The sequence below is a fragment of the Cherax quadricarinatus genome, chromosome 27 (assembly GCF_038502225.1).
Source record: "Cherax quadricarinatus isolate ZL_2023a chromosome 27, ASM3850222v1, whole genome shotgun sequence".
Lineage (NCBI taxonomy): Eukaryota > Metazoa > Arthropoda > Malacostraca > Decapoda > Parastacidae > Cherax > Cherax quadricarinatus.
Window position 1 is genome coordinate 12,211,891 of NC_091318.1, and position 64,995 is coordinate 12,276,885.

General features: G+C 39.8%; 2 protein-coding genes across 3 annotated transcripts; both read left to right on the forward strand.

The window, feature by feature from the left end:
• Positions 1-11,277: 11,277 nt before the first annotated feature.
• LOC138850941 (zinc finger protein 2-like) lies at positions 11,278-13,534 on the forward strand (the record flags this gene model as incomplete). Its single annotated transcript, XM_070089255.1, has 1 exon — positions 11,278-13,534. A coding segment is annotated over one exon (1,203 nt), but the record flags the coding sequence as incomplete, so codon positions are not given.
• Positions 13,535-29,858: 16,324 nt separating this feature from the next.
• Positions 29,859-60,050, forward strand: LOC128691100 (zinc finger protein ZFP2). 2 transcript variants are annotated; one of them, XM_070089010.1, is made up of 2 exons: positions 29,859-31,598; positions 58,252-60,050. In XM_070089010.1, the coding sequence occupies exons 1-2, from the start codon at positions 31,554-31,556 to the stop codon at positions 59,989-59,991; spliced, it is 1,785 nt and encodes a 594-aa protein (XP_069945111.1). In that variant the 5' UTR covers positions 29,859-31,553; the 3' UTR covers positions 59,992-60,050. The 2 variants fall into 2 exon arrangements, with proteins under 2 accessions (XP_069945111.1, XP_069945112.1); XM_070089011.1 differs by lacking the exon at positions 29,859-31,598 and having other exon boundaries at positions 58,083-60,050.
• Positions 60,051-64,995: the final 4,945 nt, after the last annotated feature.

Below are 64,995 nucleotides of genomic sequence, written 5' to 3' on the forward strand. Positions count from 1 at the left end.
TTGGAAAAAACTGTGGACAGAATGTGTAGACAAAAGGGATTTCAAAGGGTTTGAGGCTAACCCTGGGAATCCTATGCCAGTTGAGGAATCCATTGTGGCATTGGGGAAGTCCTTGGGGTTAGAGGTTAGTGGGGAGGATGTGGAAGAGTTGGTGGATGAGGACAATGATGAATTAACCACTGATGAGCTGCTAGATCATCTTCAACAGCAAGAGGCCACACCTGAGGAAACTGCTTCGGAGGAGGGGATGGAGAAATTGAAGAAGTTGCCTACTTCAAAGATTAAGTAAATGTGTGCAAAGTGGCTTGAAGTGCAAAGCTTTTTTGATGAAAATCACCCTAACACAGCTACTGCAAGCCATGTTGGCAACCTGTACAATGACACTGTTGTGAACCACTTTAGGAAAGTCATAAAGGAACAAGAGGTACAGGCCTCTATGGACAGATATGTTGTGTGACAGAAGTCAAGTGACTCTCAAGCTGGTCCTAGTGGCATTAAAAGAAGGGAAGTAACCCCAGAAAAGTACTTGCTACCTCAAGTCCTAATGGATGGGGATTCCCCTTCTAAACAATAAGTTCGAAACTCTCCCCTCCTCCCATCCCATCAATCATCACCAGATCTTCATTAAAGGTAAGTGTCATGTATTATATTGTTAGTAGAGTACATACTACAAACTGTGCATGTCTTCTTCAGTTTGTGTGCATTAAGAACATAAGAACATAAGAAAGGAGGAACACTGCAGAAGGCCTGTTGGCCCATACTAGGCAGGTCCTTTACAATTCATCCCACTAACAAAACATTTGCCCAACCCAATTTTCAATGCCACCCAAGAAACAAGCTCCGATGTGCAAGTCCCACTCAAATCCAACCCCTCCCACTCATGTACTTATCCAGCCTAAATTTGAAACTACCCAAAGTCCTAGCCTCAATAACCCAACTAGGTAGACTGTTCCACTCATCAACTACCCTATTTCCAAACCAATACTTTCCTATGTCCTTTCTAAATCTAAACTTATCTAATTTAAATCCATTACTGCGGGTTCTCTCTTGGAGAGATATCCTCAAGACCTTGTTAATATCCCCTTTATTAATACCTATCTTCCACTTATACACTTCAATCAGGTCTCCCCTCATTCTTCGTCTAACAAATGAATGTAACTTAAGAGTCTTCAATCTTTCTTCATAAGGAAGATTTCTAATGCTATGTATTAATTTAGTCATCCTACGCTGAATGTTTTCTAACGAATTTATGTCCATTCTGTAATATGGAGACCAGAATTGAGCTGCATAATCTAGGTGAGGCCTTACTAATGATGTATAAAGCTGCAGTATGACCTCTGGACTTCTGTTGCTTACACTTCTTGATATAAATCCCAGTAATCTATTTGCCTTATTACGTACGCTTAGGCATTGCTGTCTTGGTTTAAGGTTGCTGCTTACCATAACCCCCAAGTCCTTTTCGCAATCTGTATGGCTAAGTTCTACATTATTTAACTTATAAGTGCTAGGGTTATAGACACTCCCGAGCTTCAGAACCTTGCATTTATCCACATTGAACTGTATCTGCCACTTTTCTGACCAAGAGTAGAGTTTGTCTAAATCCTCCTGAAGTTCCCTAACATCTACGTTTGAATCAATTATCCTACCTATCTTCGTGTCATCGGCGAATTTGCTCATATCACTAGCAATTCCTTCATCAAGATCATTGATATATATTATAAACAACAACGGGCCCAAGACTGATCCCTGTGGAACGCCACTTGTTACTGATCCCCACTCGGATTTAACCCCATTTATGGACACTCTCTGCTTCCTGTCTGTGAGCCATGACTCGATCCACGAGAGCACCCTCCCCCCAATGCCATGAGCTGCTACTTTCTTCAACAGTCTTTGGTGCGGAACTCTATCAAATGCCTTACTAAAATCTAAGTAAACAATATCAAATTCTTTATCGTGGTCAACAGCCTCAAAAGCTTTACTGAAGAAAGTTAATAAATTAGTTAGACAAGACTTAATATTTTTTTGTTTTTCATACTTTGGGTGTCTTGCATGGATTAATTTGATTTCCATTATTTCTTATGGGGAAAATTGATTCGCTTTCCATTAATTTTGGTTTACGATGAGCTCTCAGGAACGGATTAATATCGCAAACCGGGGGTCCACTGTATACATTCTCTCCCGTAGTGCCCCAACTTTTTTGAGAATTTTTTTTTTTTTTTAGTAGGAAAAAAGAGCATATGGTACCCAGGCATCCCCAGTTATTTTAATATGGCACACAGTGAGTGCGCACACCCATTCTCTCATGTCTAGGCGACTCAGGCTTATCGTGGCAATGTTGAATGTATGACAAATAAAACGTATATACACGTTTGGGGCACTAGTGGTAAAAACGTATACATATATGTTTGGACCGTTTATGGGTTAAAAAAGTAAAATACACATATGTACAATATACTGGTCGGAGAGCTGGGCGTAAGTCCGAGCGGTCATTAAACAGGTAGGTCGTTAAGTGAGGAATACCTGTAATCACTTCTTCAAAAAGTAATTCGTCAGTTTTCATAATCCTGCATATTTGTGCTCCTTTGTCTGTGCTGCCAGCTGCACAGGCTCTGACTCCCTTCAGCTGCCAGATTCAGTCTTGGATAGACACTGCAGCAATGCTGTGCTCATAGTATTTGCTCCTCGTTGCTTGAAGATAGTGTATATTCATTGCATGGCTTATAGGTTGTCCTTGTGAGGAAAATATCATTCAGTCTGTTTTCCTGTAACTACAGAGGAATTTAGTAGTACAGATTCTAGCACAGATACTAGCATTGTTGACATGCCTGTGATTCATGTATACCTCTTGGATATCTGTCACTGCTTACCAAAATGTTGGATGTTAGAAAGAGGGCTAATATAACCCTAGTTTATCCCCTAGTACAGTATTACAGCACACCTTTCCACATCCAAACATTGGATGAGGTGAATGTCAATACAACCAGCTGGAAACAAGCCCTACCTTCACTATTAACTACTATACTGTACAGAATAACCATATAGCATGGGGGGGGTGGGCAACCTCTTCTTTGCCAATTTTGAATATCTTTTTTTTGGGTAGGAATGAAAGACACAAAACAGCATAAACAGTTTTATTTGAGGAAAGGTTAGATTAGGTGATGTGATAACCTGGGCTGTATCATTTGCTGCTACACAAGTGAGGTTGCTTGCTGGTAGGTGATGTGGGAGAATTTGGGTTACACCAGACTTTTTTTTTTTTTTTTTATCAAAATTGGTGCATTGGCATTATGCTGTTTCCCTATTCTGTGTAATAGTTACACAGTGGTGAAAAAGAGCCGACTATGTTTCCATGTCCTATTCCTTCATGCAGGAGGGTGTTTATACATAGTGTTGAAATCTGTTGGCCTGAGCTGGGAAAACTTCAGTAGGGCATTGAGGGTATTGTGAAATATTCATTTGTGGGTTCATCAGCTACAAGAGCCTCAAAGGTTTTGTTCCAGCAAAACTGGAGTTACTATTTGAAGTGGGTCAGGAACAGAGATTCTAGTTGTTTATGAAGTTCATAACGTTAGTTGACCATAAAAATCATTCGTTTGGATTACAGTGGAACCTTGAAATATTTGATGTATTCAAATTGAAAAAAAAAATACTTTACAGTGTGTTGGTCAATCACATGGACTCCATTACACATCACTAAAATGGGTGTTAGATTTATGTATGGTAACCTTTTCTACCTGTACTGCTGTAGTGGATGACCCATGTGTGCTTAGTGTTTTTTTTTTTTATGTATTTTTTTTTATTATCACACTGGCCGATTCCCACCAAGGCAGGGTGGCCCGAAAAAGAAAAACTTTCACCATCATTCACTCCATCACTGTCTTGCCAGAAGGGTGCTTTACACTACAGTTTTTAAACTGCAACATTAACACCCCTCCTTCATTAATTTTTGTTGAGTGCATGCTTTGTTTGATCATTTGCTCCTTTGCACAGTTTCCCTTATTCTGAGCATAGTTCTATGTTGAATCTTGGATTTCAAACAATGTTGAATTGTTTTTGTTAAGAAGTTCTTGAAATATGCCAAAGAATTTTGCATGCATATTTTTAATCACTTTATTGTATTGACAAAGCATAATTCATGTTGGCACCACACAAATGCTGCTTCATACTGCAGTTTCAGTTATAGTGTGTAGTGAATATCATGTGTGGTGTGTATAATGTAAAAGAACTTAATTAAGGGAAAGGCATTTTCTTATGGTTGGATTTACATCTATTATGTCTTCAATCATCATACAACTGTGACATACTTGTGATGGGTTTGCAGGACTATGCTCCAGCAGTCTGTTGTTTAAATGACATTTTAGTTAGAATTTGTAGAATACTCAGCCTGTCTTTAGGGTGACTGGTTATCATATAGCAAAAATATGAGTTGTAGCTCTGCAAAACTAAATATATTCTATATTTTACTAATAATTTCACCCCAACCTGGGCCATTCTAAATGCAAGTGGAGTTCTGGGCAAACCCTTGCAATCAAAGTGCTCTGTAAATGACAAAATTACTACTGCTGCTGTTGCTGCCACTGCCAACACTAGGCAAAACCTTGTGGGTAATATCCCTTTAATTAAATTTTTATATTAATTTCTTGTTAGAAATTGACTTGTTCTCCAATTAGTGTACTTTTTTTTTTTTGCCTACTGGACGTTCATTCATTTCTGCACAATCTAATACAGGTACAACATTGATTTTCCGGACCCTTTGGTTCCCAAGCCTTTCTCGATTACTGAGTTTTCTGCCTTTAGAGAGCACAGTATTCCTTGGTCTTGGGGTTGGATAAGTGATGCACAGTTGGGTGGTAAATACACTGCTGCAGGAATTTCAAGTTCCTGCTCGTAAATTTGTATGGATTACACTGGACCCTTGACCAATGATTTTAATCCGTTCCAGAGAGCTTGTCCTTAGCCAAATTTATCATTAGCCGAATTAATTTTTTCCCATAAGAAATAATGGAAATCCAGTTAATCCATTCCAGACACCCAAAAGTATGAATTGTTTTTTTTCACATGAGATATACAGTTTCCTACACAGAAAACAATGATACATGCACAATAAATAATACATGAATAAATGACACTTACCTTTATTGAAGATGTAGTGATGAGTGATGAGTGATGAGATGGGAGGAGGGGAGATGATGATGGTGTATTATTGTTTGGAAGGGGAATCCCCCTTCCATAAGGACTTTAGGTACCGAGTCCTTTTCCGGAGTTACTTCTCTTTTTTTTAATGCCACTGAGAACAACTTGACAGTCACTGGACCTCTGTCACCCCAAAAATCTGTTCATAGAGCTCTGTACCTGGTGTTCCTTTAAGATTTTCCTAAAATGGTCCACAACATTGTCATTGTAAGTCACCAGCATGGCTTGCAATAGCTGTGTCAGGGTGATGTTCTTCCATAAAGGCTTGCACCTTTGTCCACATTGTACAGATGTCTTTAATTGTTGAAGAAGGCAACTTCCTCCATTTCTCTCTCTCCCCTCTAAAGCAGTTTCCTCAGTTGTGGTTTCTTGTTGTTGCAGATGCTCTTGCAGCTCATCAGTGGTTGGTTCTTCATTGTCATCCTCAACCAACTCTTCCACATCCTCCCCACTAACCTCCAACCCCATGGACTTCCCCAGTGACAAAGTAGATTCCACGACTGGCATAGGCTCCTGAGGGTTAGCCCCAAACCCTTCAAAATCCCTCTCTTGTACACATTGTGGCTACAGTTTCCTCCAAGCAGAGTTCAAGGTCCTGTTAGTCACTCCCTCCCAAGACTTATCTATAAGGTTTATGCAACTGAGGATACTAAAGTGATCTTTCCAAAACTCTCTTAGGGTCAAATCAGTGTCTGAGGTCAATTTAAAGCACTTTTGAAACAGTGCTTTGGTGTACAGTTTTTTGAAGTTTGAAATGACCTGCTGGTCTATGGGCTGGAGGAGAGGAGTGGTATTAGGAGGCAAAAATTTCACTTTTATAAAACTCAACTCCCCTGCAATTCGCTCTAGCAAGTCTGAAGGATAAGCAGGAGCATTGTCTAATATCAGGAGGCACTTGAGGTCCAATTTATTTTCCAGGAGGTAATTTTTCAGTGGGGCCAAACACATGATAGAACCAATCATAGAAAATGTCCCTAGTGACCCATGCCTTACTCTTTGCCCTCCACATCACACACAAATTAGCCTTGACAACACTGTTTTTCTTGAACACACTGGGATTTTTGGAGTGATACACAAGTAGAGGCTTCACTTTGCAATCCCCACAAGGCTTGTGTCCTGGCAGTGCTTTTGCCTCCTGTGTAATGTAGGTCCTGTTTGGCATTTTCTTCCAAAACAGGCCTGTTTCGTCACAATTAACCCTTTGAGGGTCGACAGGCCCTCTCCGAAACTCGTTCTCAGGGTCGGCCAAATTTAAAAAAAAAAAATATTTTCTCTTATGAAAAGATAGAGAATCTTTTCCCGATCATAAGGACACCAAAAGTTTGAAATTTGATGGAAATCTTATGGAATTATGCTCTCGCAAAGTTAGCGGTCTCCGCGATGTTTACACATTGGCGATTTTGTCCACTTTGAGCCCCATTTTTGGCCAATTCCACTGTACTAGTCGACAAAAAACATGAATATTTCGCTAGAACTCCATTTTTTTCTATCGAATGGGTGCAAGAAACCACCCATTTATGAAATTCAACTATCCAGTACAGTGGTCAGAATTTAGCAATTTTGCCAATTTCACACAAATTTCAAAAGATGCCAATTTCCGAATAGGGTCCAGAATAAACAAGAAAGACCTTCCTGGAACTAAAATGGCATTTCCTCTGGTCATTAGTCACGTCTCAAGGCCCCTCTTATATTCTTTTGCTTTCCACTTTAAATTTTTATTCTCACAAAAAATATAAGATTTACTGTTATGCAGACTACTGCCTTAGTGTAAAAAATGGTATAAATATTATTGGTGCACTTGTGAAAGAATATTAGACTCACCAGTTGACGTGTATTGCACGCTTGGCACGATTTGTTTACTTTTGAAATTTGGTAAAAATCGAACATTTCTGCTACTTTGAGCTCAATTTCAAGGTACCTTTCATTGTAAAACCAGTCAAAATCATCTCAATTTCTGTAATATGTCTTCCATTTTATGAAATGAGACCAAGGAAACTAGAATACAACAATAAATACCATACGAAAATACAGTGCAAAGTCACTGTTTTATTCCAAAAAAAATGGTCAAAGTTTTTTTTTTCTCATTATGCACTGTGTGCTGCAGGATTTTTTTTAGACTGTGCACACTGACCATATAGACCCATTCTTTCATATGAAGGCCTACCAGCTTTCTCCCACTAGATTTGAGGGCGCTAGAATTTAGGCGTACTAGTACGTCAAAAACCCTGGGTCGTAAGCCGTACTAGTACGTCCGAAACCCTCAAAGGGTTAAACACCTGTTGGGGTTTTAATTTTTCAGTGTCTATGTACTCCTTGAATTCATGCACATATTTTTCAGCCGCTTTTTGTTCACAACTGGCAGCCTCACCATGCCTTATCACACTGTGTATGCCATTACGATTCTTAAATCTCTCAAACCAACCTTTGCTGGCCTTAAATTCACTAACATCACCACTAGTTGCAGGCATTTTTTTAATTAAATCATCATGCAACTGCCTTGCCTTTTCATATATTATTGACTGAGAAACACTATCTCCTGATAATTGTTTTTCATTTATCCTCACCAACAACAGTCTCTCCACATCTTCGAGTATTTGCGATCTCTGTTTTGAAAACATACTTGCACCTTTTGCAACAACAGCTTCCTTGATTGCCTTTCTGTTGGCCAAGATAGTAGCGATGGTTGATTGGGGTTTGTTATACTACCTGGCCAGCTTGGAGGCACGCACTCCACTTTCATACTTTGTGATTATCTCTTTCTTCAATTCTGTAATAATTCTCACCCTTTTTACCACAGGGTTGGCACTAGAAGCTTTCTTGGGGCCCATGGTGGCTTATTTAGCAATTACAAGCACAAGAAACACTGGAATAATACAAAATGTATCGCAGGTACACGTGGAAGCGTCCGGCCTGGCTTGTAAATAGTGGCACACTAGCTGGAGGCAGGACAGCTGAGGCGCACTCAGGCTGGACAGACAGGCAGACACGTTCGGGACGAATGTTGTTACCCGAGTTTTTCATCGTTGGTCGAGCCAATATTTTTATGCTAAAATGCATTGTTACCTGATTTTATCGTTAGTTGATGCCATCGTTGGTCGAGGGTCCACTGTATAAGAGTTTCCGGAACACCAGTGTCCGGAAAATCAATGTTGTACCTGTATGTGACAGAAATTTAATTTATTTTTCCGTTCAGTTAATTTTATTTTATATTAATCTAAACTGTATTTACATATACTGCAGTTAACCATCAGTAATGTAATAAAAGACAGGTGGGTTATGTCTGTCAGTGTGGGGTGTATAAAGTATCAGTATTGATTATCAGTTAATTTTGATGGTATCGGCATCGGCCTGAAATAGAATATTGGTGTCTGTGGGTATCTAATTTTAATGGTATCAGTATTGATGGGTATCGGCTAATTTTCATGGTATCATTGTCAAAAATTGTATCATCCCTTCAAGAGTGCATTTTGTCCCCATTGACAAAAATGGAGAATGAGCTTTTAAAACACTATGTACTATACTTTTAATTATCTTTTTGGTTAAGAAAAAAATTACATATGAGAAATTATATTTGAATTGTGATGTTTGTGTGGTTTTAGCAAGAAAGCTATTGAATGAATAATGATGAATGTATTTACTTTCTGTTGGGAGGACAGTTATTGAATGACTAATGGTAAGTGTATTTCCTTTCTAGGACCACCCTAGAAAGGAAATACATTGTGGAAACAGTTGATGTATTAAAAATATATTATTTATCTACGTTAATATCTTCTAGCCTTGTTTTTCTGATCTAAAATGATGAGAATGATTGGAACTGAATTAGCTCATTAACAAAATTCATGTCAAGATCTCGCTTATAACTGCCTAAAACATTAGCTGCTAGCTGATAGTTTAGGAATACCAAAACCTGCATGATGGGGTTGTTGTGACTAAAAGGTTCTGGCCTTTTGATCACTAAAATGATCTTGACCCATCACTTTGACCCTTGTGTCTTCCTGGATCATGGTCTAATAATGTAGCAGCCTGTAGAGCATTCATAAACTGGGCATTGGTTCATAAGGCAGAGTACTGTTACAGAGATAACAAAAAAAATTAATCATGTGGAAATCAAGGGCTCCTGTTCTCCAATCTGAATGACCTGCTTGGTCATTTAAGGCTGCTTTTCCTACCTCATATTCTGCTTTTCAGCTATGTTCTAGAAAGTGTTTGAACTCATAATTTATCTTGAGTGAGTGCAGAGTTCTCTGATTTGCTCAGCTTGTAATGTATCACCAGTTTCCTTTCCTCGGTTTCATTTTGTAAGGAGCAGGTTCTGGGGTATATAATGGGTTCTAATATGACATATTGTGCATTAGATGCAATAAATGTTTCCAAGATCTTTCCCACATGTGAAAGAGCTGTTCATTTTGTAACTGTTGCTCAAGCATTGTTTTCAAAATGGATGTTTTTCACTGTCCATGAATGGGGCTGTAATTTTCCCACTCCTCAAGAGGGTTACCCTTGATTCAGAAAACATTTCAAACTGTTGCCCTGTTTCTAAGTTTATTTTCCTTTCTAAATTGATTGAAAGTGCCTGTTTGACCAGGTGTTAAATTTTTTTTTTTCTTTTGGAGCAATGTATTAGTGTGTTCAGTCTGTGTATAGCCCATTTCATTTTTGTGAGATGGCTTTGTGAAAGGTTTATAATAATTTATAATTAGAAAATGCTTCACTGTTGATTTTGTAAGAGCTCTCAGCTGCATTTGATACAATTGATAATAAATTACTGTTAAAGGATATTTTTGATTGTGGCCATAGGGATATTACATTATCACTTTTTAAATCTTAATTTTCTGGTCAGTCAATGATTCTGTATTTGAGCAGTCTTCTTTACTTTGTGGCATTCCTCAGGGATGTGTACTTTTACCAGTATTGTTTACTGTTTGTTAGTAGCTTAGCCTCACTGTTGGATGTCCATGGGGTTGATCATCATTTTTTTGCTGACTATACATAAGTCTTCATCTGAGTTCTAAATGTGAAGATGCAAAACTCTTCTTTAGTTTCCCCTCACTGGATATTTGGACTTGGATGACAAATAGAAAATTGAAACTAAATGTGGGTAAGATTTTGATTGTCAAGGGAAATCTAAGGAAAGTACAGACTGGAGATTCTGGTGCCTTTCATTGGGGTACTGTCAGTTTGCAGCCCTTTGGATCAGGTGATGGATCTGGGTGTCTACCTGGATTCTTCATCATTGGATGGACACATCAACCAAATTATTAAATCTCACAATTTATCCACACACTTGTTCCCATATGCTCATCACAAGACAGAGGAAAGAGAACCCAGTGATGCCACATTTTCCGTTGTCCTCTGCTATATACACTGACTGATATATGGCATGTTCACCAAAAATATGCTACAGTTTTGCAACTGTGTTAAGGTGAAAACATGTTAAGAAATTGCACATTAATTGATAATCTACTATACTGACGGTTTTTCTATCAATGCAGCCAGGCTTCCTTGTCAATTGCCTGTTCAACCAGGCGGTTACTGTTAATGGCCCATTGGCCCCCTCAGCCATCATAGCTTGGATGATTGGGTACTTTTTTGGAGAAATCTAGGAAAGCATCAGAGTACTGTAGGTGGATGATCTGGAGAAGGGGAAAGCAGTTATGGAGTGAATGAGAAAGATAGGTTACCTGTGGGATGTGACAGTGAATGTGGATTTGCCTTACTCCCAACTGGTAGGCAGGCTGCTTGCTTGCCTTGCAGCAGCAGATTAGAAAATAAAGCTTCCTTATTTGTCTTCTACTTCTCTTTAATGAACTGTTGTGTTACTTAGATATTTGGTTACATTTTTGAAGTACTGTTATGACAATGTTATGGACATCTACTGATCAGTTTTTTTTTTTTTTGTGAATTGTTTATTTCATGTAGAGACGTACATTAGAAATTTTACTTAGACGTTATCTTCTCTCTCTCTCTTTTTTTTTTTTTTTTTTTTTTTTTTTTTTTTTTTTTTTTTTTTTTTTTTGTGTGTGTGTGTGTGTGTGTGTGTGTGTGTGTGTGTGTGTGTGTGTGTGTCAGTCAGCTTTTACTTATTTAACAACTAGTGTACCTTTTATTTATGTGAATTACAAAGTGGTAAGAACTAAGAGCAAGTGTGAAAGATGGAGGAGGTTGTCACTTTGTCATAGGTCCTTCTCCATCTTGCAGGAAAGTCTTGATGCTGCCAGTGTCTGTAAAGTCAACAAAAGTGCTGAAGATAAAGGAAAAGAGAGAGCTGTGGAAGAACAGCCCAATAAAGTAACACCATTCACATTAGCAGGTGTAGGATTAAAGAGTATTCAGATACTACATGCCACTTCTGGGAAGAGTGTTGTACAATCACAAGTGGGATTAAAGACAGAATTTATAAGAAAAGCTTGGGTAAATAGTTCAAAAGAAAGGAGTCAAAATTTCACAGCTCAGAAGTGTGTGGGGCAAGATATTAATAATAGAAACTCTTCTAAAGCTTCAAATATGATAAACACTATTAAAATTTATGAATGCCCAATATGTTACAAAACTTTCAGAAATTGCAGCAATAAGAATAAGCACAGAAGGTTGCATAGTAATGCTAAGCCATATGTTTGTGATAAGTGTGGGAATAGCTTTCGTCAGAGGCATTCACTGAAGGACCACCTTCAAAAACATGAAGCTGGAGACCATTATACTTGTAAATATTGTTTTATGAAATTTATAGGAAAGCAAAAGTGGATGACACATGAAAACAAACATAAAGGGTCTTTTGCTTGTATTTGTGAAGTTTGTGGGATGGGGTATGATAACAAACAAGGTCTTGAAGATCATAGATCAAAGCACACAGGTCAGTACCGGCATTATTGTTCACAGTGTAATAAAGGCTTCAATAAAATTGACACCCTGAGTGATCATTTGAACGTTCACACAGGTGGTCGCCCATATGTTTGCAAAGAGTGTGGTAAAAGGTTTGCAAATACTGGTACTTTCTGGCAGCATAAAAAACTTCATAAAGCTGAAAGGAATTTTATCTGTGACATATGTCAAAAAGCTTTTAAATTAAGTAGTAGCTTAAAAGCTCACACTAAAACTCACGGAGGTGAGCGGAAACATGCATGTGATATCTGTGGGCAAGCTTTCTTGAAAAAGAATCATCTCTGTCGCCATGTACGCCTTCACACAGGTGAGAAGCCATTTGTGTGTGAAGTGTGTGGACAAACATTCCCAAGAAGGGATAAATTAAAGGAGCATCAAAATAGATTTCATAAACACATAGATGTGTAAAAAAAATAATCCTTGGCAGTAGCTTTTTGTATTATAATGTTCAGTTTTTGACATATTACTAGTAGAAATTAAAAGGAACATTAAAAATGGCAAGTGAGTTAAAAATTAAGTGTTAAAAGGAATGGGGGGGGGGGGAGATATAGTGTAAAAGTTATTATATAGCATTTTTGGTCCTGCAACTGCTTTGGGGTGCTCTGAAAGCTTTTTGTATATTCCTTTCCATTACCCGTGGCTTTCAATTTCCTTTCAATATCCCTCGTGGGCGGTAAAGTTCTTTGAAAACTGATATTATCATCATCATACTGTTCCTCTTGACTCTGTTGGCCCTCATCAATTCAATACATTTATCATTAGTCTATCTTTTGCTATGAGACATTGATGCATTTTTTTATACTCTTCTTTAGAGTAGGGTGAGTGAAGTATGATGACAGTTTGCTCTCTAACTCCTGTCATTGGTTGATTGTGGAATCATTTTCCTTAAGATACATGGCTAAGTGCAGTTTCTTAACCCCAAGTGGTTCAGATGAGCATGATAATGATATATCCATCACTGTCATGCTCATCTGAACTTCAGCTCTGAAATGATCATTTTTTCCTCTGATAATTCTTAAAGTAAAGGTTAAGAGATTTTTGCAATTAACTTGAGCTTCAAGGCCTGCATAACTTCAGTTTTAGATTTGCTTCTTCATATGAGCAAGGATCACCACTTGAATTACATGTGCTCTCTTACTGTGCACATCCTGTCTCTCTCTCAGATTGGCACTATTATTATACAGTGGACCCCCGGTTAACGATATTTTTTCACTCCAGAAGTATGTTCAGGTGCCAGTACTGACCGAATTTGTTCCCATAAGGAATATTGTGAAGTAGATTAGTCCATTTCAGACCCCCAAACATACACGTACAAACGCACTTACATAAATACACTTACATAATTGGTCGCATTCGGAGTTGATCGTTATGCGGGGGTCCACTGTATTTTGCTTCTACAACTACCTACATTTTGTTTTTATAACTGCCTTTGATAAATAAATGAGAAGGAGAGGGATTTTTATCACTGTGGTGCTCATTTTCACCCTCGACTGCATGACCAGTATGTACCCTATTCCTCCCTCGCATTCCAACGCTTGTGTATGGTGCATAACTGTAGTTACCGAGGCATATTTTTGTGAAGAAGCTTTTTTTTATATATAAACATAACATTATCCAGGGTCATTTCGCAGTCAGCAGCCTATTGCACACTCGTTTCATAATGTCGTTTTATAGTTTGCAATCTTAAGATTTATTTTTTCTTACAGTAAGTCATATGATGGATATTATAGCTTGATAAAATATTGGGGATTGGTCTGAAGGAGTTGCTGGATAGCTTCATGTTAATGTACTTGGGTTATGAAGGTTGACTTTTGTATTTAGGAAAATGGCACTAAACAACGTAAGAAATTTTCATAAAAATCTGACTGTTCGTCATCAATAGGATGATGAGCAGTGGTCTTAATTAGTCCATCACTTGCTATTGACATCTTCCTTCTGGCTTCCTCTCTTACTGTCCAAATCTCTCTGCATCTGCCCTTCTGTCTTTCCCCAACTATCATTTTGTCAGCTCTTGTATACAGTACATTTCTGTTACCTTCTTGAATATTCTTTTATCAAACCATTTCATAACACATCTCAGACAAGGATTCCATATTGCAATGAAAGGGACCTAACTCATGCCAGCTGTCTGTGCACTCTGTTAGGTTTCAAGCACACTGGACAGCTGCAAGCTTCCACCACACTTACAATGTCTTGCTAAGTGACCTTTCTCCCTTAATGCAAAGAAAAGACATTGTACACATGAAAACAAAAAATTTTTATTGTTTACTCATTGGCCGTTTTCCATCAAGGTGGGGTAACCTGAAAAAGAAAAACTTTTACCTTCACTCTATCACTGTTTTGCCAGAAGCGCGCTTACACTATAGTTATAAAACTAGCATTAACACCCCTCCTTCATAGTGCATGCACTGTACTTCCCATCTCCAGGACTCAAGTCCGGTCAGCCAGTTTCCGTAAATCCCTTCATAAATACAGTGGACCCTCGCATACCGTTGGCATCACATAACGTTAAATCCGCATACTGATACATTTTATCACTAAAATTTTGCCTCGCATACCGCTAAAAAACTCGCTCAACGCTATTCGTCCGAGACGCTTCTAATGTGCGGCCTGAGCCAGCTTCACATGTTCCGCCGGTGGCATTGTTTACAAGCCAGCCTCCGCGGTAACATCCAAGCATACAATCGGAACATTTCGTATTATTACAGCGTTTTTGGTGATTTCATCTGCAAAATAAGTGACCATGGGGCCCCAAGAAAGCCTCTAGTGCTAACCCAGTGGTAAAAAGGTGAGAAATACTATCATACCACAGTCAGCTGCTGCTGCACCACGGTCAGCTGTTGCTTGACCAGTCAGCTGTTGCTGGATCAGTCAGCTGCTGTTGCACCTCGATCAGCTGTTGCTGGACCAGTCAGCTGTTGCTGGATCAGTCAGCTGCTTCTGCACCACGATCAGTTGTTGTTGGACCAGTCAGCTGTTGCTGAATCAGTCAGCTGCTGCTGCACCACGATCAGCTGTTGCTGGACCAGTCAGCTGTTGCTGGATCAGTCAGCTGCTGCTGCACCACGATCAGCTGTTGCTGGACCAGTCAGCTGTTGCTGGATCAGTTAACTGCTGCTGCACCACGATCAGCTGTTGCTGGATCAGTCAGCTGTTGCTGGATCAGTCAGCTGTTGCTGGACCAGTCAGCTGTTGCTGGATCAGTCAGCTGTTGCTGGATCAGTCAGCTGTTGCTGGATCAGTCAGCTGTTGCTGGACCAGTCAGCTGTTGCTGGATCAGTCAGCTGTTGCTGGACCAGTCAGCTGTTGCTGGATCAGCCAGCTGTTGCTGGATCAGCCAGCTGTTGCTGGATCAGCCAGCTGTTGCTGGATCAGCCAGCTGTTGCTGGATCAGCCAGCTGTTGCTGGATCAGCCAGCTGTTGCTGGACCAGCCAGCTGTTGCTGGACCAGTCAGCTGTTGCTGGATCAGTCAGCTGTTGCTGGATCAGTCAGCTGTTGCTGGATCAGTCAGCTGTTGCTGGGTCAGTCAGCTGTTGCTGGGTCAGTCAGCTGTTGCTGGATCAGTCAGCTGTTGCTGGACCAGTCAGCTGTTGCTGGATCAGTCAGCTGTTGCTGGACCAGTCAGCTGTTGCTGGATCAGTCAGCTGCTGTTGCACCATCAGCTGTTTCTGAACATGACTCGTCCCGAATCTGTCCCGAACCTGTCCGTCCAGCCTGAGCGCCTGCCTTGCCGTCATTGTTTACAAGCCAGGGTGGCCGGTTGCATGCATACATTCGATACATTTTGTATTATTCCATTATTTATAGTGCTTGTAACTGCTAAGTAAGCCACCATGGGCCCAAACAAAGCTTCTAGTGCCAACCCTGTGGTAAAAAGGTGATAAATACTATCGTACCACAGTCAGCTGCTGCTGCACCACGGTCAGCTGATAAATTGGACCAGTCACCTGTTGCTGCACCACAGCTGCTGCTGCACCACAGCTGCACCATGGTCACCTGTTGCTGCACCACAGCTGCTGCTGCACCATGGTCAGCTGCACCACTGCTGTTGTTGCTGCACCACCATCAGCTGTATTACTCGAAGATGTGGAGAGAGTGTTGTTGGTGTGGCTTAACGTGATACAATTACTGAGAAACGATTAACCCCGGAGGGTTAGCCACCCAGGATAACCCAAGAAAGTCAGTGCATCATCGAGGACTCTCTAACTTATTTCCATTGGGGTCCTTAATCTTGTCTCCCAGGATGCAACCCACACCAGTCGACAAACACCCAGGTGAACAGGGAAAAACGCCTGGAACTAGTGCTCATATTGGTGAATTTAAAGCCAGCAAAGGTTGGTTTGAGAGATTTAAGAATCTTAGTGGCATACACAGTGTGATAAGGCCTGTTCTGGAAGAAAATGCCAAACAGGACCTACAGTACTCAGGAGGAAAAGGCACTCCCAGGACACACTGTCTCATCAGTCATTGCTGCATCTTCAATAAAGGTAAGTGTCATTTATTCTTCATTTAGTAGAGTAGTACATGCACAATATATACTGTGCATGTACTACTCTACTATTGTGCATGTATCCTTCTCTTTGTGTGTAGGAAAATGTATATTTCATGTGGTAAAAAAAAATTTTTTTTCATACTTTTGGGTGTCTTGCACGGATTAATTTGATTTCCATTATTTCTTATGGGGAAAATTCATTCGCATAACGATAATTTCGCATAACAATGAGCTCTCATGAACGGATTAATATCGTTATGCGGGGTTCCACTGTATTACCCTGCTCACACTCCAACAGCACGTCAAGTCTTAAAAATCATTTGTCTCCATTCGCTCCTATCTAACATGCTCATGCATGCTTGCTGTAAGTCCAAGCCCCTTGCACACAAAACCTCCTTTACCCCCTCCCACCAACTTTTCCTAGGCTGACCTCTACCCTGCCTTCCCTCCACTACAGATTTCTACACTCTTGAAGTCGTTCTATTTTGTTCCAACCTCTCTACATGTTCAAATGATCTCAACAACCCCTCCTCAACCCCCTGGATAAATACTTTTGGTAATCCTGCACTTCCTCCTAATTTCCAAACTACAAATTCTCTGCATTATATTCATACCACTCACTGCCCTCAGATATGACATCTCCACTGCCTCCTGCCTTCTTGTTGCAACATTCCCCACCTATGCTTGCAACCCATATAAGAGCATTGGCATAACTATACTCTCATACATTCTCCTTTTTACTTCCATGGACAAAGTTCTTTGTCTTCACAGACTCCTCAGTGCTCCACTCACCTTCCTCTCATCAGTTCTGTGATTCACCTCATCTTTCATAGTCCCATCTGCTGACACGTCCACTCCTAAATATCTGAATACATTCATAGTAGCTATAACTAAATAATGATCTGATGTATCACTTTTCACCGCTTTCAATAACCTACCTCCTATTCCATACATTTGCAGCATTTGCCACATTGCCCCCTATCCACCTTGCCATATACCTTTTCCAAATCCATAAATGCCACAAAAACCTCTTTACCCTTATCTAAATTACTGTTAACCTATATGTTTCACTGTAAACACTTGGTCTACACACCCCCTACCCTTCTTAAAGCCTCCTTGTTCATCTGCTATCCTACTCTCCATCTTACTCTTAATTCTTTCAATAACAACTACCGTACACTTTACCAGGTATACTCAACAGACTTATTCTCCTATAATTTTTGCATGCTCTTTTGTCCTCTTTGCCTTTATACAAAGGAACTATGCATGCTCTCTGCCAATCCCTAGGTACCTTACCCTCTTCCATACATTTATTAACCCTTTGACTATCGAGACCCCTACTCACAAACTTGCTTTCGGTGTTGAATTAAAAAAAAAAAAATTCTTATGAAATGATAGAGAATCTTTTCCTGGTGGTAATGACATCAAAAATACGAAATTTGATTGAAAACTTACGGAATTACGCTCTCACAAAGTTAATCTTGGCGATGTTTACACATTGGCAATTTTGCCCACTTTGAGCCCTATTTTTGGGCAATTCCATTGTTCCAGTCAACCAAACTCTCAGCGATTTCTTTAAAACTCCATTTGTTCTATCGATTGAGTACAAGAAACCGCCCTTTACCAATTTCAACTATCCAATAAAGTGGTCAGAAATTGACAATTTGGCCAATTTCACACAAATTAAAAACAGTGCCAATTTCAAAATAGGGTCCAGAATGAACATTGCAGATATTCCTGGCACTAAAATAACATTTTCTCAGTTCAACAGTCATGTCTCCAGGCCCCTCTTATATTACTCTTGCTTTCTATTTTGAATTTTTATTCATACAAAAAATACAAGATGCAGACTGCTGCATTATTGTAATAATTGTGTAAATAATGTCAATCCATTTGTGACTGCGTATTAGAATGGGTAGTTGAACACTTATTGGACAATGATGTCGTTTGTTTACTCATGAACATCGGCAAAATTCAAACATTTCCGCTAATTTGAGCTCAATTTCAAGGTCCTTTTCATAGTGAAACCAATCAAAATCATCTCCATTTCTGTAATATGTCTTGCATTCTGTCAAATGATACCAAGAAAACGAGAATACAGTGGACCCCCACCTTATGAACGCATCGCGTTATGTTAAATCCGCCATACGAAGCATTTGAACACAAAAATTTTGCCTCGCCTCATGATATAAAACTCACCTTACGTGAATCGTCCAGGACACGTCCCACGTGTGGCCTCAGCGCCAGTGTTTACAAGCCAGCCAGTGCAGTCGCATCTACGCATACATTCGGTACATTTCACATTATCCCAGTGTTTTTAGTGCTTGTAACTGCAAAATAAGTCACCATGGACACCAAGAAAGCTTCTAGTGCCTTCCCTGTGGTAAAAAGGGCAAGAATTAGTATGGAATTGAAAAGAGAGATTAAGGAAATGTGTGCAAAGTGGGTTGAACTGCAAACCTTTACAGATGAAAATCACCCTGACACAGCTACTGCAAGCCGTGTTGGCAACCTGTACAATGACAGTGTTATGGCCCATTTTAGGAAAGTCTTAAAGGAACGGGAGGTACAGAGCTCTATGGACAGATTTGTGCAACAGAGGTCCATTGACTCAAGCTAGTCCTAGTGACATTAAAAGAAGAAGGGAAGTAACCCCAGAAAAGGACTTGATACCTTAAGTCCTAATGGAAGGGGATTCCCCTTCTAAACAATAAGTTTGACACTCTCCTCTCCTCCCATCCCATCAATCATCACCAGATATTCATTAACCCTTCGAGGGTCGACAGGCCCTCTCCGAGACTTGTTCTCAGGGTCGGCCAAATTTAAAAAAAAAAAAATATTTTTTCTTATGAAAATATAGAGAATCTTTTCCCAATCATAATGACACCAAAAGTATGAAATTTGATGGAAAACTTATGAAATTATGCTCTCGTGAAGTTAGCGGTCTCGACGATGTTCACGCATCGGCGATTTTGCCCACTTTGAGCCCTATTTTCGGCCAATTCCAATGTACTAGTCGACAAAAATCATAACTATTTCACTAGAACTCCATTTTTTCTATCGAACGAGTACAAGAAACAACCCATTTACAGATTTCAACTATCCAATAAAGTGGTCAGAATTTAGCAATTTTGCCAATTTCTGAATAGGGTCCAGAATAAAAAAAAAAGACATTCCTGGCACTAAAATAACAAGTTCTCTGTTCGTTAGTCACATCCCCAGGCCCCTTTTATATTTCTTTGGCTTTCCACTTTCAATTTTTATTCTTACAAAAAATATAAGATGTACAGTGGTCCCTCGTTTTTCGTAATTAATCCGTTCCTGGAGGTGCTACTATTATCGAAATCTACGATTTTCGAATATTTTCCCCATAAGAAATAATGTAAATACAATTTATCCGTTCCTGACACCCAGAAGTATCAACAACAATTTTTTTTTACCTTAAAGATAGATTTACATGCACAAAAGAATGAACATTCAACATGACAGTTACCTTTATTGAAGGCTGTTGTTGATGAATGGAAGACAGGGAGGAGGAGAGAGGGAAGAGAGGTTATTGTTTGGAAGGGGAATCCCCCTCCATGAGGAGGATAGGTTGGATAAATACATGAGTGAGAGGGGTTGGATTTGAATGGGACTTGCATATCAGAGAACATAAGAACATAAGAAAGGAGGAACACTGCAGCAGGCCTGTTGGCCCATACTAGGCAGGTCCTTTACAATTCATCCCACTAACAAAACATTTGCCCAACCAGATTTTCAATGCTACCCAAGAAATAAGCTTTGGTAACTATCCACTCATCTGCAAGTCCCACTCAAATCCAACCCCTCTCACTCATGATGAAGATTAAGACACTTATGCAGCATATGGGAATCTTTATTCAGGAAACGTTTCGCCACACAGTGGCTTCATCAGTCCAATACAAAGAGGAAGGCGTAAGGAGAGGAGGAGAATGAGGTAATCAGTCCCTCAACCTGGAGTCGATGTGTTCAGTCCATCAATCTTGTAGAATGTACAGCATAGGGCCGTAGACGTGGCTTATATACTGTAGTGAGGTGACGTGAAGCAGATGGAGGCGTGGTCATAGTGGTACCATCCACTAGTCGAAGTAGGTCTTCGTCCAAAGGTTGAACAAGTGTTGAAGAATTCTTTGTAACAAGACCCCATGATGCTGCCGTGTCTGACAGTTGTGATGAATGGTTTGAAAAACCGACAAGTTGAAGATTAAGACACTTATGCAGCATATGGGAATCTTTATTCAGGAAACGTTTCGCCACACAGTGGCTTCATCAGTCCAATACAAAGAGGAAGGCGTAAGGAGAGGAGGAGAATGAGGTAATCAGTCCCTCAACCTGGAGTCGATGTGTTCAGTCCATCAATCTTGTAGAATGTACAGCATAGGGCCGTAGACGTCGCTTATATACTGTAGTGAGGTGACGTGAAGCAGATGGAGGCGTGGTCATAGTGGTACCATCCACTAGTCGAAGTAGGTCTTCGTCCAAAGGTTGAACAAGTGTTGAAGAATTCTTTGTAACAAGACCCCATGATGCTGCCGTGTCTGACAGTTGTGATGAATGGTTTGAAAAACCGACAAGTTGAAGATTAAGACACTTATGCAGCATATGGGAATCTTTATTCAGGAAACGTTTCGCCACACAGTGGCTTCATCAGTCCAATACAAAGAGGAAGGCGTAAGGAGAGGAGGAGAATGAGGTAATCAGTCCCTCAACCTGGAGTCGATGTGTTCAGTCCATCAATCTTGTAGAATGTACAGCATAGGGCCGTAGACGTGGCTTATATACTGTAGTGAGGTGACGTGAAGCAGATGGAGGCGTGGTCATAGTGGTACCATCCACTAGTCGAAGTAGGTCTTCGTCCAAAGGTTGAACAAGTGTTGAAGAATTCTTTGTAACAAGACCCCATGATGCTGCCGTGTCTGACAGTTGTGATGAATGCTTTGAAAAACCGACAAGTTGAAGATTAAGACACTTATGCAGCATATGGGAATTTTTATTCAGGAAACGTTTCGCCACATAGTGGCTTCATCAGTCCAATACAAAGAGGAAGGCGTAAGGAGAGGAGGAGAATGAGGTAATCAGTCCCTCAACCTGGAGTCGATGTGTTCAGTCCATCAATCTTGTAGAATGTACAGCATAGGGCCGTAGACGTGGCTTATATACTGTAGTGAGGTGACGTGAAGCAGATGGAGGCGTGGTCATAGTGGTACCATCCACTAGTCGAAGTAGGTCTTCGTCCAAAGGTTGAACAAGTGTTGAAGAATTCTTTGTAACAAGACCCCATGATGCTGCCGTGTCTGACAGTTGTGATGAATGGTTTGAAAAACCGACAAGTTGAAGATTAAGACACTTATGCAGCATATGGGAATCTTTATTCAGGAAACGTTTCGCCACACAGTGGCTTCATCAGTCCAATACAAAGAGGAAGGCGTAAGGAGAGGAGGAGAATGAGGTAATCAGTCCCTCAACCTGGAGTCGATGTGTTCAGTCCATCAATCTTGTAGAATGTACAGCATAGGGCCGTAGACGTGGCTTATATACTGTAGTGAGGTGACGTGAAGCAGATGGAGGCGTGGTCATAGTGGTACCATCCACTAGTCGAAGTAGGTCTTCGTCCAAAGGTTGAACAAGTGTTGAAGAATTCTTTGTAACAAGACCCCATGATGCTGCCGTGTCTGACAGTTGTGATGAATGGTTTGAAAAACCTTACGCCTTCCTCTTTGTATTGGACTGATGAAGCCACTGTGTGGCGAAACGTTTCCTGAATAAAGATTCCCATATGCTGCATAAGTGTCTTAATCTTCAACTTGTCGGTTTTTCAAACCATTCATCACAACTGTCAGACACGGCAGCATCATGGGGTCTTGTTACAAAGAATTCTTCAACACTTGTTCAACCTTTGGACGAAGACCTACTTCGACTAGTGGATGGTACCACTATGACCACGCCTCCATCTGCTTCACGTCACCTCACTACAGTATATAAGCCACGTCTACGGCCCTATGCTGTACATTCTACAAGATTGATGGACTGAACACATCGACTCCAGGTTGAGGGACTGATTACCTCATTCTCCTCCTCTCCTTACGCCTTCCTCTTTGTATTGGACTGATGAAGCCACTGTGTGGCGAAACGTTTCCTGAATAAAGATTCCCATATGCTGCATAAGTGTCTTAATCTTCAACTTGTCGGTTTTTCAAACCATTCATCACAACTGTCAGACACGGCAGCATCATGGGGTCTTGTTACAAAGAATTCTTCAACACTTGTTCAACCTTTGGACGAAGACCTACTTCGACTAGTGGATGGTACCACTATGACCACGCCTCCATCTGCTTCACGTCACCTCACTACAGTATATAAGCGACGTCTACGGCCCTATGCTGTACATTCTACAAGATTGATGGACTGAACACATCGACTCCAGGTTGAGGGACTGATTACCTCATTCTCCTCCTCTCCTTACGCCTTCCTCTTTGTATTGGACTGATGAAGCCACTGTGTGGCGAAACGTTTCCTGAATAAAGATTCCCATATGCTGCATAAGTGTCTTAATCTTCAACTTGTCGGTTTTTCAAACCATTCATCACACCCTCTCACTCATATATTTATCCAACCTAAATTTGAAACTACCCAAAGTCCTAGCCTCAATAACATAAGAACCAGTATTACAACTACTATTACAACTATTACCACTATTACAACTGCTACCACCATCACTACCACCATCACTACCACCATCACTACCACCCTCTACCACCATCAACCACTATCACAACTGCTTCCACTCTACCATCACCACCTTCATATTTTTCTACAAACTTTTTCTTAAATTATATGTGTTTCTCACATTCTTTACCAAAGGGCTGGCACTAGAAGCTTTCTTTGGAGCCATGGTGATCTATTTAGCAGTTGCAAACACTAAAACGAATGTAATACAGTGGACCCCCGCATAACGATATTAAGGGGGCTACAGGGCAAATTTCGTAACTCGTTTATTTACCGTCCGATTTTCTCCAGTTTTGGTGCACAAGACAAAGTGTTCTCACTCTTTCTTGAAAATATTTATAAAAAATATACCTCAAACAACAACTGAGAAAAGACTGATTTACTGAAAATGCCCTTGATGTTGATGTAACTCTTATATGCGGCTACGTAAGGTGGTTTGGACACTTGGTGCCGAGAGAACAATGCTAATACTAATTCGGACCGTAAGATTTCCCTCTAAATACCTTATCGTTATTTCACAAAAAAATAAAGTTTGTTAGTATCTGGAATATGGCAAAAAAATCTGCCCTTTACTCCCACATAACTCCCGAAGTATTTGGAATATTTCCAAAAATTCTACGGTCAAAATAAGAGAAATCATTATTCTACAATATCTGTGAATATTATTCCATTTAATTAAGTAATAAAGGACCCACATCAAATTATAGGTGAATAAGTTACTTCCGAGATATCGGCCGGGAACGCCGGCCGGCCCCCGTCTCAAAAAAAAAAAAAAAAATTTTTCGCGAAAATCGCGTTTGTTTGGGTGTATTTCTTAGTAAACTGATGTTCTAGTGCAGTTAGCCTCTAAACACCGTTTTCTCTTACTCAGAGACGACAGGGTGACCAGTTACACTTTTATATCGAAATATTCCCGATAATCTCTGGGCCATATTATGGCCTATTTTATTCAGTCTAGAGTATATAACATGTTTGTATGTTATTTAGAGTGTTTATTATATCATATTAGATCAATTCTGATAGACAAATAAGCCGTAGAGTTGATATATAAGCTGATATAAGCGAAATAATGGGTGATTCCTGGCTGGCACCTCGGGAGCAGGAACACTGCTGAGCGTTCCCGTCTGGTTCCCGGTAGTCACTAAGTCTGCCGATAAGCTCCACCTACTGTTTTATGATGCCAAATAGTCAGTTATTATATTAGAAAGAATAATGCAAGAAAAGGCGATAAAAAACAAGAAAATAACTCCAAAAAATATATAGGCCGTGAGCAGACTCGGTACCAACATCGCCGTCACCATACCTGATATAAATGACTATAATTTCTTGTAGAAACGTCGTAGAACATTCATTCTGGTACCATTGTGTTGCCAAAGAGTTGAGCTATTTTTCAGTATATATAACTCAATTTCCATATTTTTTCGATTTTTCGGTGAGCGCGCGCGGAAAATTGCCCGCCTCCCCCCTTAATCCATTCATGAGAGCTCATTGTTATGCGAAATTATCGTTATGCGAATGAATTTTCCTCATAAGAAATAATGGAAATCAAATTAATCCGTGCAAAACACCCAAAAGTATGAAAAAAAAAAATTTTACCACATGAAATATACATTTTCCTACACAAAGAGAAGGATACATGCACAATAGTAGAGTAGTACATGCACAGTATATATTGTGCATGTACTACTCTACTAAATGAAGAATAAATGACACTTACCTTTATTGATGATGCAGCAATGACTGATGAGACAGTGTGTCCTGGGAGTGCCTTTTCCTCCTGAGGACTGTAGGTCCTGTTTGGCATTTTCTTCCAGAACAGGCCTTATCACACTGTGTATGCCACTACGATTCTTAAATCTCTCAAACCAACCTTTGCTGGCTTTAAATTCACCAATATGAGCACTAGTTCCAGGTGTTTTTCCCTGTTCACCTGGGTGTTAGTCGACTGGTGTGGGTTGCATTCTGGGAGACAAGATTAAGGACCCCAATGGAAATAAGTTAGAGAGTCCTCAATGATGCACTGACTTTCTTGGGTTATCCTGGGTGGCTAACCCTCCGGGGTTAATCGTTTCTCGGTAATTGTTTCACGTTAAGCCACACCAACAACACTCTATCCACATCTTCAAGTAATACAGCTGATGGTGGTGCAGCTGACCATGGTGCAGCAGCAGCTGTGGTGCAGCAACAGCTGACCATGGTGCAGCTGTGGTGCAGCAACAGGTGACTGGTCCAATTTATCAGCTGACCGTGGTGCAGCAGCAGCTGACTGTGGTACGATAGTATTTATCACCCTTTTTACCACAGGGTTGGCACTAGAAGCTTTCTTTGGGCCCATGGTGGCTTATTTAGCAGTTACAAGCACTATAAATAATGGAATAATACAAAATGTATCGAATGTATGCATGCAACCGGCCACCCTGGCTTGTAAACAATGACGGCAAGGCAGGCGCTCAGGCTGGACAGACAGGTTCGGGACAGATTCGGGACGAGTCATGTTCAGAAACAGCTGATGGTGCAACAGCAGCTGACCGTGGTGCAGCAGCAGCTGACTGATCCAGCAACAGCTGACTGGTCCAGCAACAGCTGACTGATCCAGCAACAGCTGACTGATCCAGCAACAGCTGACTGGTCCAGCAACAGCTGACTGGTCCAGCAACAGCTGACTGGTCCAGCAACAGCTGACTGGTCCAGCAACAGCTGACTGGTCCAGCAACAGCTGACTGGTCCAGCAAGAGCTGACTGATCCAGCAACAGCTGACTGATCCAGCAACAGCTGACTGATCCAGCAACAGCTGACTGATCCAGCAACAGCTGACTGATCCAGCAACAGCTGACTGATCCAGCAACAGCTGACTGATCCAGCAACAGCTGACTGATCCAGCAACAGCTGACTGGTCCAGCAACAGCTGACTGGTCCAGCAACAGCTGACTGGTCCAGCAACAGCTGACTGGTCCAGCAACAGCTGACTGGTCCAGCAACAGCTGACTGATCCAGCAGCAGCTAACTGATCCAGCAACAGCTGACTGGTCCAGCAACAGCTGACTGGTCCAGCAACAGCTGATCGTGTTACAGCAGCAGCTGACTGATCCAGCAACAGCTGACTGGTCCAGCAACAGCTGACTGGTCCAGCAACAGCTGACTGGTCCAGCAACAGCTGACTGGTCCAGCAACAGCTGATCGTGGTGCAGCAGCAGCTGACTGATTCAGCAACAGCTGACTGGTCCAACAACAGCTGATCGTGGTGCAGAAGCAGCTGACTGATCCAGCAACAGCTGATCGAGGTGCAACAGCAGCTGACTGATCCAGCAACAGCTGACTGGTCAAACAACAGCTGACTTTGGTGCAGCAGCAGCTGACTGTGGTATGATAGTATTTCTCACCCTTTTTACCACTGGGTTAGCACTAGAGGCTTTCTTGGGTCCCATGGTCACTTATTTTGCAGATGAAATCACCAAAAACGCTGTAATAATACGAAATGTTCCGATTGTATGCTTGGATGTTACTGCGGAGGCTGGCTTGTAAACAATGCTACCGGCGGAACATGTGAAGCTGGCTCAGGCCGCACATTAGAAGCGTCTCGGACGAATAGCGTTGAGCGAGTTTTTTGGCGATATGGGAGGCAAAATTTTAGTGATAAAATGTATCGGTATGCGGATTTAACGTTATGTGATGCCAACGGCATGCGAGGGTCCACTGTATTATGAAATGTATCGTATGAACTCGTGGGATCATCCTCACTCACTGATAGACAATGGCACACTGGCTGGGAAAGGAGTGTGAGGCGGCTCGGGGCTGTGTGTACCTGTCCCGGACGAGCTACTATTTGCCAGTCAATCTACAATTAGCGAGCCCATGTTTATATGAAAATATCCCTATGATTTCCGAAATCTACGATTCTCGAGAACTACGATTATCGAGGGACCACTGTACTGTTATGCAGACTACCGCATTAGTGTAGAAATGGTATAAATAATATCAGCGCACTTGTGAAAGAATATTAGACTCACCAGTTGACATGTGTTGGACGCCTGTCATGATTTGTTTACTTTTGAACTTTGGTAAAAATCGAACATTTCTGCAGCTTTGAGCTCAATTTCAAGGTAGTTTTCATTGTAAAACCAGTCAAAATCATCTCAATTTTTGTAATATGTCTTCCATTCTATAAAATGAGACGAAGAAAACTAGAATACAACAATAAATATCATACGAAAATACAGTGCAAAGTCGCTGTTTTATTCCAAAAACACGGTCAAAGTTTTTTTTTTTCTCATTACGCACTGTGTGCTGCAGGATTTTTTTTATACTGTGCACACGAACCACATAGACCCATTCTTTCATATGTAGGCCTACCAGCTTTCTCTCGCTAGATTTGGGGGCGCTAGAATTTAGGCGTACTAGTACGTCAAAAACCCCTGCTCATAAGCCGTACTAGTACGTCCGAAACCCTCAAAGGATTAAAGGTAAGTGTCATATATTCTATTCTTAGTAGAGTAGTAATTGTGCATGTCTTCTTCGGTTTGTGTGTAATAAAATTAATATTTCATGTGGTAAAAAAATTTTTTTTTTCATGCTTTGGGGTGTCAGGAATGGATTAATTTGATTTCCATTATTTCTTATGGGGAAAATTAATTCGGCTAACGATAATTTCGGCTTACAATGAGCTCTCAGGAATGGATTAATATCGTAAGGTGGGGGTCCACTGTACATCCATAAGTACTATTTGAAAATACACCTCAAAGTCGGCTTTTTAATCCAAAAGCATGGGTGGAGTTTTTTTTTTTTCTCGTTATGCACTGCGTGCTGCAGGATTTATTTACTGACCACACAGACCCATTCTCTCACATGTGGGCCTACCAGCTTTCTCCTGCTTGATATGAAGCCGCTAGAATTTTGGAGTACAGTGGACCCTCGGCTAACGAACGCATCACGTAACGTTAAATCTGCCCAACGAAGGATTTGAGCGTAAAAATTTTGGCCTGGCTAACGATAAAAAACTCGCCCAATGTGATTTGTCCCAAACCTGTCCGTCCAGCCTGAGCGCCTCAGCTGTCCTGCCATCGTTGTTTACAGGCCGGTTTCATGCATACGTTAGATACATTTTGTATTATTCCATTGTTTATAGTGCTTGTACCTGCTAAATAAGCCACCATGAGTCCAAAGAAAGCTTCTGGTTCCAACCCTGTGGTAAAAAGGGTGAGAAATACTATTGTGCCACAGTCGGCTGCTACTGCACCACCGTCAGCTGTTGCTGCACTACCGTCAGCTGTACTACTCGAACATGTGGAGAGACTATTGTTGGTGTGGTTTAATGAGAAACAACCCCAGAGGGTTAGCCACCCGGGATAACCCAAGAAAGTCAGTGAGTCATCGAGGACTGTCTAACTTATTTCCATTGGGGTCCTTAATCTTGTCTCCCCTCCCCCCAGATGTGACCCACACCAGTCAACTAACACCCAGGTGAACAGGAAAAAATGCCTGAAACTAGTGCTCATATTGGTGAATTTAAGGCCAGCAAAGGTTGGTTTGAGAGATTAACCCTTTGAGGGTTTTGGTCGTACTAGTACGTCTTACGCGTAGGGGTTTTTGACGTACTAGTACTCATAAATTCTAGCGGCCTCAAATCTAGTGGGAGAAAGCTGGTAGGCCTTCATATGAAAGAATGGGTCTATGTGGTCAGTGTGCACAGTCTAAAAAAAATCCTGCAGCACACAGTGCATAATGAGAAAAAAAAACTTTGACCATTTTTTTTTAATAAATCAGCGACTTTGCAGTGTATTTTCGTATGGTATTTATTGTTGTATTCTAGTTTTCTTGGTCTCATTTTATAGAATGGAAGACATATCACAGAAATTGAGATGATTTTGACTGGTTTTACAATGAAAGGTGCCTTGAAATTGAGCTCAAAGTAGCAGAAATGTTCGATTTTTACCAAACTTCAAAAGTAAACAAATCGTGCCAAGCGTGCAATACACGTCAACTGGTGAGTCTAATATTCTTTCACAAGTGCACCAATAATATTTATACCATTTTTTACACTAATGCAGTAGTCTGCATAACAGTAAATCTTATATTTTTTGTGAAAATAAAAATTCAAAGTGGAAAGCAAAAGAATATAAGAGGGGCCTTGAGACGTGACTAATGACTAGAGGAAATGTCATTTTAGTGCCAGGAATGTCTTTCTTGTTTATTCTGGACCCTATTCGGAAATTGGCATCTTTTGAAATTTGTGTGAAATTGGCAAAATTGCTAAATTCTGACCACTGTACTGGATAGTTGAATTTCATAAATGGGTGGTTTCTTGCACCCATTCGATAGAAAAAATGGAGTTCTAGCGAAATATTCATGTTTTTTGTCGACTAGTACAGTGAAATTGGCCGAAAATGGGGCTCAAAGTGGGCAAAATCGCCGATGCGTAAACATCGCCGAGACCGCTAACTTTGCGAGAGCATAATTCCATAAGTTTTCTATCAAATTTCAAACTTTTGGTGTCTTTATGATCGGGCAGAGATTCTCTATCTTTTCATAAGAGAAAATAATTTTTTTTTTTTTTAAATTTGGCCGACCCTGAGAACGAGTTTCGGAGAGGGCCTGTCGACCCTCAAAGGGTTAAAGAATCGTAGTGGCATACACAGTAGGATAAGGCATGCGAAGCTGAAAAATTCCAACCCCAGCAAGTCTTCAATTGTGATGAAATAGGCCTGTTCTGGAAGAAAATGCCAAACAGGACCTACATTACTCAGGAGGAAAAGGCACTCCCAGGACACAAGCCTATGAAAGACAGGCTAACTTTCTTGTTTTGTTGTAATGCTAGTGGGGATTGCCAAGTGAAGCCTTTACTCATGTATCACTCTGAAAATCCCAGAGTGTTCAAGAAAAACAGTGTCTCATCACTCATCAGTACTCTTCAATAAAGGTAAGTATCATTTTAACGTTTATTTATATAGTTATTGTGCATGTCTCATGGTTTTCTTTGTAGGGAAATGTATATTTCATGAAAAATTTTTTTTTTTTTTTTAATATTTTTGGCTGTCTGGAACGGATTAATTGGATTTCCATTATTTCTTATGGGGAAAATTAATTCGGCTAACGATAATTTTGTCTAATGATGAGCTCTCAGGAACGGATTAATATCGTTAGCCGAGGGTCCAATGTATAAATACGTCAAAAACACTGGCTCATAAGATGTATATTATACGTCAGAAATAGTCAAAGGGTTAAATAAAAGCACTAACCACTCCAGAACTATATCCCCACCTACTTTTAACATTTCTATTTTTATCCCATCAATCCCAGCTGCCTTACCTCCTTTCGTTCTACCCACTGCCTCATGAACTTTCCCCATACTTGCAACTCGCTCCTCCTCACTCCTACCAGATGTTATTTCTCCTTGCCTTGTACACGAAATCACAGTGTCCCTATCTTCATCAACATTTAACAGTTCCTCAGAATATTCCCTCCATCTTCCTAATACCTCTAACTCTACATTTAATAACTTTCCTACTTTTAATTGTCAAATCCATTAGTTCCCTAGGCTTCCTCAACTTATTAATCTCACTCCAAACTTTTTCTTATTCTCAACAAAAATAATATATGAAAAATATTCAACTGGAGCCATTTAATTTTGTTAATTATGCTTGCTATTTTTAAATTTTTATTTTAAACATGCAATGTTAGCCTATTCATACAGTAAATTTTATTACACCTAAAATTTGCAAAGAATTCAATCAAAGGTGTTATTAAGTGCAGTTTCTTCTTGTTCCAGGAGGAGACTGCACATCTTGAGATTAACGTTGAGGGGAGGAACGAGGGAGGGGTAGAGGATGAACACTTAGTGAGAGGAGAGGGAAAACGACCAATTAAGCTAAAGTATTCTCACCAAGATTATCAGGTTATGAGACCCAAGCGACGTACACGTATAAGGAATCTTGACACTCGGGTGTACCTAGATAAACCACTATCATGCTCAGAATGTGGGGAACTATTTAATAATGAGCCATTGTATAAAATTCATTGTGTTAAAGCTCATGTAGAGCTCAGTGGTGTAAAATGTCCGCACTGCCCACTTGTGTTCGACAAAAAATACGATCTTGACTCACACCTTATTAATCACACCCCTATTAACCATGCCTGTGATAACTGTGCTGTTGGGTTCCCTACAGCAACACAATTAGTTAAACATTTGAAGGAATTTCATCCAGATACTGCTAATACATGTCCACGCTGTAATGCTACATTTATAAATGAAGAACAGCTACAATTTCACATGGAACAGAAGCATAAAAGAGGTAAAAGAAAAATGCTTAGTATTTGCCAAAGTGAAGTGCCACCTAACAGTGTTATATGTAAGGAGTGTGGTAAATTATGTAAAAATATGATAGCTTATCAAACTCACAAATACAATGAGCACATCCACTTGTTTCCTCATGAATGTAAGATCTGTTGTCGAAGGTTCACTAAATTAATATTTCTGGAGAGTCATTTAAAAACACACACTGATGGGTCATTTGAGTGTAAGAGATGTGGTGTTAAGTTTGGAACAGAATCTCATCTTGTTGATCACATGTATTATGTCCATGGGCAGAAGAAAGTTTTAATGTGTGATGAGTGTAATCGTTTCTTCAGCAGTCCAACTTCCTTAAAGACCCATAAGGAAATGGAACATAGAGAGAATTTGGACTGTACTGAGACTTGTAAAATTTGTGGAGAAAAATACCCTTCTAAGTTGGGCCTTAAGCGACATATGTTTACACACATCAGGGCTTACCAGTGTAGTTTTTGTTTAAGAAAATTAAGCTCTAAAGCCTCATTAGACATTCATATCAATATGGTTCATACTAAAGAGAATTCATTTCTGTGCCCTCACTGTAGTAAGGAGTTCTTTGCTAAACATTTACTTCAGATGCACATTAAACGGGTTCATAGCGATCGTAGTGACTACCAGTACCAGTGTAAGTTGTGTGGCAAAGTGTATCTCCAGGAGTGGGAACTGAAGCTACATCACAAGACACACACCAATGAACGAAACTTTAAGTGTGATGTTTGTGGTGAAGCTTTTTATACCCTGTCTCGCATGAGGTATCACAGAGCCACACATAAAACTACCCGCGATTCAGAATGCCCATTGTGTCCTCAAATGTTTAGAAGGGATGTTGACACAAAGAATCACTTAAGGAGGGTTCATAAGGTAGTGCACCCTGGTCAGTTTATGGATCTTTGCTCTCGTTATGGGTTAGAGAGAGCAATGGAGCTTTTGCATATGGAGGTCATAACAAACCAGGACAGTAGAGTTGTGACAGAGAAGGTATCCTATGAGATTAATGAAGGTGGCTCAGAAAATATAACACTTTACCGGGTTGAGGATGAACAGGAGCCACCAGTGCAGGTAATAATACCTGATGGTGTGAAGATGATGGTCCTTGAGAATACAGCCATAAATGTATCTAATACGTCAGAGAATCAGAATGAAAAAGTCACATACGTTTACGAGATGGACGAAGAAAACATTAAGAATGATGAACAGATCATTAGCATTATTAAAGTGGAAAACTATACAGATGAATAATCAGAAGCCTGCACTATGTAATGTTAAGACTAACATTGTATATAAAGGGACAGTTTGAAAAGTCATGATAATTTTCATACAATGACTTGAGTGTTTCTAACTTGCATTGACTGGTACTGTACTGATACTCTTAGTTAAAAACTTTATTTCTGAGAAATACTGGACTTAATTATCACTTACTAGTGTTCACCTTTACTTCACTGTGCATCATAGTGAGTGTACAAAGAACTACAGTATCTCCTTTACAGGAGTTGGATGCTGGCGATTATATTGCTGAAACAGAAGGCAGTAGAGATGAAGCGGCTCAGGAAAATCGACTTGGCCGGTCGGGAACAATGAAAACAAAGACGTGCATCTACTGCGAGAAAGAAGTTCCTATTATACAGCTAATTAGTCACTTGGATGGTCATGAACAACAACAACATCCATGTCCATTTTGCCAACACTCATTTTCTAGACTTGCTTTGTCTAGACATCTTCAGGAGCGACATCCAGGGTGTTTTATGTCGTGTGATGTATGCTCTTATAAGTTTATTGATTCTCATGTCTTTAACATTCATCAAGTATCCCACAAAACAGGGGAGTATTCCTGTAATGATTGTGGCATTAAATTTGGAACTGCTGATGAACTTTCTAATCATAGAAAGTTAGTTCATATTATAAAAAATGACGAGAAATATTCTTGTCCTGTGTGTGCAAAAACGTATGAACTTAGATCTAAATTTATAACACACATAGTGAAACTTCATAAAGGTCAAGTTCCAGTTGATGGTCTCATATGGGGCAGTAGGGGTTCATTGGTGTGCTGTACCTGCAAGAAAAAGTTCAAAAAAGCTTCCTTATTCCTAGCCCATGAAAAGACCCATTGGAATAATAGATTAATTTGCCAACATTGTAAAAACACTTACCCCTCTCTCACACTGTTGCAAGACCATGTACTCACTCATTATTTTGGTGATTATGTGTGTAATGAATGCTGTATTAAATTTACCTCCCTTCATCAACTAAATATGCATGGAAAGAAAGTACACCGGGTTAAAGTTAGTAATGTTTGTGAATATTGTAACAAAGAATTTAGTGAACAAGTCTATTTAATTTGCCATAGACGTAAAGAACACCCAGAATCTGAAGAGTGCCGCAAAGCCAAGTTCAGTTGTTCAGAATGTGGAATGAAATTCATGGTTAGAGGCAATCTTTCAAAACACCTTCGAATGCACGACAGAGAAAAAGTTGCCAAGCCATGTGCCTGTGATGTGTGTGGCAAAGTGCTCTCAAATAAATATTCACTTGCATCACATCAAAAAACTCATTCACGTGACACATCTTATAAATGCAAAGTTTGTGATAAAGCCTTTGTGTCAAAGTATACCCTCGTAGACCATGTAAGACGAATTCACGAAGAGGTAGGATGTGGTAGGGACAAGGTTTGTAAAGAATGTGGACGTACTTTCTTCACAAATTCAGAGCTCAAGTATCATATAAAAACTCACACTGGTGAAAGGCCTTACAGATGTGATATTTGTGGAGAAACTTACCTGTCTTCATCTTCTTTAAGATATCATATGCAGAAACATTCCAATGTCATGTTTGTTTGTCAGGATTGTCAAGCCAAGTTTAAAAACTATGTAGGGTGGAGTGCACACATGAAGCGCGTACATGGTGTTTCATGTGTAAAGGGCTACACTAAAGAGCATGGCATTTTAAAGGCTGTAATAGAAAAAGAGAATCCATCTCTATATATTGTTGCACAGGGTCATAATAGAGCAGTTGAAGCTGAGAATAAAGCTTCAAAGGAAATACTAATTAAGGATAATTTAAGTTCAGCAGAAGCTGTAGATTTGGAAGAGACTGTTAGCATACCAAAGAAGGACAGTAGCAATATCATTCATGTTTCATATGATGATCTCGCAAACCCTTTGGTACATACTGTTGATGCTAAAGAAGTTGGGTTGGGAAATTCCCAAATTAAGGAAGCACAAAGTTCAAATTCTGCCTTACCTGGAACCTCAGGAGTTGAGGCAAATTGCATTGATTCTGTTACTGAGTCAAATTATTCCCAGACTATAGTCAAGACAAAAGTGATGGTTCCTGAGGGATGGGAAGTGATATTAGCAACAGAGTGTCAAGAATCTCAAGATGTGTCTGAAGAATGGGAAGGGCCTCGAATGGCTGTCTCACAAGTTCCACAGACAAGTGAAGATCAACCAATGGTCTTGAGAAATGAATGGGATGGGGCACAGGGCATGGCACAGCTGGTTATATCAGAGGAAGGGGAGGAAACTCGTATTGTCATGACATCTTGGAAAGATTGTGTAGAATTCTAAGTGGATTCAGATCCAAGACAGTAAGCAGGGCTTGGAAGTTTGAGATCTTCCATTTGGGCTGTTTTCTTTTCCCTCTATTTTATTTATGTATATGACTAATTTTTTGTAAATTATGTATATTGTGCAGTAGTGCTGTATAACTTGAAATAAGGACAGGTTGTATGATTAACCCTTTGACTGTCAAAACCCCAAATCCTGAGGTGTCTCCTGGTGTCGCAAAATATTTGAAAAAAAAAAAATTGTATAAAATGATAGAGAACCTTTTCCCGATGGTAATGATATCAAAGGTACGAAATTTGATGGAAAACTTAAGGAATTACGCTCTCACGAAGTTAGCAACCTTGGCTGTATTTACAAATCGGCAATTTCGCCCACTTTGAGCCCTATTTTTGTCTAATTCCTTTGTTCCAGTCGACCAAACTCATAACTATTCTTTAGAACTCAATTTGTTCTATCGATTGAGTACAAGAAACTGCCCATTTACTGATTTCAGCTACCCAATAAAGTGGTCAGAAATTGGCAATTTGGCCAATTTCATGCAAATTAAAAAATATGCCAGTTTCAAAATAGGGTCCAAAATGAACAATGCAGACATTCCTGGCTATAAAATAACATTTTCTCTGTTCATCAGTTACATCTCCAGGCCCCTCAGATATTGCTCTTGCTTTGTATTTTGAATTTTTATTCAAACAAAAAATAAAATATTTACTGTTATGCAGACTACTACAATATTGTAATAATTGTATAAATAGCATTAATCCATTCATGACTGCATACTAGAATGGCTATTTGGATATTTATTGGACAATGACATCATTTGTTTACTCTTGAACATTGGCAAAAATCAAACATTTCCCTTACTTTGAACTCCATTTCAAGGTCCTATTCATTTTGAAACCAATCAAAATCACTTCTATTTCTATAATATGTTTTCCATTCTATCAAATGTGACTATGAAAATGAGAATATAACCATAAAAACTACAAAAATGCACCTCAAAGTCAGCGTTTTAATCCAAAAACACATTTGGAGTTTTTTTTCTCATTATGCACTGCATGCTGCAGGATTTTTTTATATGGTGCACACTAACCACACAGACTGATTCTCTCACATGTGGGCCTACCAGCTTTCTCCTGCTTGATTTGAAGCTGCTAGAATTTTTGAGTACAGGTACCATCCAACTTACGACCGAGTTCGGTTCCGACCAACCGGTCGTAAATCGAAATGGGCGTAAGTTGAACCTTACTACTGAATATCAACATCACATTTTTGTAATGACATTATTTTATTGTTTTATTTTGATATTTCATTTTTTACTTTACTTTTTATACTGTTAGTACTGTATTTTATACTGTAAGCTTTAGGATAAACACTGTGTACAACACAAACAGTTGTTTATTTGCCAGAAATTTGGCATAAAAAACACGGTCGTAAGTTGAGTGATCGTGTTTCGAGCAGGTCGCAAGTCGGATGGTAGGTGTATATATATACCACGTCAAACACTGTGGCTCGTAAGACGTATATATACAATCGAAACAGTCAAAAGGTTAAAATAGTCTGCATATGAAGTAATTGTACTTGGTTACTTTTTTATTGCCATTTTGAAACCCTGACTAATGTATTTTGCATCTGAAGACATTAATAAACATTTTCAATGGTTCTCCAAACTTTAACCCTCTGGAAGTTTTAATTATACTAGTGTGTTGCTTTTGTGTAAGCAGGGTTTTATATTTAAACTTAGTTTATATTCAGTATCTAGTATATATTGAGAATACAGTCCCAGTTTTAACCCCTTTCACTATTGTTACCCTGGAAATTAAAAGTGCTGTCAGTGTCTTGGTTTAAAAAAAAAATCTTCTGAAATAGAATCTTTTTCTAGGCATTGGCACCAAAAATGCAGTCTGGGCACAATTTACACAACAGCCGTTTCACTAAAGAATACTTTGCCTATTACATGGCTCAGATTTATCTAATTCTTAGCTTTTTTGCTAGTGCTTTCTGTTCTATTGATTAAGCACATGAAACTCCTCATTCAGCTATCAGAACTATTCTGTAAAGTGAGCAAGTCAGCAGTTTAGCCAATTTTACACAAAATTCAACAGATTCCAATTTAAAATGAAATCAAAATAAGCACTGTAGGCATTCCAGCCAATTAAGCAATATTTCCTTTGTTCATTAATCATGTATCCAGGCCTCTCCTATATAACAATTGCCCTCTATTTTGAATCCATCGTCATACAAGAAATTGAAGCTTTACCCTGTTTTCTCAGCCAGTAGAATATAACTGAGAATGACTGGTTATGATTTAGTCCTTCCAAATAATTGAAGCAGATCTAGTAAAGACTCATAATAAATACTGGGGAGGGGGCCCTACCCTTCCTCAGAAAAATTGCCAAAATCCAATATTTTTGCCACTTTGAAGCCTATTTCAAGCCACTCATGGTCTGAAACAAAAAAATCATCTCCATTTATTATGTCGTCCATTCTATAAGTTGATACAATGAAACAACCAATAAAGCCACAAAAACCACACTAGAACATGCCTTAAAGTTGCTATTTTAAATCTAGCACAGTCAGAGATTAGCTGTTTCCATGTAATGAGTGGGGCAAGTTTTTTTTTTTATGCTGTACACATCTGCCACACAACCACTCTTTCATGTTGAGGGCAGAATTTACTGATCACAGCATAACTGAGGGTGCTATGAAGATGTAGATCTACATAAGTGACATACATGTGTGTATGTGACAGTGAAAGGGTTAATGGCATGACTAGAGGAACACTGCAGCAGGGCTATTGGACTATGCAAGGGAAGTCTTCAGATCAAGCCCTTCTCACTCATATTTATCTATTCTATTGTTAAAGCTACCAAGGGTGTTAGCTTCAGTGACTACTTGGCATATTCTGCAGATCTACAACTGTTGCCAAACTGGTACTTTTTTATATGCTTTCTCAATCTGAAATTATTTAAACTTCTTGGCACCTTCAGTATCACTAGTATTCCCTTTTGATACCTCATTTCATATCCAGACATGAGATGAAGTGAAAAGATTATAAATATAATGATAGCACAGGAACTAGAAATGATAGGGTATACACCCATGAGGCAGTTGGTGCTCGCATTAATTGGGGGGGGGGGGTAAGTATCACAGTGATGGTAAATCTAGTGTAAAACATTGAAGATTGAAAGTGCATAGGAGGGAATGTATCCTGCCTACACCAGCATGAAAGCTGAACCTTTACAGCGAAAATTAGAAGTATGATACAAAACAAGTGAATTGCAGTGTTAAAAATGCAGTAGTTGGATGCACAAAAGGTAACAGTTTGCTGTATTTGATTTGACATGAAACAATATTTTATATGTATGTAATTAATATGTTAGTCTAACATACCTTCTACCACTAGCTTAGTAAACTGCTACCTCATTAGTAAACCCTTGTTTTAACATACAGTAGTTGTTTATAATTTGTGCAGGTTACATTCCTGAAATCTGCACTGTTAATGGTTTCTGTGACTTGAATGAAAACACATGGGAAAAATAGGGTTGGGTTCATCAGACCTCCATTCCTAAGGCCTGGGAGAAGCCAGTTGTTGACTTCGAGTTTTAGTTTTTGATAATATTACAGTGGAACCTCAAATATCGAACTTATCCATTCCAGGAGCTAGTTCTAAATTCGAAAAATCTGAAAGCGAAGTAATATTTCCCATAAGAAATAATGGAAGTACAATTAATTCGTTCCAGAAACACAAAAATATTTACAAAAAAAATACATTTTATAGAGATTAATTGCAGTTTTACATACACACAACAAATATAGTGTTCAATTATGTATTAATAAATGTAAATAAACATATAAAATAACATTTTTACTTACCTTTATTGAAGATTGGTGATGGCATCTGGAAGATAGGGAGGAGGAGAGAGGGAGTTGGGGTTAGTGTTTGGAAGGTGAATCCCCCTCCATGAGGACTTCCGGTATTAAAGCCCTCTCTGGGGTTACTTCCCTTCTTTGTCTTTAAATGCCACTAGGACAAGCTTGAGAGTTACTGGACCCTGTCTCTGTTTCTGGTGCCTCTTTAACCCTTTGACTGTCGCAGGCCCCTTTCTGAAACTGTCATTCTATGTCGCAAAAGTTTTGGAAAAAAAAATGATTTTTTCTTGTGAAATGATAGAGAATCTTTTCCCGATGGTAATGACACCAAAAGTACGAAATTTAGTCGAAAACTCGCGGAATTACGCTCCTGTGAAGTTAGCGGTCTCGGCGACATGTACGCATCAGCAATTTCGCCGGCTTTGAGCCCTGTTTTTGGCCAGTTCTGTTGCTCCAGTTGACCAAACTCATAGCTATTTCTTTAGAACTCCATTTTTCTATCAGTTGAGTACAAGAAACCGCCCATTTACCGATTTGAACTACCCAATAAAGTGGTCAGAAATTGGCAATTTGGCCAATTTTATGCAAATTAAAAAACATGCCAATTTTATAATAGGGTCCAGAATAAACAATGTAGACATTCTTGGCACTAAAATAACACATCCTCTGTTCATTAGTCATGTCTCTAGGCCCCTCTTATATTACTATTGCTTTCCATTTTGATTTTTTATTCATACAAAAAAAAAAAATACAAAATTTACTGTTATGCAGACTAATGCATTATTGTAAAAATGGGATAAATAATATCAGTGCACTAGTGAAAGAATATTAGAATCCCCAGTTGATATGTATTGGACGTGTGGTGTAATCTGCTTACTCCTGAACATTGGTAAAAATCGAGCATTTCTGCTAATTTGAACTCAATTTCAAGGTCGTTTTCATTATGAAAGTAATGAAAATCATCTCTATTTCTGTAATATGTTTTCCATTTTATCACCTGAGACCATGAAAATGAGAATACAACTATAAATACTATACGAAAATTCACCTCAAAGTCGGCGTTTTAATCCAAAAAAATGGTCATTTTTTTTTCCTCATTACGCACTGCGTGCTGCAGGATTTTTTTATGTAGTGCACACTGACCACACAGACCCATTCTCTCACATGTGGGCCTACCAGCTTTCTCCTGCTTGATTTGAAGCCGCTAGAATTTACGCGTATAAATAAGCATGTATGCACCTGGAGAAGGGAGGAATGTAGAGGAGAGAGAGATTTTGGGAGATGTTAAGTGAATGTATAGGAACCTTTGAACCAAGTGAGAGAATAATTGTGGTAGGGGACCTGAATGCTAAAGTAGGAGAAACTTTTAGAGAGGGTGTGGTAGGTAAGTTTGGGGTGCCAGGTGTAAATGATAATGGGAGCCCTTTGATTGAACTTTGTATAGAAAGGGGTTTAGTTATAGGTAATACATATTTTAAGAAAAAGAGGATAAATAAGTATACAAGATATGATGTAGGGCGAAATGACAGTAGTTTGTTGGATTACGTATTGGTAGATAAGACTGTTGAGTAGACTTCAGGATGTACATGTTTATAGAGGGGCCACAGATATATCAGACCACTTTTTAGTTGTAGCTACACTGAGAGTGAAAGGTAGTTGGGATACAAGGAGAATAGAAGCATCAGGGAAGAGAGAGGTGAAGGTTTATAAACTAAAAGAGGAGGCAGTTAGGGTAAGATATAAACAGCTATTGGAGGATAGATGGGCTAATGAGAGCATAGGCAATGGGGTCGAAGAGGTATGGGGTAGGTTTAAAAATGTAGTGTTAGTGTTCAGCAGAAGTTTGTGGTTACAGGAAAGTGGGTGCGGGAGGGAAGAGGAGCGATTGGTGGAATGATGATGTAAAGAGAGTAGTAAGGGAGAAAAAGTTAGCATATGAGAAGTTTTTACAAAGTAGAAGTGAAGCAAGGAGGGAAGAGTATATGGAGAAAATGAGAGGTTAAGAGAGTGGTGAAGCAAGGAGGGAAGAGTATATGGAGAAAATGAGAGGTTAAGAGAGTGGTGAAGCAATGTAAAAAGAGAGCAGATGAGAGAGTGGGTGAGATGTTATCAACAAATTTTGTTGAAAATATGAAAAAGATTTGGAGTGAGATTAGCAAGTTAAGGAAGCCTAGAGAACAAATGGATTTGTCAGTTAAAAATAGGAGAGGAGAGTTATTAAATGGAGAGTTAGAGGCATTGGAAGATGGAGGGAATATTTTGAGAAATTGTTAAATGTTGATGAAGATAGGGAAGCTGTGATTTCGTGTATAGGGCAAGGAGGAATAACATCTTGTAGGAGTGAGGAAGAGCCAGTTGTGAGGGTGGGGGAAGTTCGTGAGGCGGTAGGTAAAATGAAAGCGGGTAAGGCAGCCGGGATGGATGGGATAAAGATAGAAATGTTTAAAGCAGGTGGGGATATAGTTTTGGAGTGGTTGGTGCAATTATTTAATAAATGTATGGAAGAGGGTAAGGTACCTAGGGATTGGCAGACAGCATGCATTGTTCCTTTGTATAAAGGCAAAGGGGACAAAAGAGAGTGCAAAAATTATAGGGGGATAAATCTGTTGAGTATACCTGGTAAAGTGTATAGTAGAGTTATTATTGAAAGAATTAAGAGTAAGACGGAGAATAAGATAGCAGATGAACAAGGAGGGTTTAGGAAAGGTAGGGGGTGTGTGGACCAGGTGTTTACATTGAAACATATAAGTGAACAGTATTTAGATAAGGCTAAAGAGGTTTTTGTGTCATTTATGGATTTGGAAAAGGTGTATGACAGGGTAGATAGGGGGCAATGTATGGTGTAGGAGGTAGGTTACTGAAAGCAGTGAAGAGTTTTTACGAGGATAGTGAGGCTCAAGTTAGAGTATGTAGGAAAGAGGGAGATTATTTCCCAGTAAAAGTAGGCCTTAGACAAGGATGTGTGATGTCACCGTGGTTGTTTAATATATTTATAGATGGGGTTGTAAGAGAAGTAAATGCAAGGGTCTTGGCAAGAGGCGTGGAGTTAAAAGATAAAGAATCATACATAAAGTGGGAGTTGTCACAGTTGCTCTTTGCTGATGACACTGTGCTCTTGGGAGATTATGAAGAGAAGTTGCAGAGATTGGTGGATGAATTTGGTAGGGTATGCAAAAGAAGAAAATTAAAAGTGAATACCGGAAAGAGTAAGGTTATGAGGATAACAAAAAGATTAGGTGATAAAAGATTGGATATCAGATTGTAGGGAGAGAGTATGGAGGAGGTGAATGTATTCAGATATTTGGGAGTGGATGTGTCAGCGGATGGGTCTATGAAAGATAAGGTGAATCATAGAATTGAGGGGAAAAGGGTGAGCGGTGCACTTGGGAATCTGCGGAGACAAAGAACTTTGTCCTTGGAGGCAAAGAGGGGAATGTATGAGAGTATAGTTTTACCAACGCTCTTATATGGGTGTGAAGCATGGGTGATGAATGTTGCAGTGAGGAGAAGGCTGGAGGCAGTGGAGATGTCATGTCTGAGGGCAATGTGTGGTGTGAATATAATGCAGAGAATTCGTAGTTTGGAAGTTAGGAGGAGGTGCGGGATTACCAAAACTGTTGTCCAGAGGGCTGAGGAAGGGTTGTTGAGGTGGTTCGGACATGTAGAGAGAATGGAGCGAAACAGAATGACTTCAAGAGTGTATCAGTCTGTAGTGGAAGGAAGGCGGGGTAGGGGTCGGCCTAGGAAAAGTTGGAGGGAGGGGGTAAAGGAGGTTTTGTGTGTGAGGGGCTTGGACTTCCAGCAGGCATGCATGAACGTGTTTGATAGGCGTGAATGGAGACAAATAGTTTTTAATACTTGACGTGCTGTTGGAGTGTGAGCAAAGTAACATTTATGAAGGGATTCAGGGAAACTGGCAGGCCGGACTTGAGTCCTGGAGATGGGAAGTACGGTGCCTGCACTCTGAAGGGAGGGTGTTAACCCTTTGACTGTCGCGGCCGTATATATACGTTTACGAGGTACCGTGTTTGACGTATACTCATAAATTCTAGCGGCTTCAAATCAGGCAAGAGAAAGCTGGTAGGCCCACATGTGAGAGGATGGGTCTGTGTGGTCAGTGTGCACCATATAAAAAAAATCCTGGAGCACGCAGTGCATAATGAGAAAAAAAAAACTCGGACCATTTTTTTTAATTAAAATGCCGACTTTGTGGTCTATTTTCGTATAGTATTTGTGGTTGTATTCTCGTTTTCTTGGTCTCATTTGATAGAATGGAAACTATATTATAGAAATAGAGGTGATTTTGATTAATTTTATTATAAAAAGAACCTGGAAATGGAGCACAAATACGGGAAATGTTTGATTTTTACCGATGTTCAAAAGTAAACAAATGATGTCATTGTCCAATAAATGTCCAAATAGCCATTTTAATATGCAGTCATGAATGGGTTGATGTAATTTTTACAATTATTACAGTATTGCAGTAGTCTGTATAACAGTAAATCTTCTATTTTTTGTTTGAATAAAATTTCAAAATAAAAAGCAAGAGTAATATCACAGGGGCCTGGAGACATGACTGATGAACAAAGAAAATGTTATTTTAGAGCCAGGAATGTCTGCATTGTTCATTCTGGTCCTTATTTTGAAATTGTCATATTTTTTAATTTTCGTGAAATTGGCCAAATTGCAACTTCCTGACCATGTTATTGGGTAGTTGAAATCGGTAAATGGGCAGTTTCTTATACTCAATCGATGGAAAAAATGGAGTTCTGAAGAAATAGCTATGAGTTTGGTTGACTGGAATAATGGAATTAGCCGAAAATAGGGCTCAAAGTGGGCGAAATTGCCGATTTGTAAATATCCCCGAGGTCGCTAACTTCGCGAGAGCGTAATTCCTTCAGTTTCCCATCAAATTTCGTTTTTTTGGTGTCTTTACAATCGGGAAAAGATTCTATATCATTTCATAAGAAAAAATAATTTTTTTCTTTTAAATTTTGCAACACCAGGAGACGCCTCAGGATTGGGGGTTGCGACAGTCAAAGGGTTAATGTTGCAGTTTAAAAACTGTAGTGTAAAGCACCCTTCTGGCAAGACAGTGATGGAGTGAATGATGGTGAAAGTTTTTCTTTTTCGGGCCACCCTGCCTTGGTGGGAATCGGCCCAGTGTGTTAATAAAAAAAAAATACGTCAAACAGTGGCGCGTAAGACGTATATATACGGCGTAAACAGTCAGAGGGTTAAGATTTCCCTAAAATGGGGCGTGGTTGTGTCACTGAACTTGTTGCAAAGATGGCTTGTTTCAGCTTGCTCAGGGTGGTACTTCTCCACAAACTTTTGTACATTTTATTTTATTTATTTTGGTTTTGCAAACGGTACATTGAGATTTTATATTTACAATACTGGGTTGCAGTGCAAAGAAAGCCTCTATTATGCCTAGGCATTATGGGCCAACTTAACATTATTGGCTTACAGACTACTTAACACTAAGGATTTTATCATAGTTGTACAGTAGGACAGTAATTATTTCATAGTTGAACAGTAGATTATTAATTATAAGTGAATTAAATTTGTATAAGACGAAGGATGTATTCATATAGTCTAAAATGCTTTTTGTGAAAACAATGGTTCAATTATTATATTCCTGTCAACAGTTTATTTATTTATTTATTTATTTATTTAATTATTTTATTTAATAATTTGAACATACATACAGAGGTACAAAAAAATACAGGTAAGAGCAGCATGCCAAAGCCACTTGTGTGCTTAGCATTACGGGCAGGCTTAAAATTAACTTAAGATTAACTAAGCAATGATGTAATCAGTGATAAAGTGATTGTTGAAGTTATGATGTGGGAGTACATAGGTGAGTATGTGTGTATGTACTGAGTATTTAGCATTTAGTCTAGGGTGATTAAGTGGCTTTTGAGAAGAGTCTTAAACTGATTTTCAGACTGGGTTACTTTAATATCTTCTGGTAATGAATTCCATATTTTAGGGCCCTTTAGGTGCATAGAGTTTTTACACAGTGTGATAAGGACACACTTGGCACAAATCTCCTTAATCTTTGAAGAAGGCACCTCATCCACTCCCTCTTCCTCTGAAGCAAGGTCCTCAGCTGTGGTCTGATAATGTTCCAGATGAAGCTCTTCCAGCTCTTCAGTGGTTAGCTCTTCCCTGTGATTCTCCACCAACTCTTCCACATCCTCACCACTCACCTCCAGCCCCAGGGTGTTCTCCAATGCCACAATAGTGTCCACAACAGGCAGAGGGTCAGCTGGGTCAGGAACAGGGTCAGGGTCAGCCTCAAACCCTTCAAGATCTCTCTTTTCGACACAATCTGGCCACAATTGTCTCCAAGCAGAGTTCAAAGTCCTGGAAGTCACTTCCTCCCAAGCCTTACCTATAAGGCTTATGGAGCTGTAGATATTTGAAGTGATTCCTCCAGAACTCTCTTAGGGTCAACTTAGTGTCTGTGGTCACTTCAAAGCACTTTTCAAACACTGCTTTTGTGTAGTGTGTTTTGAAGTTAGAAATGACCTGCTGGTCCATGGGCTGGAGGAGGGGAGTGGTGTTAGGAGGCAAGAACTGTTAGAAAACTGAAGTCCCTAGACAAGAGGTCTAATAAGTTTGTTTGGAGGATGAGCAGGAGCATTGTCCATTAACAGGAGGCACTTGAGTGGCAAATTATTGTCTAGGAGGTATTTTCTCACACTGGGGCTAAACACTTCATGGACCCACTCTTTGAAAATTTGCCTTGTGACCCATGCCTTATTATTTGCTTTCCACAAGACACATAACTTGTTCTTTATGATATTGTTTTTCTTAAACACACTGGGATTTTCTGAATGATACACCAGTAAAGGCTTTACTTTAAGGAGTGCCTCCGGCAAAAAAATGTAGCTTTTTTGTTTACCGTCCGATTTCCTCCAGTTTTGGTGCACAAGACAAAGTGTTTTCACTCATTCTTGAAAATATTTATCAAAAATATACCTCAAACGACAACTGAGAAAAGACTGAAAAAGACTGATTTTCTGAAAAATGTCCTTGTCTCAAAAATCATTCCTATATGGGACATCGTAAGGTTGTTTGGACACTTGGTGCCGAGAGAGCAATGCTTAAACTAATTTTAGGCAACGCCTTTTCTCTAAATAACGTATCTTTATATAAAAAAAAAAAAATTTTTTTTTAGTTCCTGGAATACTGCAAAAAATCTGCCCTTTACTCCCACATAACTCCGAAAGTATTTGAATATTTCCAAAATTACCTTTAACAAAATTAGAGAAACCATTATTCTACAATTTCTGTGAATATTATTCCATTTAATTAAGTAATAAATGCAGAAATAGCAACTGTAGAGGAATAAGTTACTTCCGAGATATAGGCCTAGAACGCCGGCCGGCCCACCGTCTCAAAAAAAAAAGTTTTTTTTTCGCGAAAATCGCGTTTGTTTGGGTGTATTTCTTAGTAAACTGATGTTCTAGTGCAGTTATCCTCTTCAAAACACCGTTTTCTCTTACTCAGAGACCAAAGAATACGACACGGAGACGACATGGAGAGCAGTAACTCAATATTTATCGAAATATTCCCGATAATCTTTCGCCATATTATGGTCTATTTTTTTCAGTCTAGAGTATATAACATGTTTGTATGTTATTTAGAGTGTTTATTATATCATATTAGAACAATTCTGATAGATAAATAAGCTGTAGAGTTGATATATAAGCTGATATAAGCGTAATAATGAAGTGATTTCTCCTGGCGCGGCAACCCTTCCGCGCATTATGATATGATTAATGACTGTTGCTCAATCTAGGGATAAGCTCCGCCTTCAGTTTTATGATGCCAAGTACTCAGTTATTATATTAGAAAGTATAATGCAAGAAAAAGCGATAAAAAACAAGGAAAAATTTCCAAAATATATATGGGCTGTGAGCAGACTCGCTACCAATATCACCGTCACCTTACCTCATATAAATGACTGTAATTTCTTGTAGAAACGTCGTAGAACATTCATTCTGGTACCATTGTGTTGCCAAAGAGTTGAGCTATTTTTCAGTATATATAACTCACTATCCATATTTTTCCGATATTTCGGTGAGCGCGCGCGGAAATTTGCCGGAGGCACTCCTTAAAATCACCACTAGCGTTAGCACAGAATAAAAGAGTTAGCCTGTCTTTCATAGGCTTGTGTCCTGGGAGTGCCTTTTCCTCCTGAGTAATGTAGGTCCTTTTTGGCATTTTCTTCCAAAAGAGGCCTGTTTCATCACAACTGAACACTTGTTGGGGTTTTAATTTTTCAGTGTCTACATAAACCTTAAACTCCTGTACAAACTTCTCAGCCACCCACTTGTCTGAACTGGCTGCCTCACCATGCCTTACAACATTGTGTATGCCACTATGCTTCTTAAATCTGTCAAACCAGCCTCTGCTGGCCTTAAATTCACTATCAGCACTGGTTCCAGGAGTTTTTTGTACCACATCGGCATGCAACTTCCTTGCCTTTTTGCAAATAATGGTCTCTGAAACACTATCACCTGCCATCTCTTTATCCTTGATCCACACCAGCAACAACTTCTCAACCTGATCGATTGTCTGTGGTCTTTTTTTGGTTAGCATATTAACACCTTTCACAACATCAGCTTCCTTGATGTGTTCTTTCTTTGCCAGGATAGAACCGATGGTCGACTTGTTTTTCCCATACATCCTGGCAAGCTCAACAAGTCTCACACCACTCTCATACTTCTGTATTATTTCCTTCTTCACATCTATGGTGTTTCTCACTTTCTTTACCACAGGGGTACCATCTTTACCACAGGGGTACCACTAGCAAGTTTCATTGGGCCTATGGTAGCTTATTTCACAGTCCCACAAGCACTAAACACAATGAAATAATCATAAAATGTTTGAATGAGAGTGCAGGTTAGTGTTCACTCAAGTATCAACAAAACCAGACTGGCTCACGGCACCTGCGCGGGGACGTGGACAGAGCGGGCTGCTGGACAGGTCCAGTGTCCGGCGGATCGATAATAGGGACAAAGTTGGTTCGATATGTGATAAGTTCGAAATTTGAGGTTCCACTGTATTGATATAGAATAACAAGAAGTTAATGAAACGCCTGAAGTGAAGAGTTTTACCAATCTGTGGCTTTTCATTTCAGTAGAGCTTATTAACTGGAAACAGCATATTCCTTTCTCAGAAGTGGGAAACATGAACATGTGTGACCCCTCAAAACACTAGTACGTGGAACCTCGGTTTTCTTTTGCCCTGGTTTTTGTTGAATTCAGTTTATGACTACTTTTTTCATCCAAATTTTGTCCCAGTTTTCGTTCATCCCCTCAGTTTTTGTCGAGTTGCAGTGGTCTGGTGGACCAAACATGTCCGCCTGTGCCCACACAAAGCATCCCATGCATTCTGAGTCAGTCTGACTTTGTTTCTTGTCGGTAGAGGGTGGTAGTGATGGCGGTAGAGGGTGGTAGTGATGGTAGTAGAGGGTGGTAGTGATACGCCAACAAGAGTCTTCCATAAAGGGAAAAGTGATGTTAAATGTTCATTAATCCATTTCATTAGTCCTTTATATTTATTTCTCATTGTTTTCTGTATGTAAAACTATAGTTATTCTGTGTAAAATGTATGTTTTTGTTAATACTTTTGGGTGTCTGGAGCGGATTAACCCTTTCAGGGTCCGTCCCATAGATCTACGGCTTCACATTGAGTGTCCAAACCATAGATCTACGCCAAAATTCTAGCGCTGTCAAATTTAGCGTGAAAACACTCATAGGCCTACATGTGAGAATGGGTCTGCGTGGTGGGTGTGCGCCAGAAACAAAAAATCTAGGCGCCCGCATAGCATTGTGGGAACACCGGCTCAGTTACCCTTGTTCACCATGCCTCGTCGCAAGGCAGCTCTCACTCCAAGGAAAATTGGGACTCTCCTGTTCCTATCTGATAGTTCTGACAGTGATCAGGATATCGATAATAGGTCAGAAAACCCTGATGATCCTCAACCTTCTACCTCTGGTGTGGGCACTCGTCAGTCACAGTCAGTTGTACCTCAACGAAAGAGAAAACTATTATTTTCGCGTGGCCAGGCCTCTAACTTCAGTAAGGATGATGATAGTGATGTGGATTGTGATTTTATTGCTCTTGACGATCATTTGAGTAGTGATAGTGAGGAATCATATTCACCAGTGAAGCGTCAGTATGTACACCGCCGCATGCGCTCGGGTAGTGTACCCTATGCCGTGCCCAGGGAACGGAGTACATCCCGTGGCCCTACACCAGGTATAGATAGTGATAGTGAGGATGATGTGGCTACACTTGGCATGGATAAACCACAGGCATCACTAGATGGTGGTAGCGGTGATGGTAGTGCCACGGCCATGCGTGACTCACCAGCCCAGGCTGGGACCCACGCTGCTGACTCCGCAGTTCAAAGACAAAGCAGAGCGTCAGCCACCAGCCCACCACAACCACAACTACCCACACAACCAGCCTATGATGTCCAGTATCCACCAGCAAACCGTATCTGGGATTGGCAGCAAAATCCCAATTTTGTTCCCAAGCCCCACCACTTTGATGACTCTGAAAGTGGAATTCTACCAACTTGTCCCCTTGGAAACACTGCAAATGAACTGGAATTCTTTGAATTATTCTTTGACCAGCCATTGATGGAAACTATTGTCAGGGAAAGTAATAAGGACAGTGGTCCCTCGTTGTTCGTAATTAATCCGTTCCTGGAGCCGTTACTATAAACGAAATTTACGATTTACGAATCAATTTTCCCCATAAGAAATAATGTAAATACAATTAATCCGTTCCTGACACCCAGAAGTATTAAAACAAAAAAAATTTTAACATGAAATACAGTATACATGTAGTACATAAACAATACAATGGGAAATGATGAATGAAACATTAACAGCATAACACTTACCTTTATTGGAGATTCTTCTTAGTGTATGGGAGACTGGAGGAGGAGAGAGAGTGGATTGTTTATAGTTTGGAAGGGGAATCCCCTTCCATCAACACCTCAGGTACCATTTGCTTTTCTGGGGTTGCTTCTCTTCTCTGTTTCTTAATGCCACTAGGACCACCTTGAGAGTCACTCGAGTCCTGTCTCACAAAAAGAGTGTCCAGAGAGCTCTGTTTCTGGTGTCTCTTTAACACTTCCCTAAAATGGCCCAAGACTTTGTCACTGTACATGTTGCCAACCTGGCTTGCAACAACCTTGTTAGGGTGATGTTTCTCCATAAAGCTTTCCATCTTACCCCACATAGTAAAAATCTCTTTAATTTCTGAAGAAGGCACCTTCTTCCATCTCTCTTCCTCCTCCTCTGCAGCAAGATTCTGAGCTGCGATGTGTTGCTCTTCCTGCTGAAGCTCTTGCAGCTCCTCAGTGGTGAGCTCTTCATTGTGGTCTTCCACCAATTCTTCCACATCCTCCAAACTCACATCCAACCCCATGGAACTCCCCAGTGCCACAATTGATTTTACAACAGACATAGGCTCATTAGGGTCAGTCCCAAATCCTTCAAAATCCCTCTTGTCAACACAATCTGGCCACAATTTTCTCCAGGCAGAGTTCAAAGTCCTGGTAGTCACTCCCTCCCAAGCCATACCTATAAGGGTTATGCAGTGGAGGATGCTGAAGTGTTCTCTCCAAAATTCCCTTAGGGTCAAGTGAGTGTCTGTGGTCACAATCAAGCACCTGTGAAACATTGCTTTTGTGTCGAGTTTTTTAAAGTTTGCAATAACCTGCTGGTCCATGGGTTGGAGGAGAGGAGTGGTATTCGGGGGCAAGAACTTTACTGTGATGAACCCAAACTCCTCGAAAATTTGGTCATCCAAGTTTGGAGGATGAGCAGGTGCATTGTCCATTACTAGCATGCACTTGAGATCCAATTTCTTTTCCAGGAGATACTCCTTCACACTAGGGCCAAACACTTCATTGACCCACTCGACGAAAATTTCCCTCGTGACCCATGCCTTACTATTAGATTTCCAAAACACACACAATTTACTCTTCATAACATTGTTTTTCCTGAACACTCTGGGATTTTCAGAATGGTACACTAGTAATGGCTTCACTTTGAAATCCCCACTAGCATTAGCGCAGAACATTAGCGTCAGCCTGTCTTTCATAGGCTTATGTCCTGGCATTGCCTTTTCCTCTTGTGTAATGAAGGTCCTCTTTGGCATTTTCTTCCAAAAGAGGCCTGTTTCATCACAATTGAACACTTGTTCAGGTTTCAGTCCTTCACTGTTTATGTACTCCTGGAATTCATGCACATATTTTTCAGCCGCATTGTGGTCCGAACTGGCAGCCTCACCATGCCTTACCACACTGTGTATGCCAGTACGGTTCTTAAATCTCTCAAACCAGCCTTTGCTGGCCTTAAATCCACTCACTTCACCACTATTTGCAGGCAATTTCTTTACCAAATCTTCATGCAACTGCCTAGCCTTTTCACAAATAAATGAAGTCATAAGAGTATCTCCTGCTAATTGTTTCTCATTTATCCACACCAATAATAACTTCTCAACCTCTTCCAGTACTGGTGATCTCATTTTTGTCAGCATAGTTACTCCCTTTGCAACAATAGCATCCTTTATTTCATTTTTCTTGGGCACTATGGAACATAAGGTTGTGTAGGGTTTCTTATACATCCTGGACAGTTCGGCCACACTTGTACCACTTTCATATTGTTCAATGATGGTTTTCTTAAATTCAATCGTATTTCTCACCTTCTTTACCACAGGCTTGGCACTAGGAGCTTTCTTTGGAGCCATGGTAGCTTATTTAGTACTTGCAAGCACTAAAATAAATTGAATATTATGAAATATTTCGCTGGAGCACGCGAGGGGACCTTCGCTCACTGGTAAACAATGCCAGACTGGCTGCTGCCCTGGCCCACGCCGTGCGTACGTGACCCGGACGAACTATGACTCGCGAGTCAACCTATGAAAAGAGAGTCCATGTTTATACGAAAATACCCCTATGATTGGCGAATTTTACGATTGCCGGGAACTGCGAAAAGCGGGGGACCACTGTATTTTGAGTACACCATGGCAAATACGATAATATCACCACAGTCAAGACTACACCGGTGGGAAGAGACGACTGTTGCAGAAATGTATTTGCTTTTTGCAGCAGTAATGCTTATGCCTCATGTCTATAAGCATAATATAAAAGCATACTGGTCCACAGATCGGCTAATTTCTACCCCGGGCTTTATTTATTTATATATTTATTTATTTAGCAATTTGAGCATACATACAGAGGTACAACAAAAATACAGGTAATAGCAGCATGCCAAAGCCACTTGTATGCATAGCATTACGGGCTGGCTTAAAATTAACTTAAGATTAAGCAATGATGTAATCAGTGATAAAACATTATTGTAAACAGATAACAATAAAGCACAAATGAGTATTACAAAGACAGGTCATATGGTTGCATGCATTGCTGTATATTCAATCGAATGGAGTACAGTGGACCCCCGCATAGCGACTTTAATCCGTGCAAGAGGGCTGATTGTTATGCGAAATGTTCGGTATGCGAATGAATTTTCCCCATAAGAAATAATGGAAATCAAATTAATCCGTGCAAGACACCCAAAAGTATGAAAAAAAAAAAATTTTACCACATGAAATATACATTTTCCTACACACAAAGAGAAGGATACATGCACAATAGTAGAGTAGTACATGCTCAATATATATTGTGCATGTACTACTCTACTAAATGAAGAATAAATGACACTTACCTTTATTGAAGATGCAGCAATGACTGATGAGACACTGTGTCCTGGGAGTGCCTTTTCCTCCTGAGTACTGTAGGTCCTGTTTGGCATTTTCTTCCAGAACAGGCCTTATCACACTGTGTATGCCACTACGATTCTTAAATCTCTCAAACCAACCTTTGCTGGCTTTAAATTCACCAATATGAGCACTAGTTCCAGGCATTTTTCCCTGTTCACCTGGGTGTTAGTCGACTGGTGTGGGTTGCATCCTGGGAGACAAGATTAAGGACCCCAATGGAAATAAGTTAGACAGTCTTCGATGACACTGACTTTTTTGGGTTATCCTGGGTGGCAAATCCTCTGGGGTTAATTGTTTCTTGGTATTCTCAATAAGCCACACCAACAACGGTGCTACAGCAGCAGCAGCAGCTGACGGTGGTACAACAGCAGCAGACGATGCTACAGCAGCAACAGACGATGCTACAGCAGCAGCAGACGATGCTACAGCAGCAACAGACGATGCTACAGCAGCAGCAGACGATGCTACAGCAGCAACAGACGATGCTACAGCAGCAGCAGACGATGCTACAGCAGCAGCAGCAGCTGACGGTGGTACAGCAGCAACAGACGGTGCTACAGCAGCAGCTGACGGTGGTACAACAGCAGCAGGAGCTGACAGTGCAGCAGCAGCTGACAGTGCAGCAGCAGCTGACGGTGGTACAGCAGCAGCAGCAGCTGTACCACCAATAGTAGCGATGGTTGATTGGGGTTTATTATACAACCTGGCCAGCTCGGAGACACGCACTCCACTTTCATACTTATCAATGATCTTTTTCTTCATCTCTATAGTAATTCTCACCCTTATTGCTGTAGGGTTGGCACTAGAAGCTTTCTTGGGGCCCATGGTCACTTATTTTCCAGAAAAAATCACCAAAAACACTGTAATAATACGAAATGTTCCGATTGTATGCTTGGATGTTACCGCGGAGGCTGGCTGGTAAACAATGCCACCGGTGGAACATGTGAGCATGGCTGAGGCCGCACATTGGACGCGTCTCGGACGAAGAGCGGCGAGCGGGTTTTTGGGCGGTATGCGAGGCAAAATTTTTGCGAAAAAAGCGAGCGGTATGCGGATTGTACGGTATGCGATGCGTGCGGTATGCGGGGGTCCACTGTATTCTGTTAGGTAGTGTATTTAAAAAATGAAGTTAGATTGGGTCTTAGGTTTAACATTTATGTGATATAATTGTGAGAAACATTTAAGATATACAATTTATAAGGTTCAGTTATTCAGTATTTATTTGGTTTTAGGTGAGTAAGTGATCTTTGAGAAGAGACTTGAATTTATAAACAGGTAGTGTTTCTTTTATATTTACAGGTAATGAATTCCAGATTTTAGGGCCTTTTATGTGCATTGAGTTTTTGCATAGCGTGAGATGGACACGAGGAACATTAAAGAGTGATCTGTGCCTTGTGTTATGGTCATGTGTTCTGTTGAGGTTGGCAAGGAGATGTTTGAGGGGAGGGTTAATATCAGAGTTAAGTGTTCTATGTATGTAATAGGTACAGTAATAAGTATGGAATCATCCCAGTGAACAGGTTTATCTTACTGTTACGTATGTTGCACTTCTCTGACAAAACCAGGCCTGACAGAAGTGACAGGTTATACAAGATTAGAAATGTTTTTATGTATCTCAAACAAAAGTTCAGCATATACTTTTATCCATTCAAGAATCTTGTAATTGACGAGTCTTTGATTTTGTTCAAAGGTAGGCTGTCATTCAAGCAGTATATTCCGAGCAAGAGGAAACGCTTTGGTATAAAACTGTTTGTACTCTGTGACTGTGACAGTGGCCTGGTATTGGATATTGTTGTATACACGGGAAGTAAAACATTGAAAGATACCAAGATGTTATTGGGTATCTCAGGTGACGTAGTGAGAAGCATGATGGCACCTTATCTTGGTAAGGGGCATACATTATATACCGATAACTGGTACACAAGCCCATTACTGAGTGATTTCTTGCGAGTGAACAAGACAGATGTGTGTGGCACAGTGCGTTCTAATCATAAACATATGCCCAGGCTCACCGCAGGTGCTCGTGGTGATGACGTGCAGGTGTTTACTGCCAATGACATCATGGCATTACGGTGGCATGACAAACGAGATGTCACATTGTTGACAACCATTCACCGTAATGAAATGCAAGACAGTGGCAAAGCTGATTGAGTGACTAATGAACGTATTCGAAAACCAGTGACAGTGATTAATTATACACAAAACATGCGCTTCGTTGACAAATGTGACATGCAGATTGGCTTTGTTGATTGTGTTCGTAAAAGTTACAAGTGGTACATGAAACTTTTCTTCCATCTCATGGACATTTCAATGCTCAATGCATATAATATGTACCAAATGAAGACTGGCAACAGACCACCGTATGGTGAATTTTGTTTGTCTGTTGTCAGACAACTCATAATGAAGTACCAGGTAACAACACCTGCTATACAACAAGGTCCTCGAACTCCTCAGGATATACACAAGCATTTGAGTGGTGCCTTGTTTCAAGGAGTTCCACAAGCTCCAGCAGTTCTAAAACCATGTCCAGTGATTGTAAATATATGATAGAACATTAGTATTATACAAGATTTGTGCATGTTTATTGTAATAAACAACAGCGGTAAACAATAATATGATAATTTCTTTAGTGCAGTTATTGTGTTCAATACAGTGAGTTTATATATATACATTATATGCAGTATTGGTCTCTCAGGCCCCAAATGTTTGTAGGAAAAGAAAAAAATTGGAAAAGAAAAGAAAAAACTACAAAAACTGCTAAATAAAGTAATGCGCGTATGTGGAAATCGTCGATGTTGCCGCCACCAGGTCATTTTGGACAAACTTCTCGGCACTGTATCTCGGTAAATACTGATCAGAATTTTTTTTTGTCTTATTACCTTCACAAAAATATGCTCTTTAATTCTGTAAGATTTTTTTTTTTTTTTTTTTTTTTCTTTTTTCAAAATTTCTTGGACACTGGAGCACTGGCCTTGGACCCTGAAGGGGTTAATTGGACTTACATTATTTCTTATGGGAAATATTGCTTCAGTTTTTGTCGAATTTGGTTTTCGTCAGACTTTCCTTAACGAATTAACCCTTTCAGGGTCGACAGGCCCTCTCCCAGACTTGTTCTCAGGGTTGCCGAATTTTCAAAAAAAAAAAAAAAATTATTTTTTCTTATGAAAAGATAGAGAATCTTTTCCTGATCATAATGACACCAAAAGTATGAAATTTGATTGAAAACGTATGGAATTATGCTCTCGCGAAGTTAGCGGTCTCGACGATGTTTATGCATCGGCAATTTTGCCCACTTTGAGCCCTATTTTCGGCCAATTCCAGTGTACTAGTTGACAAAAATCATAACTATTTCTCTAGAACTCCATTTTTTCTATCGAATGAGTACAAGAAACCACCCATTTACCGATTTCAACTATACAATATAGTGGTCAGAATTTAGCAATTTTGCCAATTTCACACAAATTTCAAAAGATGCCAATTTCCAAATAGGGTCCAGAATAAACAAGAAAGACATTCCTGGCACTAAAATAACATTTCCTCTGTTCATTAGTCAAATCCCCAGGCCCCTCTTACATTCTTTTGCTTTCCACTTTGAATTTTTATTCTAGCAAAAAATAGAAGATTTACTGTTATGCAGACTACTGCATTAGTGTAGAAATGGTATAAATAATATCAGCGCACTTGTGAAAGAACATACTCGCCAGTTGATGTGTATTGGATGTGTAGCATGATTTGTTTACTTTTGAACTTTGGCAAAAATCAAAGATTTCTGCTACTTTTGAGCTCAATTTCAAGGTACTTTTCATTGTAAAACCAATCAAAATCGTCTCAATTTCTGTAATATGTCTTCCATTCTATAAAATGAGACCAGGAAAACTAGAATACCATTATAAATACCATACGAAAATACAATGCAAAGCCGCTGTTTTAAACCAAAAACACTGTCAAAGTTTTTTTTTTTCTCATTATGCACTGTGTGCTGCAGGATTTTTTTTATACTGTGCACACTGACCACATAGACCCATTCTTTCATATGTAGGCCTACCAGCTTTCACTAGATTTGAGGGTGCTAGAATTTAGGTTTACTAGTACGTTAAAAACCCTGGTGCGTAAGTCGTACTAGTATGTCGGAAACCCTGAAAGGGTTAATGACGAAAACCGAGGTTCCACTGTACTTGCAATGTCATACAGTAGTTTCATTGCACACATTCTTGTTTGAAATAGGGTAAATAGTCTTCTTTTCTCCTTGTCCTTGTTAGTACAGAAGTGTGTATAGTTGATGTTGCTCCTACTGGCCAGAAAAGTTGCCTGTGGCCTCTGTCTTCACTACGTCATAAATTATACATAATTTTTTTTCTTTCATTAACACTTTCAATTACCAACATGTTCAGCAGTTACATAAATACAGCTAGCAGTGATCACTTAATAAGAATGAAAGCTAGTACGGAAGGTGATACTGCAGAGATACCACATGGAAGTACAGTATTAGTGCTTTATAATGTAATTGAGTGTTAGGCCCTCCATATTGGGTGCAGTTAGTGGGAACAAAATGTTTTTCATTTCCAACTCAAGTCTAGCAAGATTAAATTTCTTGAGGTATTATGTACTCTGTCTCCATAATCAAACTTGCCGGTATAGGTTTCCCTCGTTTTCTACTGGTTCCCTTTATGTTAATTTGGGACGTCTTATTTCTGTAATTTGGTGTGTGCAGTATACATTCACCGTATGTAATCAATGCAGCCCGCAAAAGTATTGAATATTATTAATTGGAATCGAGTGTTGATAACCTAGGTTTAGTACAGTTGCCTTGGGTTTGGAATGCATTGACTGTAAAGCCAGGGACATCTGTATTTTTCATTTACAGTATGTATGCTCTTTAAGCAGTCGTCATTTTCAACATTTCCAGCTACACATTTAACATTTAAACTTAAAGAACAGTGCTTAATTATGAGTGTAATTTTATTGCCCACAGAATTTTGTATAATAGTTGACAATTTAAATAGCTTTTCTTGGTAGAAAAGTGTTTGTTTTTCTATGTATAGTAGATCATTGATTATCTGGCACTATCAGGAGGAGATAATACTAGATTTTCAGAAGCGCCTGATAATTTTTTATAGTTCCTATTAACCCTGTATATTATTTGTTTAGGTGCTGTGTATAAAAAAAAATACGATGTTAAATGCCAGTTAAATGATTGCCAGGTAAATGATGTACTGTATATACCGTACAGCACTTGTAAAATAAAATAAGAATTAAAGGACATGCTGTATGTGATCAGCTAGTGTGTGTGTGTGTGTGTGTGTGTGTGTGTGTGTGTGTGTGTATGTGTGTCATGGCAGTGAGGTAGTATGTATGTTGCAGGAGAGCGCGGATGTGGTCAGCATCGGCTTAGCTGCAAACACTCCTGCTAGAGAGTGGCCTGAGGGTGCATCTGGTAGTGCCATCAATGTGTTCTGCCCTGCTGGAGGGTCTCGTCTCCGACGTCGTCGCCCAGCTAGCTACAGACCTTGTGACCTCTGTGGTGTTATACCCTTCAGAGATGTTGAACGGCACGTTGCCGAATATCATCCCGAGACATTAATTCGTCCCTGTGCACTCTGTGATGCACGCTTTCGAACCTACCGTCAGCTTGGTAGCCATGTGCTGCGTGTTCATGGACCAACACTACTCTGTCCTACATGCTCCTCTGCATTTCCTGATGCTTCTGCATTTAAGAAGCACTTAGAAGACATACACTCTGAAATCCCATCTGTATTTGTGTGTGTTGTATGCCGGCATTCAGTCTCCTCTCCCATAGATTATTGCACCCATATGGAAACTCACCAGGCAGAGGCTGCTTTGCTCTCTGCAGAAGATGAGATTGATAAAATAGGAGTAACTAATTCTTTACAGAATACAGTTGGGGCTCTTGAGGAAGAACAAAGTCAACTATGGTGTAGTCAGTGTCAGAAAAAGCTGAAGTCAGCAATTGCTTTAAAACGTCATTTACAGCGGGTGCATGGAGAACGACCAAGTTTCCAGTGTGAAGTATGTTTTTCAAGATTTCAGTCTAGTGGTGGATTACTGGATCATACAGAGACACATACCACGGGAGCAATACAGTGCCCCTTATGTGAGCAGCAGTTTGCAAAATTTCATCACTTGCGAAGTCATTGTGATGTTGTTCATGTTGATACTGCTTCGTTCAAGTGTCATCATTGCTCTCGTGTAGCAAAATCCATTAATTCTCTCTTTACACATGTTCTTGTTCATCATCCAGACAAATTTGGTTTGGCACGTAATGTGCGATGTACCAAATGTCGAGAAAAATTTCATTCTGGTCGAGAACTAAGCCAGCACAAGGCAGCTCGCCATGCTGAATTGGTAGAATGTGTTCACTGTGGGAAGCAGATGAGCAAGTATTTAATTGCTTCACATATAAATGAAAAGCATACCCGAGAACATAAAAGTGACTGTTCATTTTGTGGCCAAGCATTTTTCAATCAAGGAAAGCTTTCTGAGCATGTAAAGAGACATCATTTGCGTGAGCACTATGCACGTTTTGTTTGTCACATTTGTAGTAAAGCGTATATCACACGACATGAACTCTTACGTCACACTGCTGCCCACCAGAATGAACGGCAATACAAGTGTGAGTTTTGCAGTCGGGCATATTTTAAGGCTGGTGACTTGACTTATCATCGAAGGACACATACGGGAGAGCGTCCGCATGGCTGTACCTCCTGTGAAGCTGCTTTTAGTCGTCCTTCAGAATTGACAACACACTTGGCACGTGCTCATGGTCTTCACCATCGCACTCGGCGGTACATTCGTACAGCTGTGCCAGATTCTCTCCAAACTACAAATGATCACTTAGTAGTTATTCCCAGTCAAGCCATTGATGAGAATGTTAATGTGCAAGTAGTAACAGGTGATGGTGATAATGCTTCCCAGCTTGTAACAGAGGTTGGTGAAGATGGGCATGTAGTCCATGTAATGAAGGAGGATTCATCATTGCACATGATGCATGCATTCCCACATAATTTGATTAAAAGTCATTCAAATGACCTGCAACATGACCAGGGTGACATTCAGGTTATATATGTAGAACTTATGGAGTAGTCTCATGTGTTAGAGCTAGATTTCTCAATTGTAACAAATAAAAAATTTTATATACTGTATTTTGTTTATTTATTATTACATCAACTATTCCCATTAAGAGCGAAGGCAAGCGGCTGCTGTTGAAAGATACAGTACTGTAGTGAACCGTATTTAAAATGTTTTATTTATTGCTTGGCTTTGAATCTAGGCATGCGAGTGTTATTTTCAATGAACTTTGTTTCTTTCCTCATGGTGAGATTTAAAGTAGTGGACTTGTCCTTCTCCCCTCCCTTGGATTGAGGCTGATTACCTCCAATTTTCCAGGCACTGGATGACTCCCACAAGTTTAGTGCACCCCCTTAATTTATAAATAAATGTGAGGGGGATATAGCAGTAGTCAAGTGCTTGGATTGCTTCATAGTTAAGCATGAAATTTGCATATGTACTATAGAATAATGTATTCATTTAATCAAATTAGGGACCATTGCATTTATATCTAGTGTTTTTTAATGCTTATTCTTTGCATGAAACAATAAGTATCTATTATCCATAAATGTTGATGATTTTGCCATCTCTTGTGCAAACCCAGACAGTGTCAGCTTGTGACCATTCTTCAGTATGCTATTGATCATACTGCTGACTGGGCTGCTTCACATGTTAGATACAAGAACACATGTGCAACTTAAGAGACATTTGATTACAGCTCCATTTTGCTCTTCTGAAGAGTGAAACATAGCCATAATAAAATGCATTATTAGGTGCTCGTATGTCCTTTTACCTTACATGTTGTCAGTAATTCTAACATTGTTACTTTCAAGTGGTTTGAAATTTTTTATTGCTAAAACGAATTTGATAACCTTCATGACACCCTGTCATCCCCCTGAATAGTACTCCTGTTCATGTGTGTGATAGTTAAACTTCTTGGCATTCTCTTTTATGTCTTGAAGTCTCTCATCACCTCCAATAAGCCTCTTAGTAGGCTGTGCCTACTTGAAATTCAAGCCCATTTTTCCTTGGAGCTAGTAGACAAACCTCTTTTGTTGCCTTCATTCAGCCCTGATCTTGTCTAAGGCAGACTACAAAGATCAAGCATATTTCTCAGTTTCATCTTCAAAGACTTCTGTGTACAGATACAAATATCCCTTTTGTGCAGTATTGACATGTTACTCGATGCTCATAAGTACAGAATAATTGAAGATACCAGTGGTAGGTTGGTAGAGAGCAACCACCCAGGGAGGTACTACTGTCCTGCCAGGTGACTGTGAAACAGAAACCTGTAACTGTTTTACATGATAGTAGGATTGCTGGTGTCTCTTTTCTGTCTCATAAACACGATGGATAACAGGTATATCTTGCTAATTCTACTTACACATAGGTCACACTACACAGGCAAGCACATGTGCGCATATATATATATATATATATATATATATATATATATATATATATATATATCTATATATATATATATATATATATATATATATATATATATACAGTGGACCCCTGAGTTTCGTGATTAATCCGTTCCAGAGAGCCTGCCAAAAGTCGAAATTCACGAAACTCAAAACCATTTTCCCCATAAGAAATAATGGAAATAAAATTAATCCATTCCAGACACCCAAAAATATTAAAATAAATTTTTTTTTTTCAAATTAAATAAAGATTTATGTACTGAAATCAATGAGAAATAAAGTACATACATATAAAAATAGTAATAACATTACACTTACCTTTACTGAAGACATCTGGGTGGATGGAAGATGGGAGGAGGGGATAGGAGGAAGGTGTACACTGTTGTTTGGAAGGAGAATCTCCTTCCATTAGGACTTTAGGTAGCAAGTCCTTATCTGGGGTTACTTCCCTTCTTCTTTTAATGCCACTGGGAACAACTTGAGAGTCACTGGACCCCTGTTGCACAAAATATCTGTCCAGAGAGGTCTTTTTCTGGTGTTTCTTTAAGATTTCCCTAAAGTGGGACACAGCACTGTCATTGTACATGTTGCAGATATGGCTTGTTTCAGCTTGGTCAGGGTGATACTTTTCAACAAAACTTTGCAACTCATTCCACATTCCACACATATCCTTAATCACTGAAGAAGGAACCTCCTTCACTCTCTTTTCCTCCTCCTCTGAAGCAAGTTCCTCGGCTGTGGTCTGATGCTGTTCCAGGTGAAGCTCTTGCAGTTCGTCAGTGGTTAGCTCTTCCCTGTGGTCCTCCACCAACTCTTCCACATCCCCGTCACTCGCCTCCAACCCCATGGACTTGCCCAATGCCACAACACCTTCCACAACAGGCAGAGGGTTGGCAGGGACAGGGTCTGCCTCAAACCCTTCAAAATCCCTCTGGATTGTGTTCCTCACTTTATTTACCAAAGGGCTTGCACTAGCTTTCCCTGGGTCCATGATGACTTATTTAGCAGTTGCAAGCACAAAAAACAATGGATTATTATGAAATGTATTGTATGAACCCACAGGGTGATGGTCACATGTTGGTAAACAATGGCACACTGAGCGTGAATGGCGTGGGAGACTGGCTTGGTGTGCGCAGTGACGGGCAGACGGGTACCGGATGGTTGCCGAAACACGAGTCTAATCAAGAAACTCGAGGCCAAATTTTGCCAAAAAAAAACCTGCCGAAGGTCGAATTTCACGAAACTCAATGCTGCCGAAACTCAAGGGTCCACTGTACATACATCTAGGGTTTTTCTTCTTTTTTTTAATAGCTCTTGTTCTTGTTTTTTTTCTCTTTCTCTTGTCCATGGGGAAGTGGAAAAGAATCTTTCCTCCATAAGCCATGCGTGTCGTATGAGGCGACTAAAATGCCAAGAGCAATGGGCTAGTAACACCTTCTCCTGTACACATTTACTAAAAATCAAAAGAAAAACTTTATAAAACTGGGATGCTTGAATGTGCGTGGATGTAGTGCGGATGATAAGAAGGAGATGATTGCTGATGTTATGAATGAAAAGAAGTTGGATGTCCTGGCCCTAAGTGAAACAAAGCTGTAGGGGGTAGGCGAGTTTCAGTGGGGAGAAATAAATGGGATTAAGTCAGGAGTAGCTAAGAAAGTTAGAGCTAAGGAAGGGGTAGCAATAATGTTGAAGGACCAGTTATGGAAGGAAAAGAGGGAATATAAATGTGTAAATTCAAGGATTATGTGGATTAAAATAAGGGTTGGATGTGAAAAGTGGGTCATAATAAGCATGTATGCACCTGGAGAAGAGAGGAGTGTAGAGGGGGGAGAGAGAGAGAGAGAGAGATTGAGATTGAGATTTTGGGAGATGTTAAGCGAATGTATAGGAACCTTTGAACCAAGTGAGAGAGTAATTGTGGTAGGGGACCTAAATGCTAAAGTAGGAGAAACATTTAGAGAGGGTGTGGTAGGTAAATTTGGGGTGCCAGGTGTAAATGATAATGGGAGCCCTTTGATTGAACTTTGTATAGAAAGGGGTTTAGTTATAAGTAATACGTATTTTAAGAAAAAGAGGATAAATAAGTATACAAGATATGATGTAGAGCGTAATGACAGTAGTTTGTTGGCTTATGTATTGGTAGATAAAAGACTGTTGAGTAGACTTCAGGATGTACATGTTTATAGAGGGGCCACAGATACATCAGATCACTTTCTAGTTATAGCTACAGTGAGAGTAAAAGGTAGATGGGATACAAGGAAAATAGAAGCAGCAAGTAAGAGAGAGGTGAAGGTGGATAAACTAAAAGAGGAGGCAGTTAGGGTAAGATACAAACAACTATTGGAGGATAGATGGGCTAGTGAGAGCATAGGCAATGGGGTCGAAGATGTATGGGATAGGTTTAAGAATGTAGTGTTAGTGTTCAGCAGAAGTTTGTGGTTACAGGAAAGTGGGTGCGGGAGGGAAGAAGAGTGATTGGTGGAATGATGATGTAAAGAGAGGAGTAAGGGAGAAAAAGTTAGCATATGAGAGGTTTTTACAAAGTAGAAGTGATAGAAGGAGGGAAGAATATTTGGAGAGAAAAAGAAAGGTTAAGAGAGTGGTGAAGTAATGTAAAAAGAGAGCAAATGAGAGAGTGGGTGAGATGTTACCAACAAATTTTGTTGAAAATAAGAAAAAGTTTTAGAGTGAGATTAATAAGTTAAGGAAGCCTAGGGAACAAATGGATTTGACAGTTAAAAATAGGAGAGGAGAGTTATTAAATGAAGAGTTACAGGTATCGGGAAGATGGAGGGCATATTTTGAGGAATTGTTAAATGTTGATGAAGATGGGGGGGCTGTGATTTCGTGTATAGGACAAGGAGGAATAACATCTTGTAGGAGCAAGGAAGAGCCATTTGTGAGTGTGGGGGAGGTTCGTGAGGCAGTGGGTAGAATGAAAGGGGGTAAGGCAGCTGGGATTGATGGGATAAAGATAGAAATCTTAAAAGCAGGTGGGGATATAGTTTTGGAGTGGTTGGTGCTATTATTTAATAAATGTATGAAAGAAGGTAAGGTACCTAGGGATTGGCAGAGAGCATGCATAGTTCCTTTGTATAAAGGCAGGGGATGAAAGAGAATGCAAAAATTATAGGGGAATAAGTCTGTTGAGTATACCTGGTAAAGTGTATGGTAGTTATTTTTGAAAGAATTAAGAGTAAGACAGAGAGTAGGATAGCAGATGAACAAGGAGGCTTTAGGAAAGGTAGAGGGTGTGTAGACCAAGTGTTTACAGTGAAACATATAGGTGAACAGTATTTAGAAAAGGGTAAAGAGGTTTTTGTGGCATTTATGGATTTAGAAAAGGCATATGACAGGGTGGATACGGGGGGCACTGTGGCAGACGTTGCAGGTGTATGGTATAGGAGGTAGGTTACTGAAAGCAGTGAAGAGTTTTTACGAGGATATTGAGGCTCAGGTTAGAGTATGTAGGAGAGAGGGAGATTATTTCCCAGTAAAAGTAGGCCTTAGACAAGGATGTGTGATGTCACCGTGGTTGTTTAATATATTTATAGATGGGGTTGTAAGAGAAGTGAATCCTAGGGTCTTGGCAAGATGTGTGGAGTTAAAA

What these genes read in the sequence shown, in the direction of transcription:
- LOC128691100 (XM_070089010.1), top strand. Translation starts at nt 31,554, where the DNA reads ATGAAGAACAGCTACAATTTCACATGGAACAGAAGCATAAAAGAG. An exon ending in GGAACAGAAGCATAAAAGAG is followed by an intron (nt 31,599 to 58,251) that starts GTAAAAGAAAAA and finishes TGTATGTTGCAG; the next exon opens with GAGAGCGCGGATGTGGTCAG.